Source organism: Phoca vitulina, unplaced genomic scaffold (assembly GCF_004348235.1).
Source record: "Phoca vitulina isolate PV1807 unplaced genomic scaffold, GSC_HSeal_1.0 scaffold3, whole genome shotgun sequence".
Lineage (NCBI taxonomy): Eukaryota > Metazoa > Chordata > Mammalia > Carnivora > Phocidae > Phoca > Phoca vitulina.
Genome location: NW_022589706.1, coordinates 43,719,314 through 43,791,402, shown reverse-complemented (window position 1 = coordinate 43,791,402; position 72,089 = coordinate 43,719,314). Strand labels below are relative to the sequence as shown.

The following is a 72,089-nucleotide window of genomic DNA, read 5'->3' as shown; positions in this document are numbered from 1 at the left end:
TTTTCTTCTCCCATTTCTCACATCTTCTTCTCACAGTATCAGAGCCTGCAGTCCAAAAGAACTGAATTGTACAAGGTGCGGTGTTTGGTGGGGAGAAGCTGAACATTATTTGTGAGGGATATGTGGGGAGAGATGGGGTGTTTGGTGGGGAGAAGCACAAACATTATTTGTGTTGGATATGTACATGAACATATGCATATGTACAAGATTCTAGGAGCATCTGCACATTATTAATCTTTGAATTTACTACATTATCAAGAACTGAAGTGAGAACCCAAAAGTTTCTTTCAAATAATAATATTAGATTTATCTGTTTCTGTTCTTCAATTATATTTTCTTCCAAATGATCATCTTTGACTTTAGGGAACATTTTGAGAAATTATCTCTTACCTCTCAGTTCAGAGGTATGTACTCTTGTTCAAGTAAATAACTTGTTTACTTGCTATCAAAATACAAACAGTAGGATGATTGCTTTATTTACTGCATTAAGGTTTTCTTTTTCCAGTTAGAGCAAGAACATCATGTGAATAAACTTGAAAAAACATTGAAATATTTGTATTTTCTTTTTAAAATGGAAGAACACCGATTAATGAGAAGTAGGATGAAATTAAAGTTAATATTCATCAAATATTAAATGAAATAGAAGGTTATGACATTGATGGGTCTGGAAGGACTCTGACAAATTGTCTACATTGCTAATCTAAACCTCACAATACTTAGCTCACCCACAATTTCTTCTCACACCTGATATAAATGTCTGGAACAACTTTGTGGTATTAAATATTAATGGTCTGTAAATATCAAGCAACTTGTATGTGAAAAATGCACCATATAACCAGCATTTTATCCCATAAAATTTGTATTTTAAACTAATATGTCAGTCCTTAAAACTAGCATTTCAATACAGAAGATTTTGATGAAGCCATACAAATTTTCTTGTATTGTTCAAGATAGGTCCTAGGTAATTTTTCAATCATTCTCTCTGCAGATGTCTCATGGGTAAATAGTATCCAGTATTCATATATTCTCTTCCTGCCCATCTTACCCTGGGGCTCCTTCACCATCTTGAGCCACAAGCCCTTTCTCCCATGGCAATTAATCCATTCCCAGCCAGTAACCCTGCTTGTTGGTCTGCAGAATAAATTGTCAGACAAAGGTTTTTCTAGTGTCCTTCTTCTTACATTTCAACAAGTACAACATATGGTTATTTTCCACTTTTGCTGGATGACTTCTGGGCAAACATTTTCTTAAGCAGGCAGGTGGGCAGGGTGAAGTGAGAAAAAGCTGCCAAAGTGCCTGCAAAACCATCCTTCCTATTTAGCAGTTCTTTCTAGGTATTCTTTCCTTTGCTCAGGATGACCTTATTAGGTGGGTGTTATTTAACCCCCACTTCAAAATGAAGAAAAATGATGCTCAAAGGGATGATGTTTCTGGTCCAGTGTAATGTAATAATAAGTGAAGAATATTGGAAAACTTCACTGTAATTATAATCCTGCTCCATATTATAGGCTGAACTCATGTATTAACTTGATTCATGAACTTGCCCTAGTTCCTTAACTTTCTAATTTTCCAGTTACTGATTTGTTAAGTAAAGATAACAATATCTTCCCTCCTCACTTCACACAAGACCAAACTGACTCCAAATTGATGATATGTAAACATCTGTCAAATGTTAAAATATTTGCACATGAGGTTGCGTAATCCTCTCTTTCTCATTCTCTATGCTTTCTTCACTTTTGCCTTTATCCACAGATCACACTATTTTTATTTATGTCTTAAACAGAGAGAGAGAGAAATATGATTTCTTACACATATCAAGGAAAGAAAGTCTTACATTTTGAATTTGAAATCATAGGAAATAATCTCTAGGGCCCTTAAAAGTACCAAGAAATCTCAGAATCCTTAGAAGTCTTCCTATTCTTTCTAAATTAGAAATGGTTTTATACCAAACACCAGAAACATGTACTTTCATTTGAAAATTTGGAAATAATCTGAATTATTTTACTGAATAATTGCTAGTCTTCCACTGGATCTGGAACTAGAGATATAATTATTAATAAGTCTATGATATCAACGTATTTACCATCTTAGAGAGGAAATGCACATGCATACAGACACATTGCAAATTAATAAAATAAATGCTAAAATTGAGTGCTGTGTTTACCAATGAAATAGATTCATTCAGTCCAGAGTATTTAGTATGGAATTTGGAGAAGATGAGAAAAGGAAATGGAAGGTGAAGATTTAAGTGTTGGAAGAATGGAGAATATATATATATTTTAAAGGTGACTTGTGACTTGTTCAAAGTAACATGGCAAAAAAGAAATTGAATGAATGAATAAGTAATTGAATGTTCTATGCTGATCAGGTTAAATAATAAATTTTATTATTTTAAAAAACTGTTTAATTGGGATTTTACGTCATTGAAAAGTGAGACAGTTTACCAAATCCAAGGATTCATAAGTTTCAAGCAAGCCATCAGATGATGACTTCTTGCCTTTACAGGGATATTTGAAGAAAAACGTCAACATTCATGTTTTTGAGACCTTTGTTTTGAGTTCAAATCTGGCTATTTTCCAGGCATAAAGTGTTTCTGTTGGCTCTTCTGGGTCTGACCCAGTTTCAGGGTGTGGATACACACTGGGCAGATGGTAACTTCAACCCCCAGTTTAATATACCAATTTTAAGGATTGACAAGTAGTCAGTTGACCTGGAAGTTTTTGAATGTAGTTTAGGCTGGACAGAGAAGACAAGTCCATGCTAACTCACTCATTCATCCACTCACTCATTATTCTTTCATCTGGAATGGATGAAGCCCTTTAAGAGAATAGCAGTATTGCTCAATTTTTAGTTTTTTTTTTTTTTTTTAAGATTTTATTTATTTGAAAAAGAGAGAGGGAAAGAGAGAGACAGAGCACAAGCAGGGGCAGAGGCAGAGGGAGAAGCAGACTTCCCGCTGAGCAAGGAGCCCAATGCGGGACTCAATCCCAGGACCCGGGATCGACCCGAGCCGAAGGCAGACGCTTAACCGATTGAGCCACCCAGGGGCCCTCAATTTTTAATTTTATTTCATGTTGGTACACACCTTCATCATAGTGGGAATTTTCACATTAGGAAAGAGAAGCTATTTATAGTCCATAGAGAAAACATTGGTAGGCACAATAACACTCTTTTCCCTTTTCTTGCTGTTTATATTTTTTAAGAGAATTCATTATTATTTGAGGCTTTTGCCTTTCCCTCAGATAGCACAGGTGAGAGCATGTAGTCCAGCCCTGGCCAGTCACAGTATATCATTTTCCTCTGGCTTTATTGATCAGTTCAGGAAAAGACAAATATGCTCCTGTTGGCTGGGACAATCAAAGTCCTCTTAGGACCATTTTCTTGAGCTAGTGGTAAAGAGACTTTTTTTCTTCTCTTTGGTGCCTAACATAATACATAAGTTAAAGCCATTCTAGGACATCATTTTTGTTACAAGTAGGGAGTCCGAGCATAAAGCCAATAGAAGGGGAAGCAGAGACAACAGATAGAGATAGGGGAGAGAGAGAGAGATAAAATCCCGGATCTAGCCAAGTATATTCAGCTTTCACTTCTGTAACTATTTCTACTGTTTCATTTAGCTTAAGCTGGATTTCATTCATTGCAAGATTTTGACAAATACAACACCTAAAACGTGGCTTTGATGATGAAAACAGGACAACTAACTCACCTCTTTTTCTTTTCCTGGTAATTATGAGGAGATGGCATTCTTTTGACATTTAAAATCTTAGAAAAGGAAATTTAAAAAAAAAAGGTATGTTTTTACTTTTGGTCTTTATGTTTGCATTTTGAATCAAGAGAATTTCAAAATACATTTGAAAAAATATAATGGATTTTAATCAGAGCATTGAGTTATATTTGACATCCAATTCTTCAGAGGTTTTCTCATGTTTTTGAATTTTGTTAAATTCTGATCAGCCATTATGATTAGTGTTGGGATTAGAAGTTAATAAGTGAAACAGTTAAGCATGGAAAAGAACAGCTGTGCTTTAAAAATAAGTGTAGTTATGCAAATACTGAATTAAATGACACTTTAAAAAAAATCCTTAAAAAAAAAATCCTTGAGAATAATGAAATGTAAGAAAGACCCAAGAATTAGGAAGAAGCTTTAGGTCTGCATGAGCTATGCACATCTTATTTTAGTGGTGGAATAATGGGCATAAGAAAGAGGGAAAATAGAGTTGAACAAAGTCCTGGAAAACAACTAAAGGCTTACCATCATGTTTTGAAGGTCAAAGTTGCCCCATGGTTCTCTGGGATCAGAGACATACTGAAATCAATGCATGGAATAGCATGGACCTTGGATCATGCAAAACCCAGAAGGTCAAAACAGAGATGTGGATGAAGCCAACAGCTATACAAAGGAGAAACCGATATATAGTATATATATTAAATATATATATATGTGTATATATATATATGTGTATATATATATGTGTATATATATATATGTGTATATATATACTATATATATAGTGCTAGGGAAAAAAAGAGGTAAAATCCACTACAAAAAAGATAATTTTGTTATGCTGTTTTTCTAAGATGTGGTTATACCAGGGTCTAGGACCTTAAAATCTGCTGATGTTTAAATAAAATCTTTCTATAAGTGCCCGATAAATTGAGGGAGCCAAGAAATATACCCATATATGGAGAGCAAAGCATAAGGATTGGGACAGATATGGATGAACCTTACTTGGGGAAGAATGAAGGTAGCCCACTTAACACACTGATACACAAAAAAATAAGTGGAATAGTCTTGCTGTAAGGGTGTGTTTTACCAAAGCAGAAAATTTATCCAGCATAATTCAACACATGGCTTGACAAACTTTTTCTGTAGAAAGCCATACAGTAATTATTTTAGGGTTTGTAGGCCATATGATATATGTCCCAACTACTTACATCTAACTTTGTAGTGCAAAACCAGTCAGGGAATGGGTGTGGCTGTGTTTCAGTCAAACTTTATTGGCAAAAATGTCACTTTAGTCTGTGGACTCCAATAGAACAGATAAAAGTATGCACACGTGGTGTTTTGGGGGTAAAAACAAATGCTCAGATGGGGAGTGTTTGCTGATTTCTGTGTTATAAATATCACCACCATGGTCAGTTTCAAACTACCAATAGTTTGAAAACCAACTTGCAAAATTCCCTGAAAAATCAAACATCAGCACTTGGGAGCCCATACAAGACAATTGAAGGATACTACAAAAAATGTCTTACATAGAAGTAAAGGATCTGTTGTCCCAACCCTTAGTTTTAAAGATCCTGCAATCTTATATTACTTTCCTTCCTTCCATGTTTCTCTGTCTCTGCCCCTCAGATCTGCTTCCTGGAGTCACATTCCCAAAAAAACCAAATACATGCAAGCCTTTGGCTTGGGCACTGCTCAACCTCAGAGCTACAAAACGTTTTATATTCTTTATATTCTAATTTATTTAAAGGCTTACTTATTTCTATTTCCCCCATATGAGTAATAAGATTTTGAACAAGCACCTATATTATAATTGTCAATGTGTTATTTGGGAAAAGTAGACACCTAGAGATCAGTTGGTGAATTTCTATTATAGACCTATAATAGAAATTACTACATAAAATGTATTCACAATCAAAGGAAACACATTACAAAAGACAGTATGTTTAGGAAAAGACCACAGAATGGGCTGAAAGGGAACATAATTATGAAACAAAGACAGGATGAGAAACAAGCTTGGGTCCATTTAGGGATGTATAAAAACTCTAGGTCCAACTACTTGTTATTAGACCATTTTCATAATGAACCTGCTCCAAAAAAGTCGAAGTGGGTATGAACTTGGTGCTAAATGAGTTTAGAAATAAAACAAAGCTGCAAAAGACTTCTTTTATCCTCCGTCAAATTAGAAAAACCAAGTAGGTCTTTGCTCTTGTAATAGTCTATTTGCTTAAACACATAGACAAGTGGCAGGGGAATCATTTAAATGTTTGCAGGCAGTCAACCACATTAAAGAAGCACAAGAAAACAGGCTGAACTCTGAAGTCAAACTGCCAACTTTATTCTAATTAATAACCCTAAATTGTGTAGCTATTAATGGATTGCTTACATTTGGGAGATATGAATGTTGAGGCTAGAGGCTGAAATTGGAGGTAAAATAAAACAAAATCATCACCATATGTGAAATTTTTGGTAATCCATGTAGTGGTAAATGGAGATTGTACATCTTTTGAGATTTAAAAGATTCTATGATATGAATAGTATGTGACAGCCACAATGCTTTTATTTCGTAATTATGTTTCAGTCCTACTTTTACATTGGTTTATCCCTCACTAATCTGTCATAGAATCACTCTGTTATCCATCTAGTCCAAAATTCCCCTCCTTAAGAGTTGCTTATAAATGCAAAATTGAGAAAGTGTGCATGCTCTACGAACTTAAAATTCGTAGGAACTTATAGTCTCTATCTTCGCTTTCTATGTTTCACTTTCATGGGAGGACCTTGCTTCAAACTTCACTGAGATAAAAGGCTATCATAAAGCAGATTAGAAATTTCAACTGCAAATAGTAATTCTGCTTTAGGCCATTTGGGCTGGTATAAAAAATATCGTAACTGGGTGGCTTATAAACAACAAACATTTATTTCTTACAGTTCTGGAGGCTGGGGAAGTCCAAGATCATGGTGCCCACAGACTAGTATCTGCTTCCTCATTGGTGGTGTTCTTTTCACTGTAACCTCACTTGATGGAACGGTGAGGGAGATTTCTCGGCCTCTTTCATAAGGGCACTAATCCCATTCATGAAGGGCTCTGCCATCATGACTTAATCAGCTCCCAAAGTCCCCACCTTCTAATAACATCAGTTCTGGGTTAGGATTCAATATATGAATTTTGGGGGAGTGGGGGGACACAAACATTCAGTCTACAGCAATTTCTAAGTGCAGATAACGTATCAGGTCCCCTTCCCTTCTCGTTCCACTGGATACCCTGTTTTATCAGAGTGCCTAGCCCACAGTGAAAATTAATAAATACCTTTTAATGAATTTTTAAAAAGATTTATTTATTCATTTTAGAGAGCGAGTGCAGCGGGGAGGAGCAGAGAGAGTCCCAGGCCTGGAAGAGAACTTTCCTTATAGCTCTCAGAAGAAACCAAACCTGTTAACAGCTTCACCTCCGACTTCAGCATCCAGAACTGTGAGAAATACATTTCTGTTGTTTAGGCCACCCAGTCTGCAGTGCTTTGTTATGGCAGTCCTAACAAACCAATTGATCACTCATAAACTGATTCTCTGACCTTGCACTATTACATCATTAAATATATTTCGTATTTATTTTCTTTTTCTCATCACTAAAATGTAAATTCCATGAAGGCAGGGAGTTTTTCTCTCACCCATTGATGTTTTTCTCAGTGCTTTGAAAAATGTTGGACACATCATACATGTGTACATGTATAAATATGAATTTTTATTAATGCATAATCTTTTCAGGTAGGCACTAAGAACCAGGTGAAAAGTGAAAGTCACTGTGTAACTCTGGGTAAATCAACTCAATTTATTATAATCTTAATGATCTCATATGTAAAAATTAAATGTGGGGATTCCCTTAAAGTATAGAGGATCCCATCATTCTGTGAAGGAATGAATATTCAGGTTTTACTTTTTCACTACTTGAAACACATTTAGTCTTTGTACTTTGACATCCTTTGATGAAGTTCCTTGGATCCAAGGATTTTGTTTCTTCTACCTTTCTGTGTAGAACTTAGGGGATACTTGTGTTTCTCCTTGTTTTTAGAAATTTACCAGTGAGTCTTCTACATTGTGACTTGGAAGTGAAATAAATATGTGTATATTTAAATTCTCCACTTTATTTTCAAAATTAATAGTAGGTTGGAAATTCTTGTTAGTTCTGGTAGAAATTTAATTTTTCATGGAGAAAAATTTTAAAGTTGTTTATGGAAAGGAATGACTATTAAAGAAAATTTAGCTTCATAAAATTACATAACTTCCTATTTGGACTCATTGGAGTTCCTTTCTCCCTGTATTCTGTGACTTAACTAGTTAACAGATAACTGTTAAGTTTATCTAACCTTTATTTTGGAAGCAGTTACAACTTGCATTGCAAGATTAGTTCAGATTTTATTATTCATTTTATCCTTGACCTCAGTGGTTAAAACTATTAACTAAAGTAATGCTAATTGTGGTGGCGTTTTTTTGATTTAGACACTTGTCCACTAGGAATTGGACCGAGACCAATTCATTTCATTCTGGCTACTGAGAAGACATCAAGCTGTAATGATTTTTGGTCACTGTCCAAGAATTTACATTAATATAAAGGGCACATAGGGTAAAACTCAATCATAAATACCACCCTTACATTTAGGGGGATGTTTTTGTACTAAACTGGGTGAAATCATGTAGAAACTATAAATATATTTTAATATTTTGCAACCTAATATGAAACATCCTTATATGTTTTATTCTGATATACTATCATTTTCATCAGATGAAAATGACAGTGTATATGAAATCTGTATTAAAAACTAAGAAAGGGGTGCCTGGGTGTCTCAGATGGTTAAGCGTCTAACTTTGGCTCAGGTCATGATCCTAGGGTCCTGGGATGGAGCCTGGCATTGGCCTCTCTGCTCAGTGGGGAGCCTGCTTCTCCCTCTCCTTTTACTGCTCCCCCTGCTTGTGCTCTCTCGCTCTCTCTGTCAAGTAAATAAATAAAATCTTAAAAAAAACTAAGAAAGATATTATTTGCTTCATTCAACAAATATTTGATTGCCTAATATTCCTAAGGTACTATAGAAAGAATACATAGGTCCCAAATGAGTAAGGCATGATTGTGGCCCTCAGGAGATTTATGGTTTAGTAAAAGTAATGAGATTGGTAAATTGATAATAAATGCATATTTAAGATAATTGATAACATTGATTGAGTACTCATCATGTACCAGGCACTCTTTTAAGAGCTTTATATACATATACCAATCAAACCTTTTTTTTTTTGAGAGAGAGAGAAAGAGAGAGAGAGAGTGAGAGTGGCTGAGGGAGAGGGAGAGAAAGAATCTTAAGCAGGCTCCACACACCCAGCATGGAGCTGAAGCAGGGCTTGATCTTGACCATGAGATCATGACCTGAGCTGAAATTAAGAGTTGGATGCTTAACTGACTGAGCCACTCAGGCGTCCCTAGGATAAATATTTTTAAAAGCAGTATAAAAACAAAACAAAAACCCTGCAAACTTGTTTAATGACTCGCATATGGCAGAAACCACGTCTATGTTGGAGGAACTTACAGGGTGTCTTAGGAAGGTTGGAATGGACCTCAAAGCATCTGGATATGTGGAACTCTAGAATGAGGTATCATCTTCAAATAGACAGGCTAGTTTGTTACCAAATCTTCCTCCTATGCATAGAACTACACTACCTTTCTCATCCTCCCTTGTAGATAGGTGTAGCCATGTGACTGAATTCTAGCCAGAGGAATATATACTGAATAGACATTGTAATGTATAGAATATACAATATATATAGAGTATAGAAATGCTATAAAGTCTATAGACCTCTAGGTCAGGCCTACAAAACCACCCATTTATGATTTTTCTTGCTCTTCTGTTGCAGGTGGTCTGTGGATCTCAGAAACCAAATAATGAAGATCAGAGATCACACTCACAGTATGGAAGAGTCCTAGATCCCCAAATCACAGCTTGAAGGAGAGCCAGCCACTGATTAGAAAAACCCATTTTTAGGCATTTTTCAATGAGAAATAAATGTTTACTGTTGTAAGCTACTGAAAATTTGACATTTGTGGGCTATAGCAGTAAGCTTACCTTCACTGACCTAGGGAATGTAAGATACAGAGTGTCATAAGGAGGATAGATTAAATTTGCTTCTTACCAGTGGATGAAAAGTATAGTGTTAGGTTCTAAAGCCAATAGGAAAGGTTAAAATTGCCCACTGCAAAACTATTTGTGAATTCCCTATAAAACTTGATATATACAACACAGTACAATATAAAATATAGTATACTAGTTGACCTTATACAAACTTATAGAGCATTATGTCAGTTCTTTTCACTCTTGCATTGTTAATGTCTGGCTAGTGTTAATTAATTATTCAACTTCTTCCTTTAGGATATTGATGAAACCATTACCACTTATTTGTCTGGCCACCTGAACCACACATTCCATTTCTTTATAATGGAAAAGGAACATATTCTTTCTAAAGTGTTTGGCAATATGTATTGGCTATTTCAGCCTTGGTTTCTACCATTGCTGTCAAAATACTTTTTGTATGATTTCATGGAATTGAGAGGCAGTTTAATATCTTAGAAATAACACAGGCTTTATCAGGAGAGGACTTGAGTTTGAATCCTATCTCTAGCGCTGTTCGAGTTGTGTTGTGGACTTGGGTAATAAACTTAAATTTCCTGAAGTTTTGTTTTCCAGTAGTGAATTGGAGATAAAAATACACACATTGTAAGATTGTTCAGAGATAGGGGTGCCTGAGTGGCTCAGTCGTTTAAGTGTCTGCCTTTGGCTCAGGTCATGATCTCAGGGTCCTGGGATTGAGTCCTACACTGGACTCCCTGCTCAGTGGGGAGTCTGCTTCTCCCTCTCCCCCTCCCCTTGCTTGTGTTCCTTCCCTCGCTTTGTCTCTTTCTGTCAAATAAATAAATAAAATATTTTAAAAAAAGGATTGTTCAGAGATGAAAATACGCACATTGTAAGATTGTTCTGAACATACATATATCCATAATATTTATTGAGTACTTACCATGTTGCGTCTTCTAAAACAATTGCTCTATCATAAGTTTATAATATTTTCCAGGTTTCTGTGCTTTATTAAACCTTTTTGCTTTTGGTCTGTACATGTCACACATTCTATTCAGTGTTTATAGAATTCCCAGCTCAGGGATAGACCATGTTTTCGTTTATTTTCTTCTCTCTCTCTCTCTTTTTTCTCTTTCCAAATCTCCCATTTACCATTATATTTACTTTCAGCATATTCTTTTTTTTTTTAAAGATTTATTTATTTACTTGAGGGGAGAGGGGCATAAGGAGGGGGAGATAAGCAGACTTCCTGCTGAGCAAGGAGCATGATGTGAGGCTCCATCCCAGGACCCTGAGCTCATGACCTGAGCTAACATTCAGAGTCGGATGCTCAAGTAACTGAGTCACTCAGGTGCCCCCTTCCAGCATATTCTTAACTGTTTACTACATCATCTTTAAGATTGGTTACATATATTAAAAAGATATTTTTAAATTAATACATAAATTACTAAATTTTAAGTTTTACACTTATGGCAACCTTAGTAACTAGTTCAGGAAGGTGCTATTATCCTCATTTAAGAGTAAATGACTTGCCTGATGTTCCACATTATTTAGTGACAGAGCTAGGACTAAAACACCAATTAACAATTACTGAGCACTTAGAAGCTGTGTAACATTTTTCATATATTAACTAATTTCATGCTCATAAAAACTCTATGAGCTAAGTATTATTATTATTACAATCAAATCATACATCAGAAAAAGGAGGCAGAAAGAGGTCTGCGTTGGTAAGTATGGTAACATAACTACTGTTTGATTTGGAATTTGAACTCAAATATGTGTATTTCTTAATCATGCTACTATGTTGATTTTCACTAGAGTGTATACAATATTTGGTGCTGTGACTAATACATCATATCAGTGAAAGACATTGTTATTGAACTATTCAGCAACCTGAGAAGGTCAACATAACTAAATCATCTTGCTATTGTACAATTCAGAGGAAAGTTTAGGAAGATGTAGAAGGTACATGTGTTGGCATTGGAAATCTTAAATGCCATGTTTTGCATCTACATGCTTAAACATCAAACATTATTATTGTTTAAATTTTTATTGTTTAAATTTTTAAAACTTCAAGTTAAAAAAACAATGAGCAAATGTATAAGATGAAAAAAATTTCAATTCTAGGATTGAATCTAAAAGATAAAAAGAAAAGTAAAATAAAATCCCAATTGTACATTTACTGGAAAACGTTTTTTACTATGTCGTGGGATGAATTTCAGCTTTTAGGAAAAATATGAAGGTAAAAGCAAAAATAGATTATTTAAATCATTAAAAATCTAATGTGATTTTTTTTTGCTTTATACTGAGTATTTATATTATGAAGATCTGTAAGTATATGCTATATATCAGTTTGATGAGATTATTTTAGACAGCTATGTGCATTATCTGTTGGTAGGCAGAAACATTTTTTTCAGTAACACTACAGCCACACTTTCTAGCTTTGGCTGAAGTTTGAAATGTATCAGAAAATACACTATCACTGTTTCACATTTATTCCTTCTAAGTGATATCCACATAAAATGAACTCATTTAAAAATTAAAGTTCATCATTTTCTAGCTGACACTGTGGTCTCAACCTAGGGATTGAAAATGAGGCTGTGCTTCTTCTCCCTCTCATATAGTTATGAGAAACATGAATTTTGTAGCTGGAATTCAGCTGACAAATTTGGTTGTGATCCAGTTGTCATAGTTCTGTAAAAAGACAGCAATAGGTATGGTCACAGAACTAATTATGTTGATTATAAATGTGCTATTTTTTAAAAAGCAGCCTTTGTAATTTCTTTGTATATGATTTATAACCCATTTATTTATTTTCATTTATTTAGACATGTATATAAAATAATCCTATATTTTATATAATGTATCCAAATTAAATTCACTTTTATACTTATACATATTTTCATCCTACAATCTCTTACTAACATTTGTTACTTAAAAACTTTAATTTTCAATAGTTTGCCATCTACCTGGGGGGTGATTAATTGTGGGTCAATGGAGAATACTGAAAGAGAGACTGGATAGCTTTTTGCTTCAATCAAATTTAATTGAAATATTTACTGTTTATTATGAAAGCACGAGGATTAGAAGTGATTCCAAAAAATTCCTATGGGTTGTGCTTTTAGGTGAGAAAGTGAGGTTAGAGGACTTGTAATGACACTGTTTTTGGATAATAATTGTGTTATTTACTTAAATTATAAATTGATCGGGTGGGAATGGGGAGGAGTGAAAGAGTTATAAAGGGGCTACAAACCCAGCTATTTATAGGCATCACCACAAATTAGAATATATAAAAATAATTTAGACACTTTTTTCCCTGTTCTTTAATCAGCTGATGGACAGAGATACACACAACAACCCTAAGCCTGTGAATTCAAAATAAAATTGTGAAATGAATGCCTAAATTAGCACAAGTAAACAATTGATTCTGACTAGTGAATTATGACAGATATCATCAAAGAAGTTATATTTGGGGGTGCCTGGGTGGCTCAGTTGGTTGAGTGTCCAACTCTTTTTTTTTTTTTTTTAAATTTTTTTATTGTTATGTTAATCCCCATACATTACATCATTAGTTTTAGATATAGTGTTCCATGATTCATTGTTTGTGCATAACACCCAGTGCTCCATGCCGAACGTGCCCTCCTCAATACCCATCACCAGGCTAACCCATCCTCCCAACCCCCTCCCCTCTAGAACCCTCAGTTTGTTTTTCAGAGTCCATTGTCTCTCATGGTTCTTCTCCCCCTCCGATTTCCCCCCCTTCATTCTTCCCCTCCTGCTACATTCTTCTTCTTCTTTTTTTCTTTCTTAACATATATTGCATTATTTGTTTCAGAGGTACAGATCTGAGATTCAACAGTCTTGCACAATTCACAGCGCTTACCAGAACACATACCCTCCCCAGTGTCCATCACCCAGTCACCCCATCCCTCCCACCCCACCCCCCACTCCAGCAACCCTCAGTTTGTTTCCTGAGATTAAGAATTCCTCATATCAGTGAGGTCATATGATACATGTCTTTCTCTGTTTGACTTATTTCGCTCAGCATAATACCCTCCAGTTCCATCCACGTCGTTGCAAATGGCAAGATCTCATTCCTTTTGATGGCTGCATAATATTCCATTGTATATATATACCACATCTTCTTTATCCATTCATCTGTTGATGGACATCTTGGCTCTTTCCACAGTTTGGCTATTGTGGACATTGCTGCTATAAACATTGGGGTGCACGTAGCCTTTCGGGTCCCTACTTTTGTATCTTTGGGGTAAATACCCAGGAGTGCATTGCTGGATCATATGGTAGCTCTATTTTCAACTTTTTGAGGAACCTCCATACTGTTTTCCAGAGTGGCTGCACCAGCTTGCATTCCCACCAACAGTGTAGGAGGGTTCCCCTTTCTCCGCATCCCCGCCAACATCTGTCATTTCCTGACTTGTTAATTTTAGCCATCTGACTGGTGTGAGGTGGTATCTCATTGAGGTTTTGATTTGGATTTCCTTGATGCCGAGCGATATTGAACACTTTTTCATGTGTCTGTTGGCCGTTTGGATGTCTTCTTTGGAAAAATGTCTGTTCATATCTTCTGCCCATTTCTTGATTGGATTCTTTGTTCTTTTGGTGTTGAGTTTGATGAGTTCTTTATAGATTTTGGATACTAGCCCTTTATCTGATATGTCATTTGCAAATATCTTCTCCCATTCTGTCGGTTGTCTTTTGGTTTTGTTGACTGTTTCCTTTGCTTTGCAAAAGCTTTTTATCTTGATGAAGTCCCAATAGTTCATTTTTGCCCTTGCTTCCCTTGCCTTTGGCGATGTTTCTAGGAAGAAGTTGCTGCGGCTGAGGTCGAAGAGGTTGCTGCCTGTGTTCTCCTTTAGGATTTTGATGGACTCCTGTCTCACATTGAGGTCTTTCAACCATTTGGAGTCTATTTTTGTGTGTGGTGTAAGGAAATGGTCCAGTTTCATTCTTCTGCATGTGGCTGTCCAATTTTCCCAACACCATTTGTTGAAGAGACTGTCTTTTTTCCATTGGACATTCTTTCCTGCTTTGTCAAAGATGAGTTGACCATAGAGTTGAGGGTCCATTTCTGGGCTCTCTATTCTGTTCCATTGATCTATGTGTCTGTTTTTGTGCCAGTACCATACTGTCTTGATGATGACAGCTTTGTAGTAGAGCTGGAAGTCCGGAATTGTGATGCCGCCAGCTTTGCTTTTCTTTTTCAACATTCCTCTGGCTATGCGGGGTCTTTTCTGGTTCCATACAAATTTTAGGATTATTTGTTCCATTTCTTTGAAGAAAGTGGATGGTATTTTGATGGGGATTGCATTGAATGTGTAGATTGCTCTAGGTAGGATTGACATCTTCACAATATTTGTTCTTCCAATCCATGAGCATGGAACGTTTTTCCATTTCTTTGTGTCTTCCTCAATTTCTTTCATGAGTATTTTACAGTTTTCTGAGTACAGATCCTTTGCCTCTTCGGTTAGATTTATTCCTAGGTATCTTATGGTTTTGGGTGCAATTGTAAATGGGATCGACTCCTTAATTTCTCTTTCTTCTGACTTGTTGTTGGTGTATAGGAATGCCACTGACTTCTGTGCATTGATTTTATATCCTGCCACTTTACTGAATTCCTGTATGAGTTCTAGCAGTTTTGGGGGTGGAGTCTTTTGGATTTTCCACATAAAGTATCATATCATCTGCAAAGAGTGAGAGTTTGACTTCTTCTTTGCCAATTTGGATGCCTTTGATTTCTTTTTGTTGTCTGATTGCTGTGGCTAGGACTTCCAATACTATGTTGAATAGCAGTGGTGATAGTGGACATCCCTGCCGCGTTCCTGACCTTAGGGGGAAAGCTCTCAGTTTTTCCCCATTGAGAATGATATTCGCTGTCGGTTTTTCATAGATGGCTTTTATGATATTGAGGTATGTACCCTCTATCCCTATACTCTGAAGAGTTTTGATCAAGAAAGGATGCTGTACTTTGTCAAATGCTTTTTCTGCATCTATTGAGAGGATCATATGATTCTTGTTCTTTCTTTTGTTAATGTATTGTATCACGTTGATTGATTTGCGGATGTTGAACCAACCTTGCAGCCCAGGGATAAATCCCACTTGGTCATGGTGAATAATCCTTTTAATGTACTGTTGGATCCTATTGGCTAGTATTTTGGTGAGAATTTTTGCATCCATGTTCATCAGGGATATTGGTCTGTATGTAATTCTCCTTTTTGATGGGGTCTTTGTCTGGTTTTGGGATCAAGGTAATGCTGGCCTCATAAAATGAGTTTGGAAGTTTTCCTTCCATTTCTATTTTTTGGAACAGTTTCAGAAGGATAGGTATTAATTCTTCTTGAAATGTTTGGTAGAATTCCCCTGGGAAGCCATCTGGCCCTGGGCTTTTGTGTTTTGGGAGATTTTTGATGACTGCTTCTATTTCCTTAGTGGTTATAGGTCTGTTCAGGTTTTCTATTTCTTCCTGGTTCAGTTTTGGTAGTTGATACATCTCTAGGAATGCATCCATTACTTCCAGGTTATCTAATTTGCTGGCATAGAGTTGCTCATAATATGTTCTTATAATTGTTTGTATTTCTTTGGTGTTGGTTGTGATCTCTCTGCTTTCATTCATGATTTTGTTGATTTGGGTCATTTCTCTTTTCTTTTTGATAAGTCTGGCCAGGGGCTTATCAATCTTGTTAATTCTTTCAAAGAACCAGCTCCTAGTTTCGTTGATCTGTTCTACTGTTCTTTTGGTTTCTATTTCATTGATTTCTGCTCTGATCTTTATTATTTCTCTTCTCCTGCTGGGTTTAGGCTTTATTTGCTGTTCTTTCTCCAGCTCCTTTAGGTGTAGGGTTAGGTTGTGTACTTGAGACCTTTCTTGTTTCTTGAGAAAGGCTTGTATTGCTATATACTTTCCTCTTAGGACCGCCTTTGCTGTATCCCAAAGATTTTGAATAGTTGTGTTTTCATTTTCATTGGTTTCCATGAATTTTTTTAATTCTTCTTTAATTTCCTGGTTGACCCATTCATTCTTCAGTAGGATGCTCTTTAGCCTCCATGTATTTGAGTTCTTTCTGACTTTCCTCTTGTGATTGAGTTCTAGTTTCAAAGCATTGTGGTCTGAAAATAGGCAGGGGATGATCCCAATCTTCTGGTACCGGTTGAGACCTGATTTATGACCTAGGATGTGATCTATTCTGGAGAATGTTCCATGGGCACTAGAGAAGAATGTGTATTCCGTTGCTTTGGGATGGAATGTTCTGAATATGTCTGTGAAGTCCATTTGGTCCAGTGTGTCATTTAAAGTCTTTATTTCCTTGTTGATCTTTTGCTTAGACGATCTGTCCATTTCAGTGAGGGGGGTGTTAAAGTCCCCCACTGTTATTGTATTGTTGTCGATGTGTTTCTTTGCTTTTGTTATTAATTGCCTTATATAATTGGCTGCTCCCATGTTAGGGGCATAGATATTTACAATTGTTAGATCTTCTTGTTGGATAGAACCTTTAAGTAGGATATAGTGTCCTTCCTCATCTCTTATTACAGTCTTTGGTTTAAAATCTAATTTGTCTGATATAAGGATTGCCACCCCAGCTTTCTTTTGCTGTCCATTAGCATGGTAAATGGTTTTCCATCCCCTCACTTTCAATCTGGGGGTGTCTTTGGGTCTAAAATGAGTCTCTTGCAGACAGCATATCGATGGGTCCTGTTTTTTAATCCAATCTGATAGCCTGTGTCTTTTGATTGGGGCATTTAGCCCATTTACATTCAGGGTAACTATTGAAAGATAGGAATTCAGTGCCATTGTATTGCCTGTAAAGTGACTGTTACTGTATATTGTTTGTGTTCCTTTCTGGTCTATGTTGCTTTTAGGCTCTCTCTTTGCTTAGAGGACCCCTTTCAATATTTGTTGTAGGACTGGTTTTGTGTTTGCAAATTCCTTTAGTTTTTGTTTGTCCTGGAAGCTTTTTATCTCTCCTTCAATTTTCAATGACAGCCTAGCTGGATATAGTATTCTTGGCTGCATATTTTTCTCATTTAGTACTCTGAATATGTCCTGCCAGTCCTTTCTGGCCTGCCAGGTCTCTGTGGATAAGTCTGTTGCCAATCTAATGTTTCTACCATTGTAGGTTACAGATCTCTTCTCCCGAGCTGCTTTCAGGATTTTCTCTTTGTCTCTGAGACTCGTAAGTTTTACTATTAGATGTCGGGGTGTTGACCTATTTTTATTGATTTTGAGAGGGGTTCTCTGTGCTTCCTGGATTTTGATGCCTGTTTCCTTCCCCAAATTAGGGAAGTTCTCTGCTATAATTTGCTCCATTATACCTTCTGCCCCTCTCTCTCTTTCTTCTTCTTCTGGGATCCCAATTATTCTAATGTTGTTTCGTCTTATGGTGTCGTTTATCTCTCGAATTCTGCCCTCGTGATCCAGTAGTTGTTTATCTCTCTTTTTCTCAGCTTCTTTATTTTCCATCATTTGGTCTTCTATCTCACTGATTCTTTCTTCTGCCTCATTTATCCTAGCAGTTAGCGCCCCCATATTTGATTGCACCTCATTGATAGCCTTTTTGATTTCTACTTGGTTAGATTTTAGTTCTTTTACTTCTCCAGAAAGGGTTTCTCTAATAACGTCCATGTTTTTTTCAAGCCCAGCTAGTATCTTTAAAGTGATGATTCTGAACTCTAGATCTGACATCGTACTAATGTCCGTATTGAGTAGGTCCCTGGCAGTCGGTACTACCTCTTGTTCTTTTTGTTGAGGTGATTTTTTCCATCTTGTCATTTTGTGCAGAGGATAATAGATTAATGAGAGAACAAAATGCTAGCAGGGTAACAACGTCCCCAGAAAATATACTCTAAACAAATCAGAAAAGACCTGAAGCAGTGGGAAAAGAAAGGGAAAGAGAGAAAAAAGAAAAGGAAAGAAAAAAAGAAAAAAGAAAAAGATAAAGATAAAAACAAACAAAAGCAGAACAAAACAAAACAAAACAAAAACAGAATGTGATCAAATATGATCAGGCTGGATTATAGATCAGTGCCACACACTAGATTTTGGGTGTATTTTGGTCTGTTAAAAGAAAGTCCCTCCCAAAATTTTAAAGAAAGAAAAACTTATATATGTACAAAAATAAGGGTTGATATGATGAAGGGATGGAATATGACTGTAAAGATGGAAATTATAAAAAATTTTAAAAAAGGATTTGATAAGTTGTTTGAAAAAAGAAAGAAGAGGATTAAAAAAAAAAAAAGAAAGAAAAAAGGGAGAGAATGTGATCAGGAAGGGGAGTAGAAAAAAACCATACACTAGAGATTTAGAGTATATTTTGATCTGTTAGAAGAAACTATCTCAAGATTTTAAAGAGAGAACAACTTATATATATATGCCAAAAATACGGGTAACTACTATGAAGGGATAGAATATGACTTTAAAAATGAAAAATAAAAATGTTTTTTTTTTAAAAAGGGATTGATAAGATGTTGGTTGAAAAAGGGGAAAAGAAAAATTCAAAAAAAAAGAAAAAAGGAAAAAAGAAAAAAAGACAGTTAAAAAAAAATAATTAACTTTGAAAGACTAAAGAATCATGGTAAAAAAGCCATGAATTCTATGTGCAGTATTCCCCTAGCGCTGGAGTTCTGCCGTTCTCATTGATCGGTAAACTTGGTCTTGGCTGGCTGTTCTCGCTGATCTTCTGGGGGAGGGGCCTGTTGCCGTGGTTCCCAAATGTCTTTGCCCCGCCCTTGCCGGTCCGGGCTAAGTAATCTGCTCGGGTTCGCTCTCCGGAGCTTTTGTTCCCTGCAAGCTTTCCGTACAGCTTTGGAGGCGGAGAGTGAAAATGGCGGCCTCCCAGTCTCGGCCCCGGCGGAGCTGAGAACTCGGGGTCCCGCTCCTCAGCGAGCCCCCAGAGAAAAGCAGTCAGTCACTCCCGTCTCCCCGGTGTCCGGCCACACTCCGCGCTCACCCGGCCTGTGACCGCGCCTTTCTATCTGGCACCCGACCCCGGGTGGAGTCTCCAAACCCAGCAGATCCCCGCGGTGCGCTCCCGCACCTCTCCTCCCAGGGGAAGAAGGTGAGTCTCCCCGGATCTGCCGCTTGTTGGGTCCCTGCTGGAGGAGCAGTGGCCCGACTGTGCCGCGGATCATGGTTTATGGCAACCCCGAGCTGAGAGCCCGCGCCTGGGCTCCGTCTCTGCAGCCGGCTTCCCTGCTCCGATACCTGGGAGCTCTGCCGCACTCAGGCACCCCCGGTCTTTCTGTGACCCCGAGGGTCCTGAGACCACACTGTCCCGCGAGGGTTCCACCCCCCACTTCGCCACCAGAGTGACGTCCCTCAGCGGAGCAGACTTCTAAAAGTTCCGATTTTGTGCTCCGTGGCTCTATCACTTGCCAGAAGCGGCCGACGGAGGCCCCTCCCCCCCGTCTATCCTCCCGAATATCGCCTCCGATTCACTTCTCCGCATGTCCTACCTTCCAGAAAGTGGTCGCTTTTCTGTTCAGAGAGTTGTTGCTATTCTTTTCTTCGATCTCCTGTTGAGTTTGTAGGTGTTCAGAATGGTTTGATCCCTATCCAGCTGAATTCCTGAGAGGAGACGAAATCCAGGTCTCCTACTCCTCCGCCATCTTGCTCCGCCCCCCGAGTGTCCAACTCTTGATTTTGGCTCAGGTCATGATCTGGGGGTTGTGAGATTCAGCCCGTGTTGGGCTCCATGCTGAGCATGGACCCTGCTTAAGATTCTCTTTCTCTTTCTCCCTCTCCCTCTGCCCTGCCTCCACTCTCTCTGTTTCTTATATATATATATATATATATATATATTTGAACTGAGTTTGAAGGGTAAATAAGACTTCAGAAATTAGAAAGGAGGAGGAAAGATTTTCCACACACAGGAAATAGAATGACCAGGGACATAGAAGCATGGCAGCATATGATTGTACAACAGTGAGTGACCTTTTATAACTAAAGATGGATGCACAGTTGGGTAAGGAACAAAGAGGGGTGGAGACAAAGCAAAAACTTGGGGTAGATTTCATTTTGAAAACCTTAAATGCCACTCTGTTATGGATATTTATTTTTGGTCTGCCTATCACATTGCTCTTCTTTTACCAAAAATATCTTTTTTGGGGAGGTGGGTGTGTGTGTGTTCAGAGATTATCTTGCAAGAGCCACTCATGATCAGACCTAATGACAGACCTTTTTTTTTTTGGAATGTGCAGCTTTTTAGTAACTTGGACCTGCTGAGTTAACCATTTGCTACCCACAGATAATGCCAAAATTAGTAGAGAATCAGCAGCATCTAAAATGCTAGAGTCAGGGCGCCTGGGTGGCTCAGTCGTTAAGCGTCTGCCTTCTGCTCAGGTCATGATCCCAGGGTCCTGGGTTCGAGCCCCACATCGGACTCCCTGCTAAGCGGGAAGTCTGCTTCTCCCTCTCCCGCTCCACCTACTTGTATTCCCTCTCTCCCTGTCTCTCTCTGTCAAATAAATAAATAAAATCTTAAAAAAAAAATGCTAGGGTCTATCAGCGGTGGGGCGGGGCGGGGCGGGGGGGGGTGGGGTGGGCGGTGAAGTCTGAAAAGAGTACTGAAGTTACCATAAGGACTCATGAATTTGAAACCAGGAGCATGTAGTGCAATTAGGCAGGCTAGGTGCGTTTGGAGAGGGATGTGGGTTCTGAATCATTGCTTAGCTGTCATCTGTGATTTGCTTTTATGAGCTTTTATGAGTGACTACATGCAAAGACAGATTAATAGGATCCAAACCCAAAAATAATTCAAGAATAAAACTGAAATAACCAGAGAAGAAAAACTAAACATTTAAATTTTTGCTCCCTCTTCTTTCTCCCCGAAGTAGTTGGCTCTTGCTTACTTCTTCCCATGATTCTAAATCCCCAAAAGGAGAATAAGATGCCCAGAGTTAGGTGAAACACTTTTTTTTGCTTTAAGGCAAGGGCAAAGGCTGACCTTAAGGTGGCAGGATCTGTGGGTGCTGTATACATAATGTATTGAGTCTTATCTTTGGCGGACTCTTTTCCAGCATTTGACAAATGGGGTAGAATATGAAGCTTTGTATTTTAAACCTTAAAGGAAAGGAAGTTATATATTTTTCAAGAACAAATTTTTTTTGGTGGCTGGATAGAGAAACATTAGCTGTATGAGGTAAGTAAAAAGGAGCTATTGTTTCCATTGGATGAAAGAGAATACAAAATGGAGTGACAGATAGTAAATATCCACTACTTCATGCTTTTGCATAGGATTGGTCCCTCTTTCCTCTCCACCAGATCACATCAAGTTCTCTTTTGTTATACTCTCACTCCACACCAATATTCCTTTTCTGACCCATAAACTCCTAGCCAGAGCCCTTACTCCTCACTTCTTGATGGCTCACCCAGATGACTAATCCTTAGCTGCTCCCCAGATGCAATGCTTACTCTTCTGTATCATATTTTCAGAAGCACCAAACTCATCAACTGCACGGGTACAGATTCTGTTTCTTTTATTTTTATTTTGAGAGACAGAGTACACGCACAAGGGGGACTGAGTAGAGAAAGAGGGAGAGAGAACCTTAAACAGGCTCCATGCTCAGCGGGGAGCCCCATGTGGGGCTCGATCTCACGACCCTGAGATCATGACCTGAGCTGAAATCAAGAGTCGGCTGTTCAACCTACTGAGCCACCCAGATGCCCCCACATTCTGTTTCTTGTGAATGAATGCTCCAAGTGGTTGGTTAGATATAGTCCTCAGAAGATTGGAAGCAGGGAATCTAACTGGATATGTTTCCTTTGGAGTGACTTTCTTTTCTAAACAATGTGACTAATAAGGCACCTAACACATAGTTGAGGCTCAATAAATGTTTATTGTTGTTAATCAAGGCCAATGACTTCTTTTTTTTTTTTTTTAAAGATTTATTTATTTGACAGAGAGAGACATAGCGAGAGAGGGAACACAAGCAGGGGGAGTGGGAGAGGGAGAAGCAGGCTTCCCGCTGAGCAGGGAGCCCGATGCGGGGCTCCATCCCAGGACCCTGAGATCATGACCTGAGCCGAAGGCAGATGCTTAACGACTGAGCCACCCAGGCGCCCCAAGGCCAATGACTTCTTAAGTAGCTTATGGAATAGAACATCCAATAGAGAAAAATGCAGGAATTGTCTAACTGTCCTCAGTGGAGAAATGAACCAGCTGCAGCGTAAGTATGAAATACACAAGAACAAAATAAAAATATTATTTTGAGGTTTATTTGGAAAATAGCTATTTCCTAAGGCCTTGCAGATTGTGGACCAGATTTTATCCTTGTGTAATTCTGTGTGACAGCTCTCTAATCTGCAGTGATTAAAACATAGTATTTCAAGACATGCCTTTGTTATTTTATTATTTATAAGAGTAGTTTTCGTTGTTAATACTTTGCAACCTTCCCAAACTTTGCATTACCTTCCCAAAGTAGTGAAGTTTATTATGCGAATCAGTATACTCTCACCAACTTATAAATATAATGACTGATGGATTTTGAAGATCTATATTATATTAAGGAAAAGAAATGGACATATAATAGGAAGTATAAATTGAAATAAATATTTATTCCTTTTTCCTAATCCTTGAATTATTTTAAGTTTACATCTGTAATGGATAGGGATCTTTATCTACATCAAACCCATTGGAAATTTTCTCCTTTACTTTTCTTATAGTAAGAGCTTAAAGTGGTCATTCAAACCATCCAATAACCAATAAAATACCATACATTCAAATGGGAGTGTAGAACCTTCTTTATCACTTTCTAGATGTGACAGCTCTAGCTAGTTGCAATAATTTTGTTTGATGAGGTCTGCCTCATCAATTTGCTATTTGAAAGGTCTAGCTAACAAGACAATCTCTTCACTGATAGAAAGTTATGCATTTTCCATGATAAACTGATATTTATGGAATTGTTCTTTATTCTAAATTATTATACTCATGATCTTCAACCCATTTATAAAGATGAATCAAAAACTATTTGAAAGACTTATTTATTTATTTATTTATTAAAGATTTTATTTATTTGACAGAGAGAGACACAGAGAGAGGGAACACAAGCAGGGGAGTGGGAGAGGGAGAAGCAGGCTTCCTGCTGAGCAAGGAGCCCGACATGGGGCTCGATCCCAGGACCCTGGGATCATGACCTGAGCCAAAGGCAGATGCTTAAGGACTGAGTCACTCAGGCGCCCCAGACTTTTTTTTTTTAAAGTAAGCTCTAGGCCAGCATGGGTCAAGAGTCACATGCTCCACCGACTGACCCTTGAAAGACCTTTTTAACTCTGTCCATATTTTTGTTTCCAAAAACTGGAATAGAGAAAACAAGTTCAAAAGTGAGGGAATGATTCTTAGGGGAAAGCTTGTCCCTCAGGGTCATAGCAATATCCATTTATATTTTAAGAAATAATTTAATACGCTGTGTAAAAAAAATGCCTGTTTGTTGTCTCACTATTCTAAGTGAGAAATGGATTGGCAATTAACATGTGGCAACTCTCTGATGCTTTAATAAATGGGAAGGAGCTGTTGGAGCAATTTCACAAATTAACTGACCCTAACAGGGGGATATACTGTGCCCCATGTTCCAAAGGGGAAAATGAGTATAGCCAGCTTAAAATAAATTCTAAAGTTGTAGAACATATCTAAAAGATAAATACTTCTGAGAGGTGAATTTGGGGGCAGCTTTACATTTTCTTGTCCTAGTCTGGTAACAGAAGGCATCATTTCTATCCTTCCATTCTGACCTCATATGTTATAGAACTAGTTTTGTCTTCAGTTCCAAGCCTATGAGAGGAAGTCTAAGCTATATTTCCATAAAGTTACTTTAATAAACTCTTCATGATTATATTATGATTTTTTTTCCTTTGGTGACTCTTGTTTGTACCTATGCAACATTCCATGTTTAAAGGTCACATACTGAGTATTTTATTTATGTGTCATTCTGGAAAAGACAAAGCTCTAGTGTGGAGAACAGATCAGTATTTTCCAGGGGTTGGGACATGCTGTGATTACAAACAATAGCCTAGGGAGTTTTTTTGGGTGGTGATGGAGCTATTCTGAAGCCTGATCATTATGGTGGTTGCATGAATTTATACATGTGTACAATTTCTTGAACTAAACACCCCAAAAGATCAACTATACTGGGTAAATTTATAGAATAAAAAAAAATTAAAAAGATGATTTTATTTTTTGTACTGTCTTAATTTTTTTCTTACCTTAAATGGTAGAATGATATTTAAATGGTTTGTAGGAATTGCTGACAAAGATATTTTCAAATTTATAAATAAATTCTTGAATCTCTAAATATCTGTTCATTTAAAAAATTTATTTTTATTTTTATTTTTTAAAAGATTTTATTTATTTATTTGACAGAGAGAGACACAGGGAGAGAAGGAACACAAGCGGGCAGGGGGGGAGAGGGAGAAGCAGGCTTCTTCTAAGCAGGGAGCCCAATGCGGGGGTGGATCCCAGGACCCTGGGATCATGACCTGAGCCGAAGGCAGACACTTAACGACTGAGCCACCCAGATGCCCCTAAATATCTGTTCATTTTATTGATGGTTAAAGGGATACTGTGAAAACTTTTTGTAATACAGGCCTCAAGAAATCAGAGAAAGAGATCAACTTAGAGTTGAGGTTCCTTTATTATCTTTACCTTTTTTTTTTTTAGATTTTATTTGTTTGAGAGAGAGAGAGAGCGAGCACACACGTGCATAAGCCAGAGGAGGAGCAGAGAGAGAAGGAGAGAAACCCAAGCAGACTCCATGCTCAGCACGGGGCCCAATGGGGGGCTCGATTCCACAATCCTGAGATCATGACCTGAACAGAAATCAACAAGTCAGATGCTTAACCGACTGAGCCACCCAGGTGCCCCTATTATCTTTACCTTTTAAACTTCTCTGGTAAAATGAATGATAAGCTTCTTTCTATTAAATTTTTCTTAAGATTAAAGTGTTACAGTGAAATTTCAGTGTATTTTGCCACCTATTTTCCACATTTTTGTCAGCCTGGTGGGTAGAATGGTCTTATATTTTTAAGCTATATTTTGATTAATTTCTCTATTCATATATATGTAATGGTATATATAATATATACCATAAATATTATATGATCGTAAAACTGTTTATAGTTTATATCTCCATATTTTCAAATCTGAATCATGTATTTATATAACAGTGCAGCAAGTTTATAAACAATAAAAATTATCCCAGAAAAATAAGAAGGTTAATGTCAATCCTTTCACTGGCTATGAATCTCAAAGTGTGCTAATTTCAAGTTCTAATTGAACTGGGTAATTCAGCACTTCTTTATGCCTGCCTGCAGAATGTACCTAAAAACCTGTCTCTCCCTTGAATAGTTTTGATAAACAATTAAATATTTATACTGTAATTGGTACCATGCTGAAATTAGATAATTTTTCAGTAATAAATGGCAACACCAAAGGTGTCCAGGTTTTTAATCCCTTATTGGCCTTAGAATTTTTCTAGTTACATTAAAAGGTAATGATTTCCTTCATCATTTAACATTTATCAACTTTAAACCTCAAATATTCAGTTTCTTACACACTCCTAATGAAAGAAAAAAAAACTGGTTCAGATGTATATTTGTTTTTTGAATATATGAGGTTGCCCTAAGAATTTAAAACAAAGGAAAATAAATGTAACTTTTGAAATTTACTGGGCAATCAGTTTAAAATACAAATTTCCGGACTTACATTGGGTTAGGATAAGATTAGTTTTGTCAACCAGTATCCTCCTTTTCTCTCTCTTTCTTTCTCTCACTGATTTGTTTGTTTGTTCACTAAAACTATACCTCACAATGTTCAGGGACCCAGAATATCCCAGGTTGATGGTTTTTACTAATTCCATATCTTTTGAAGTTGCTAGTAGAGATTCTCTGTTGATGTTGGCAGAGGATCCTCCCTAGAGGAAGGGGAGTAAGTGAAAAGAAAGGATTGAATTGGAAAAATTTATGGGCGTGGAATGATTAAAGACCCCATCTTACTTCCCCTTTAGACCTCTCTGGTTCACTCACTGTTTATAGTGAAATTATTTTAAGTTTAAATATGTGTTTATGTGAAGTGAGTTTTAATTACAGAAGTTTTCTCAACATGGTATATATTGTGGAATTTTTTTTTCCTCAAGGATCTTCCAGGTGTATCATTTGTCAAATTGCACTTATAATTAATTGTGCAGAGTTTAATTTTAATTTCTACAATTTTAGGTTGTCGAGTGAGTCAGCAGAGGCAGTCATTAAAAAAAAAATATATATGACCATGTATAGTAGACAGAATTCTAAGATGGCCGTGAGGATTCCATCCCTTCCCCTTGGATGTGGGTAAGACCTGTAAATATGATGGAATATCATTCCTGTGATTATGTGACCTTATAGAGCAAAAGGAATTCTGCAGATACAAATAAACTCCTTAATAATTTGACTTTGAATTAATGAAAAGGAAGACTTTCCTAAGTGGTTCTGATATAATCACCTGGGCCCTTAAAAGAAAACAGAGAATCAAATAGTAGATCCTGCTGTCCTTGAGGACACAAACTATCATGTTGTGAACTGCCTTATGGGGCTGGGGGAGATTGACAAGTTCTTAAAGATGGCCTCTAGGAGTTGAGAGTGTTCCTGACCTCCAGCAAGCAAGATAATGGAGACTTCAGTCCCTACAGCTTCCAGGGACTGAATTTTGCCAACAGCCAATAGGTTTGAAAGAGGACCCTGAGGTTAGGATGAGATTGCAATTCCTGGCTGCCATCTTGATTTCACCCTGGTGACATTGAGCACAGGACTAAATCTGTACTTAGATTCCTGACCCAAGGAAAATGTGAGCCAATAAATTTGTATGGCTCTAAATAGCTAAATTTGGAAGAATTTGTTATATAGCAATAGAATGCTGACATCACAAATGGGTGACTTTAAAAAAGGTATACCCAATGAAAATAAACTTTCATGAAATAATACTTATAAAAATTAGTATTTATTAGTATTAATAAGATACTTTTTTAGAAACATTACAATACCTGGATACTTTGATCATGCAGGAGGCGTTCAACTTTCTAGACAAATTGGTGAAATTTCTAGGAGGCCAGATCATTAGGTAGAGTTTTCAGTGGCGAAGGGGTAATTGTTTATGGAATTAGAAATTCCCTCATCATTAAAAAGTAAAAAATGAAGTTACTACCTTAGTCAGTACACAGATTTTGGTTATCTATCTCTAACAAAGTTAAACTATCAATTCTCAAATAAAATACGATTTGACTTTAAATGCCAAATCATTACCCTCACTGTGTTCATTAATTAACCACATTATTTTATAGGAAATGGTTGGCTAAGTTTTAAGGTTTATTTACATGAGACAGTACTGTGTATATTTTTGATGTGTATGAGAACAAATAACTGGAGATAAGCCCTAATATTCTGGTAATGAAATCTTTAAAATGAAATTGCTTGATATAAATGAAACAAAATAGTATATAAGTATGAGCCACAATGCAAGCTTCAAAATCAGTTAGCTAAGATGATTTTTAATTTTGTTTTCTTTTTTATTAGAAGATACATATTTTATGAAGTTGCAGTATGTCTTCAAATTATTGCTTGAAGTAGTCATCCTTGAATACTTCCTCTAAATGCTTCATGAATGATAGATCTACCACCTGTCTCCTCACCTGTAAGTAACAAGAAAGGTGATTTTAAGAATGATATGACCTTGCTTTATGATCTTATACTTTTTATTAGAGTCACAAACATATATTTAAACATGGGTAAGTTAGAATTGTTCTCTGTGGTAGATTGTTTTATTATTCTTAATCATGCTCTCCCTTCTCTAATCAAGAACTGTATCTCTCCTCTCACATCTACTTGCCATGTGGTTTGCCATGCTTCTGATTAGGTAAAATACACTTTCTGACCACTTGGTCTTGGCCATCTGGCTTGTGGGAACCAATGGAATTGGAGCAAAAGAGATCTTGTTTCACTTTAAGCCAGCGGATTTAGGACATTGCCAGTTGCTGGGAACTCTTCTTGATGTGCCACGAGAACACATCCCAGTAGGAGCTGCTCCTTCAGTGTAATCTGAAAATGAAAAAACTCGTGGGGAGCAGAAGTGTAGCCTGGCAGCCAGCACCGAGCCGCAACTGATCAGCAGCCATTCACATACGACTTTTTGTCATTTTGTAAGGTTTGATAATTGTTTCCTCCACAAACCTGAACACTGTAGTCTGAAAGTTAATTTTCTTTGAGATGAAAATAGGACTATTTCATTTCTCTGATTAACACTTCCGTAGTTCTTTATTGCCTTCAGACTAAGACCAAAGTCTTCACTGGTCTGGAAGGTCTTGAATGTTTGGGCCCCTACCAGACTTTTTTTAACAGTTTCTAGAATTCACCATATGTTCTTTCTATGTCAGGAATTCTTTCCCTACCCTCCTTTCTCCCATTGCTTCGGACAGCAGGAACAACATATGCAAAGATCTCATGGTTATATGTAACTACATATATGATTAAATGATTAGTGTCTTTTTTCCTACTTTACTTTCTAACCAAGATAATAGGGACTGTATTGTTTGTTCAATATATTATCCACAGTACCTATCACAGTGATATATATATGTTGAATGAAGCAGAAAATGAAATCAGTTCTTTTGATCTACCATCTTTACCCAAGAGACATCGCACATTTTCAGAATTAGAGCTATGTTTTCTTAATGTTTAAAAAGTTTATTTCCAAAGACTCAGAACATAATGTTTCTGTAAGAAATATAGGAAATATGCTTTTAAATATTACTGGAATATTTATTAACTCAAAAGTGTAACTAGCATATTGCACATCCCTCTTTAATAATGATTTCTCATGGAGCAAAGATTCATTTTCACTTTCCTTAGTGCCTAAGACTAGTTGAATGGTTTTCTGTTGCCATAGTAACACTACTCAGTTTTTACTGTGGTTTTCCTCATATTTTAAACATTATATTATTTCATTAAAGAAACTTAAGAATTTTGAGGCTAATAATATTGTCTGTTCTTCATGGCTAAAATACACACAATTTCCTATGCTTTCTGCATACATTTAAATTTGACTTTTAAATTATACTTATTTTAATGTAACTCCATTCTCTTTTGTGTTTTGCACTTTATATGTTCCAATTTACAGAGTCAATCTTTATTCTTTCTTAAGTTTATTTTTCTCAGTATGTGTTTTTAATAAAAAAGCATTGCTTTCATCCATCCAATTTAAGGTTTAGCTATTCAGACCTGAAAAGAAACATGGCATAATATAAGGCAGATTGAGAATAGGCCAGAAGGCAATTCTGTAGGGCATACTCAGAATTCCATTTTATTAATCAAAGATTGAAGAGCATATAGCTAAGGTGTTAACTGGAATATTGTTTGATACAATAAACATGAAGGTGTAATACTTCAGTAAATATGGACCAAGATGGAAGGATGAATATTTTCCTTTCTGACTCCTAAGCAGATATAACTAGTATTCATATTTTTAGGAGATATAGATATAACATGAACAAAGAGAAAAAGTTGGGAAGGAAGCATAAATAAGTTGGATCTTTCCACAAGATAGTATTCCACAAGGGTATTTTTACTAATTATTAAAATTCAATGCTCTACCTTGACAAAAAGTTTAGAATAAACTCATAATGTGTACTTTACATGTTATGTAGCAGATTTCCTGTGAAATTGGTGCTTCAATTTTGCTTCTGACAGTTACACTTTTTCTCTGAGTGTTGAATCAATATATTGGGACTTTGTAGAAATGCAGCTATGAGAATTTGGCAGAGGCCACCCATGAGTTGGTGCGATATTTAAGGGCCAAATTTTCACACTTAGTGGTGTCTGTTAGATGATTGAGTACTTTGGTTTAAGCCAAATGTAAAATGACACCTTTCTCCTTTCCACAAATAATACTATAATTATCTGGTCTTTATATTTTTATATTCTAGAATGAATGACTTTTTGAGACTTTCTTGGAAGAAAAGGGACTCAAAAATAGAGTTTGGGTAAAGGGATAGAAGAAGAAAACAATGAAATAAGGGGAGAAAGTGAGCAAGTTGTTTTATTTTATTGAATATTGAATGAAGTTTAAATTTTTGGAAATGAAAAAAAGCAAAAGGAAGGAAGGAAGAAGGAAAGAAAGAAAGAAGGAAGGAAAGAAATAAGGAAAAAAGGAAACGTTTTCTGTTAGTTTAAACTTCCAAGGACACAAATTCATCTTTGAATATACAAATTTAGATTTTGCAGAGAAAAAAAAAGTGTAGGGCTGTGCCGATGAAACTCGTACACTGTGATAGATGATATCACAATCATTCTCTATTTTGAGGTCATTTGTATTAGGGAATCTCTTTTTTGTTCCCTGCAATTAGTGCTTTGTGTACCCAAATTAACTTAATGCCCATCAATTACTGAGTATTGTTCACAACCTGAAAAATACATTTCAGTAAATTGTGCTTATGAATGGTAGATTATGAAGTAATTCTTTCTAACCTCATTGTATTGGCTTGAGTACTGTTGATGGTGATGATAATAAAATAATAATAACTTATTTTGTGCATAATATATATCAGGTACAGTGCCTTTGCATCTTAACAAATTGATAGGGTAAATATTCAGCTCCAGTTCTGCAGCTGTGGAGATTGGAGCACAAGCAAGTTATTTAATCTTTCATAAAGATCGTAGATACTATAACAAGTATTTTGGGGATCTGAACAAGTTATATTTGGGGATTTCCCATGCTCTTGCTATTATGTCCCCCTTGCTTCTTTAAATGCAAAATTAATAGATGTATATAAAGAAAATGGTAGAGAGACCAATAATTGCCTATCTAAAATATGGTGATTTTGGAACACTAAAAATGGTTTCTTTTAATTGTAAGATAGTAATAGGTAATGGTTTTTATGGTGTTTCTTCTTTGGAATTTAATGTGGAATCAAGAGGTCAAGGTCATCCATTCAATTATTTATTTAGAATTATTATGTGTAAAGCATTATTTTAGGTCATGATGCTAGCAAGCCCTCTTGCTCTGCTATAGACTCCAACAGTTAAAACCAGAAACAGACAAGACCACTTACCTCGTGCTCTAACTGAAACCCATTATTCTTACTTCCTATCACACTTTCTTGAGGCATTGACGAAAATTTTGCAATGAGAGAACACTCCAACCTCCAGGCCAGAAAAGCCCTGATAGCAACAGAATGACTTGAAGACTACACCCAACATGTCCCCTTCCTTGCCCATGATCCTGGGCTGAACACATACCACCAACCCCCACTCTTGATCACGGGCTGCCTGCCTGCTCTCTTGCACATTAGCACCCTGAAACTCTCTCTATAAAACCTAGGTGTCCATGTTGCGGGCCAAGAGTTTACTTGTTAAGGCCTGAGCCTGCCACCTTCACAGGCTGCCAGCACCCAAAATAAATTTCTCCCTTTCTCTTTTCCAAACCCTCCTCTCGAGTTATTGGCTTCTCTTGCGATGAGTTTATCAGAGTTTGTTCTGCCACATTGTTGGCAAACCCAGCCAGAAGCTATGCTTTCAATTTGTCCAGCCCCCTTGGGATTCCCCAGGTCTGAGCAGCTAGCCCTGAGCCCTGAGCAGAGTACCAGGGCTTACCTGTTTTCTCAAGTTAGCGGCTGGGATAGATCATTCGCTAACAATGGAACAGAAAAAAATTGCAAAATAGCTCACTTCAACAAAAACAATTATTTTGCATAAATTTTATCCTTCAACACCTGTGTGAGGGTGGAGGGCAGGTTATCTTCCTTTTATATGAGGAAACTGGGGAACAAATAGTGTTCTTCCCCATTCTTCTGAATCAGAATGGGAAAACAAGCCCCTGAAAAAAATATTACATTTTGGATCAATAGCAATATACATGAAATGTAAAATATGAAATAATTTGGCCACTATAGACTTCTAAAGATTAGAAGATGTTGTTTTCTAGTGTACAGATTGTGTGGTTTAGGGATTCATATAATTAGAATGTAATTCTAATTTGATGGCTTGGATAACCTATTAAGGGAATGGGGAGTGTTGGCTAAAAGAAATTCCATTTTATTAATGAGGCAGCCTTGTCTAGCTGTGGAAAATTCAAGAGTTTTGGAGATGCACATATGTGTGTGTGTGTGTGTGTGTGTGTGTGTATGCATATGTATATATACTATTTACAATATATGTGTCTTCAGGAATTTTACTAAATCTTTTCTGAGATTTAGTCTCTGCATTCAAAGAGATACTAAATGTGTGATAGTAATACTTAATATTTAAAGTGCCAGGCACATAGGGAATTTTCAGTCATGTTAATTCTATTCTTCCCAGCTCCCTGTACTACTTGTTTGATCTATGATGTTTCTAGATTCTATGTCAGAAGCTCTGTTTTTTTCCTCCTTTCTCAAATTTTAGATCTCAAAAGGAATGGCTTGAATCTTTTACAAAACATTTTAGTAGTATATTTATATATATGATTATCATGGAAAATACAAAGATGTTTGTGTCAGCATTAAGCCAGTTTGGTTTCTATCTTGTACACTATTCTTGAAAACTTCAATAAAATTAATTTGTTTTACCCTATTAGATGGGAAAGTGAAGGAGAAATGCTTAAGTCTTATGTGGAGTTGACAGAGAGGAAAACAAATGGTGAGAGAGAGAGAAAGAGAGAGAGAGAGATCTATATGTTGACCAGAAGAAATCTCCATTAGAAATGTGACTGGAAGTTTTTGAGACTGAATTTCAGTAGGAAAAAATTACAGAGGAAAGAGCAGAGATAACTATAAAATTTCAATACATGAAACACATAAGAACTTATTTAGATAAAGTGGGCAATTAGTTACTTAAACAGAAACCAAGACCATGAGCTGTGAAGTAACTTATTTCAAAACAATGTGCTATTTTCTGTCCTATGATTGAACACAGACCAGCTGAACACAGAGAGGTGTTTCTGAACAAAAGCCCTGGTGTTCAATACTGACATTACACCTTGGTAGTAATCATAGAAGGTATTTAGCTGCCCTGGTTTTCAACATTTATTTTGCTGTTTATTGGAATATTATATTAATACCTAATTTGACTGTTTTCAATAAGTTAGATGAATTATATCTATAATTTGCTTAATAAAAAATTTCACTTGCTTGAATGTTGTGACTATCTGATTTTTAAAAATTTTTCAGTAAAAAATTTGCAGGCAGCTTACTGAAGCTAACAAAAAACATCAATAGGTAACGTTTAATCCAGAATCTTTGAATTCAGAGAAGAAAGATTTCTGGATTATTGATAGCTAGTATCATGACAATTTTCTATATGGAATATCCAAATGAAATTGGGAAAACAACCAAACTTGTCTGAGGGAAGAAAAAAATGCAAAGGTACTGCTGTGTTCTGAGTTTCCTAAAACTTTAAAATTCTTTACTTAAATGCTTATCTCTATCCCCAAATTTCAGGAGTACTTTTGTTTGGCTGCGTAAAGACACAACTATGCTGGGAATAGATTAGATGCCATTACCCATTTTGGAAATCCGTTATACCAGGTATATTTTCTTGATGCTCATGCGTAACTTCCATTAGTGTTAATGAGAGTTGCATTCGTGCATGGAGTAGAAAATAGATCCATTATCTCTAAAGGGCAGTTTCCTTTTTAATACATTGCTCAAGTTTCATTACATGTTTCCCTTTTGTTTATATTATAGAGACTCATCTCTTCATTTACAGAAAAGGATATATAACTGTGGGATGAATCACCTTCGTTGAGGTTTCTTCAGACAGGTTTTAGGCCACGAGAGTAGAAGTATTATCTTTTAAAGTCTCTGTTCTTATAAAACTGTTACTATCCTTGATCCACATAAAATGATAAAATAGTTTAGATTTGAGTCAAACAATCATTCCAATAGTTACTGAATCAATTGTTGATATTTGCAATCATTTTTAAACCTACAAGAAGTAATTTCCTCAGCAACGTTGTTTGAATACAAGGGAAAAGGAAGTTGTCAGTGAAAACTTAGGTATTTCTATAATGTTGCATCAAATAATATAGTCCCAAGTAAAATATTTTGGATCTTTTTTCACATAGGCTAAGTCTTTAAAGAAAAGAAGAAAGGTAAAGAATCGTATTTTTTTTTTTGACAATTGTTATATAGGTGGTTGTAAATAATGGTAGGAAATAATCATAAGGAAGATTGTCCAGCTATTTCCTGCATTCTACTTCTGTATGGATTTCCTCTTAGAAATTCCCTTATCATTGGTATGGATGATGAAATGATCTAGGCTTCAATGAGAGAATTCTTTATTGATACAAACAATAAAATGTTTTTCCTTTTCTGTCTCATGTACTGAACAAAAACATATTGAATCAATAAAGTACCACCTATGCATATAACATCCCTTCTACATTATTTGTTAAAATATATTAATAAAAGCACAGCCTTTGTTGATGGTTGTCAAAGCCTTGTAATAATTAATATATAAATGGTATTACCATTTATACAGAGTGATGACAAGAAAAAAAAAAGATTTTTTCCCCTCCTACTTTGGTGGCTGAAAAAACCTCAAATCCAATGCCACCTAAAAAAAGTAAATGTAATGATTTTTTTCTTATGCTAAATTACTTGGCCAAAATATCTTTAATAATTGCCAATATTACCAAATTGGTAATTACCAATAATTAGTGATAAAGATGTGACACTGTCCCATCTGTACTGTGGATGGTATATAGTAGCTGTTCTATAATGGAAATCAGATTTGCAGCAATGACCAAATTTTTTAGTACAAATTACTGTCACCCTTGGTCTACAAGCACTCTATGAGGAGCCTTTGCTGCTGTTCTCTTCGGATAATTCTTCTGGATCCTGTCTCCTGTCTTCTCCTTTAAACTCTTTCCCCCCCTTTTTTCTTATTTCTATTCTGTCCTTTAACACTTGAATTTTCTCTTTCAAAGTGTTTGTGATCGTTCAACTGGCTTTTTGAATAGGCTAGATTGCTGCCATTGGATCACTAGAAATGCTGGCATTTCCCACACTGTTCTTTATGCCATTATGTCCTATATCACTGTGTGCATCTATCACAGAATTTCCAAGATTTTCCCATTGCCATATTTCATCCCCATGTGGCTCTGTATATATCCTAGTCTCCATTTCCCTTTCTTCCTCATCCCGCAAAATTCTTAGAATGTGCCCTCTGGAGCCCTGATTTCAGTTGGATACATCAATTGTCCGGTATCAGATAATGCATTGTCTAGCCTTTCTTGCAATAGCAATTGTCATGCAACTAACTCTAACCGATGTGATATAAATGGATCTGTTACATAGGACTTCCAGTGTGGCGGCTTGAAGAGAACTAACACAATTGAAACGGTTCCCTTCATAAGAGCCTAACTTTCCTTCTTCCAGCTCGAATGAGCATGTATTTGTAGGATTTGGTCTCATCTGAATAATAGGTGAAATTGAGAATGTAAAACATGTGCCAGGAGAGCAGAGTGTAAGTATGCAAACTTGAATCTCCAGTGATATTTTGATTAACTCTCTCCAGACTTGTTTTACATGAGCTATACACAAGCTTCCATAATTTTTTAAAGATTTTTAAAAATTTATTTATTGTTTGACAGATAGAGTGAGAGAGCACAAGCAGGGGGAATAGTAGAGGGAGAGGGAGAGTCAGGCTCCCCACCAAGCAGGGACCCCGATGTGGGGCTCCATCCCAGGACCCTGGGATCATGCCCTGAGCTGAAGACAGATGCTTAACCATCTGAGCCACCTCCAGGAGCCCCAAGCTTTCATAATTTTAAAGTAGTTTATATATGGTTTCCTCTGTCATGTGCAGAGGGAAATATATACTGACTGATATACTTCCTAAACCTGCTCCTTCTTCCGTCTTCCTTGTATCAGTACATGACAAATGTATTCTCCTAGTGGCTTAGACGCAAACCCTTGAAGACATTCCTGATTCTTTTTCTCATAGCCTTCTGCTAATATATCAAAAGTCCTCTAGGCTCTACTATCAAAATATATCCAGAATCTGACTACTTTTTGCCACCCCTACTCTATTATCATCTTGATTCAAGCAACAAGTAGGTTGGCTAATGTATCTTTTCAAAGAACATTTGGTTTTGTTGGTTTTCTCTATTGTTTCTCTTCTTTTTTAAATTTTATTGATTTCCGTGTCTTTATTATCTCATTCCTTCCCCCTTGCTTTATGTTTAACTCTTATTTATCCAGTTTCTGAAGGTGAAAACAGTAGGGGAAGAAAAATAATTTTCCCTCTGCGCTTCTGAGTTCTTAGCTGAGATCTCTGTAATAAAAGACAGATAAACACAACAAAAGCAAATACAAGTTTTTAACATGTATACTTTATATATACGAGGAAGATAACCAGGAAGAAATGAGTCACCCACAGAGCTGGCTTAGAATTCAGGCATAAAGAAAAGGGAGGAGGAGGATGAAGGTCTCTAGGGGAGAGTAAATGATTTTTAGGAAAGATGAATGGGCTCTTAGAAGAATAGATGGGAAGTATGATAGTTTGTGTGAAAGTTTGTCTGGGTGTGCTGTCAACTTCTAGTCTCCTCTCCTGTGATAAGTCAATCTTCCTTGGTTGATGAAACTCCTAGGGAGGGGATTTAGGACAACTGAGTTCCTTTTGGAGCATTGGTCTTTAGGCAGATAAAAGGAATTCAGAGAAAGCCTTTCCATGTATTTGCTGATTTTCAGGTGCTTACAGCTCAAAATAATCAGTATGCCAAAGTGGTATGTTTTGGGGTGGTATATTCTGCTATCTTTCACAACTTAGTTTACAGATTTGGTATCTTCTTTTCTAATATGAATATTTATGGCATAATTTTTACTCTAAGTACTGCTTTAGATGCTTTCCTCAAACTTTGATGTGTTGTATTTTCATTTACATTTAATTCAAAATATACTTTAATGTCCCTTGAAGCATCCTGTTTATTTAGAATATGTAGTTTAACCTCCAAATGTTTGGAGATTTTCCTAATATCTTTCTGTTATTTATTTCTAGTTTATGTCTATTATGGTGGTTCTTATTCCAGGTAAATGGAGCAAGCATAGTTCACCCTGTCTCCCCTACTTAGTACACTATATATAAAACTTGGACATAATGAATAAAGCAGCAATTTGTGGACTCTGAAAAGAAAATACTGGCAAAAATATTTTTTAGTGATTCAAGACTGGTAGTGAGTTTAACATTGTTTCCATTATTTCTTAATTTGGACTCAAATCAATTGGATATCCAGAAGCAGACATCAGCAAAGATACAGACATCAGCAAAGATACAAAAATAGGAGAAGCACCTTATTTAGTGGTTAACCAGCAGGAAATAGAAATTTGGTAGGCACAGTGGCGATAGCACTGTGCACTGGTGTCTAAAACTGAGAAGGAGGGGAAACTTCCTCTTTGATCAGAAGGACTGTGCTCCTAGGAGATTGGGGTAAGCCCTTATTGCTTTGAGTCTCTCTCCAGGCCACCACGACTCTACTCATATGCAGGAAGTGTGTGGCAGAGTGAGGTAAATATAGCCCCAGCTTTCTGGGTAGAGGACTGAAAAGGAGATTCCCTGGGAATTGGGACATACCGGGGAACTCAAGGAGAGGAAGGAGCTTGAAAAAGCAACCTGCATAAATTTATTATGAACTGTTGGGATCACTCATGAGATTTCTATGTGTGGATGTAATCTTAAATAGCATACTAACAATTTGAAAACTGAACTAAGAGTTAGAAACCCCATCCAAGTCCCAGGCTAACCACTGAGTGGCAGACAAAGAGAACAGATCCAAATAACACTGTAAAGACTCTTAAATTGAAGTGACAATGAAACCAAAACCAACTGAATCTTGGTCAGTTCTTGAAGTGAGGTTGATTGTCTGATAAAATAAAAACTTCAACATTATCCATAATATTTAAATAAGACCCAAAATCTCATAACATAATATTCAAAATGTCCAGAGTAAAATTCAAAATTACTCAACACATGAAGAACCAGGAAAATCACAACTCACATAGAAAGGATGGTCAACGGACCCCAATGCCAAGATGTTGGAATTTTCTAAAAAGACATTAAATTAGCTCTTATAAAACCAATGGAAAGATATGTGACTTTTTATTGTTGGTGTTATCCTTGATCACTTGTTGTGGGTTGAATAGTGTCTCCCAAAATTCACATCCACCTAGAACCTGAAAATGTGACCTTATTTGTATATAAGGTCTTTGCAGATGCAATCAAGTTAAGATGAAGTCATACTAGATTAGTTTGAATGCTAAAACCAATGACTATTGTCCTTTTAAGAGGAAAATTTGGCAACAGGCACAGACAGGCAGTGAATAAAGCCATGGGAAGACAGAGGCAGAGATTGGAATGAAGCCAAGGAATGCCAACCAGTGGCAGTAACCATCATAGAAGAGGAAAGGAAGAGTTCTTTTCTAGAGATGTCCGAGGAAGCATGGCCCTGCCAACAACTTGATTTCAGATAATTAGTCGGCAGAACTGTAAAAGAATGCATTTCTGTTGTTTTAAGCCCCTAAGTTTGTGGTACTTTGTTACCATAGCCTTAGAAAACTAATGTACCACGTAAAGTGGTCTCTGCTAAATTTCTCCACTGTAAAGTTACTGTACTTCCCTTGTTGCATGCAAGTCACTAAATCCAACCTAGACTCAAGGGGAAGGGAATTAAACATCACTGTCTGGAAGGAGAAATAGCAATGTGTTTGTGGACACATGGTAAAAACCTTAACAAGTTTTATTACATACTTTTGGGGAAATATTTTGAAGCTTGGCAAGCATTCTGTTTCTCTTAAAGGTTTTACTTACTAGTTTTAGCATTCATCACTGGACTTTGCTGCATATGGTCCATTCGTTCTACATTTAGTCATTGGAATTTTCTGTAAAGAGATTTGTTCCTTATTTATTTACTTATTTATTTATTTATTTATATTAGCATGGGTATATGAATATTTATTATATTCTTTGGGTTTATAATTTAGTATGATCTTTATTTATTGTATTGCAGAAATTTTTCCAGGTGTGACTGTTGGGAACTCTTTCTGTTTGACTTCTGTGCCCCTTGGACAGGGGTTCCTACTCAATGTCCTTATCTTGAGCCCTTTCTTACTTTCTTATACTCTAAGATGCTCTAGGCTCATCTTGTATTTTCTCAGTTTCAGCCTTAGAGCAAGTCATTTCTTCAAGGAGCTCTAATTCTTTTTAGAATTAGGTATTTAGAAACCAAGATCTGGGCATGACGTGGGCTTATTGTTACTGGATGCTTTTAGGTCCTTAGCTGACAAAACTAGAAAATACCTGTATGTTTGTATAGATATACATATCTACATTACTGAATCTGTTTGTATCTGTTTGTATCTATTTGTGTGTATATATATATACATAAACAGAAATTCATACTGATATTTCTGAAACTAAGCTAGCACTATAAGATTCATTTTAGCCTTTCTTCCTTGCTTATTTGTAACTTCTTTCTCTGGCAGTGAGAAATGAGGTCCTATTATGTACAATTTATTTAACTATATGTTCAAGCCTATATACATGTAAAATAGTTTTAGAATTGCCTATCTACATCCTTGTGATGGACCAATATGCCAACAAGACAACAGTGGTTATACACAGTTCTTTTTGTCCTTGGCCTTAATATCTAATCAAAACATTGTTTTAAAGTTATTTATGCTGACTTTTTTTTTCTTACCATACCCTTCAGTGAAATTATGCTATGCATTTATAATCTAATAAGATTTTTTTGTCACATATTCTATTTTTTTGTCATATATTCTATTCTGCAATTCCCTGACATTTGTTTTATTTTTTAAAATTTGCAAACTGGGAAGTTCAATCTTTGTTGTGAATAATTCTGTGTGTCTTGGCAAAGGCATAAAGTCATGTATCTAACACCACGGTACTGTGTAAAAAAAAACTCCATCACTGTAAAATTCTCTTCTGCAAACTCTTAAAGACAACTGCTCCCTCTATTACCAACCTCTGGTACCACTAATCTGTTTTCTATCCCTAAAGTTTTACCTTTTCCAGCATGGTCATATGGTAACTCTATATTCAATCTTCTGTGCAATTGGCTGTTTTTCAAAGTGATCATGCCATTTTATATACTTACCAGCAGTGTTTGAGGATTCCAATTTCTCCACATCCTCACCAATGTTTTTATTGTCTATTATTTTGATTATAGTCATCCTGGTGGGTGTGAAGTGCTCCTCTTTTTAGTTTTGATTTGCATTTTCCTAATGACAAATGAGATTAAATCTCTTTTCATGTGTATATTGGACATTTGTATATCTTCTTCTAATAAATATTTTTTCAATTCCTTTGCTCAATTCTTAAATTGGGTAGACTTTTTATTGTTGAATTGTAATAGTCTTTTATATGTTCTGGATAATAGACCATTGTCAGATATATAATCTGCAAAGGTTTTCTCCTATTCCGTGGGTCTTTTCACTTTCTTGATAGTATCTTTTGCAGCGTGAAAATTTAAAATTGTGATGAAATCCAATTTATTTTTTCTATGGTTTTGGTGTCATACCTTAGGATATCATTACCTAATCCAAGGTCACAAAGATTTACACCTATGTTTTCTCCTAAGAGTTTTGTAAGTTTTAGCTCTTACCTTTAGGTATTTGACCCATTTTGAGTTAATTTTTGTATATGCTGTGAAACACATGTTCAATTTCATTCTTTCGAATGTGACCATGCAGTTGTCCCAGCACAATTTGTTGAAGAAACTGTCCTTTCTTCATTGAATTGCCTTGTGGAAAATCAATTTACCATAAATGTATGGGTTTATTTCTGAATTATTAATTTTATTTCATTTATCTATATATATACTTATGTTAATACTACAAGCTATTGTTTATTGTGGCTTTCTAGTAAGTTTGGAAGTCAGGAAGTGGAAAAACTCCAACATTGCTCTTTTTATATATATATTTTTGGTTATTCTGGGTCTTTTGCATTTCCTTATGAATTTTAGGATCAGCTTATCAATTTCTACAAAAGGGCCAGTTGGAGTTTCATAAAGATTTGTTGCGTCCATAGATCAATTTGGGGATCTATTTCTTTTTAAGCCATTTTTCCCAACCTTGTTTATCCACAGACTGATGTTATTTAAATTCATTACAATGTCGTTACATAGGAATGAAAGGAGACAAATTCGGGGGTAATAAAGATGAAATAAAATGGTAGTTTATGAGGCATGGTGAGAGGGGTGGTTAGGAATATACTTTCAGCTGACTGTTCTAGAATGGTTATTCCCAGATGCTTAGGGAGCACTGTTCTCACTCTGCAAAACGGTTATCTTTTCATGAAACTAAATGATAAGTGTAAAGGACCTTTAAAGAAATTATGTTTGTCTTACATTTTTAGTGTTATGCTGTTCTTTAAAAATAATAGTATTTTGAAATGTCATACTTTAATATCACGATGTTTGCCAATTCTATGTTAATTCATAAGTCTAATTTCTCCATTTTAGTTGCCTAAAAACTTCAAATTTTGGAATATTCTTTAACAAACCTCTGATATCAGTCAAGATCCTCAGTTATAAGAAACAGAGGTAACTGGATAATTGAAAAAGAGAATGGATTCATTAAAAGGATACTAAATAGATCATTACCTCTCTAGGAGGGCTAAAACATTATGGCAGAAGCTTCTATTGTGACCACACTGATCACATATACTGATTGTAGCCTCTACCACAGGGGAATTTCATAAAGACCCTAGTAATCACATTCTGAGAATATGAACCTGCCACCATATTTTAGTGTTAACAGCTGGCCCTTATAATGGAAATTTTTTTAAAGCTCCAATTTAGTTTAAAGCTCTCTGTGATCATTCAATTAAGTTAGACAAATGTGCATTGACCACCCACTATGAGCACTTGGCTAGGCTCCGCTCATGAGCCCTGCTATGTTTGACTTGGCTTGCAAACAACTTAGCCATGTTAAATGTGTTTCCTTGCCTACCAGTGAATGAGGAAGGGGAACTCTCCAACTCTGTTGGGTTTTGATGCTAAACAGCACATCCCGAGAGCCCTGCTGCACCTGATGTTATACACAGAGAGCAGGAACGAGAATAATTACAATCAGGCTTCTGCGGGCTGTGCTTAAGATCAACGAGTCAGCAGAGTGCCAATCAGTGCATTTCTGCAGAAGCCTGTGATAGAGCTTCCCTTTTCTCACAGCAAGATGGCCTGTTTGTGGGAAACAAACAACGCCTTGCATGCTTTTCCACGATTGTAGTGCCCCCACTTAAAAAAAAAAAAATCGCAACAAATTGAGAGTGCAAAAGTGGCTGCCTGTGGTGTTAAATATAAGGAATGTCTTCAAGATGTTGCCCTTTAGAGTTCTTTCGGGCAAGGAGGCAGATCAGCTGAAGCAGCAAAACAATCAAGCCTTATGAACTTGTTTACGTGGTACGGGAAAGGCCTTAGCCAAGAAGCGTCATGGGTTGATGGTAAACTTACACGTTTAGTATCAGATGCAGAGTTTTTTGTGGTCCGTAAGCCTACCTTTGTGTCTGTCAAAATAAGAAAGTATCTGTTGGTAGCATCAACTGTCTTAGTCACGGGAACCCCAATGTCTGAGAGAGTGAAAATGGTTTATTTTTAAATGATATACTTATGTAATAGAGTTCAGGCTAGCCCCAGAATGGTTTCTGACTCTGAACTGAGTTTTCACATCTCTGAAAGGAATATTATTTCTTAGTTTCTACCATACCAACAATTTTTACATATGGCTTATATAAGGAGGTTCATGCTAACCAAACCTGAAGACGTTGTGTCTTTATTAAGACATGCCATTTCTTCATACGTGTTGCACTTTATTTCATGTATCTAATTTATCTTTAACATACAGACGTGCAATCTTCTTATTTACATTGAACAAAAAATGCTAAAAAAACATTGACACAGGCATTACTTTAAATTTTGCAAGTACACTGAGAGAAGGGATCTTCCATCACTGAGAAATTCCTCCATCTAATTCAGTTCTGTCACAAGCATCTACCATGCAGAATGCCTTTAAAGAGTGGTAACTTACTCCCTAGATCTTTCTGTTGTCGAAAGGAACTAGACAATGGGTCTAATGATGTATTTCTGGAAAAAATTGTAGGACAATCTGACTTCTTTTCCGTCCTTGTTCTTCTCCTACAGGAAGAGTAAATTGGGCATAAAATATTTGTATTTCTTTGGGAAAGAGTCTCACAATATAACAACTCTTGAGAAGGGATACAACAATGACATAACAACCTTGAAAGTGTTCTTTTAAAGTCTATTACATGCTGAAGTATTATTTCTAAATGGAAAGCTTTTTTCTTGCTTGATAGCTTTGATTTTCCAATATTGTATATGATTGCCTACGTTAGTGTGCAAATTCAAATTTCAGAAGGCATTTTATTTTTCTCCAAGAACACTCAGGTTGTGTTTTGCTTTGTGTTTTACCCTTGCTTTCATTTCTGGTCAGGATATTAGCATTTTTGGACATGACTTTAAGGTGTTTAGACTATTCAGATTTTTATCTACCTTGATATAACTTTATTGATGATAAGATATGAATATTTATTTTTAATTGAATAAATTGGAAGTTTAAAGTGATTTCAGATGTGTTTTAAGTTACTCAATTTTATGACTTTTTACTATTACTATTATCTTAAAGTTAGTTATATGTTGTTGAAGTTTATTTATTATAGATATAAAATGTTTATCAACACAAAGAACTAAAATTCTAAGACATTGTTATTTTGATTTGAGTACCGATCACTTTAAGCCTTCTTTATCCTTAGAAGGAAATGGAATATTTCTAATATGTTAGATAAATCTGCCTTGATCAAATGCTTTGAACCTAATTAATTCCAGAAGGAGCACTGAACCTGGATCATTGAACTATGGTAAGTTGAGGATTTTCTGCACTCCCAAATATAACAATTAAGATGGTAATAAAAAGGATAGTTTAGAATGATCCCTGTCTGAATCTGGTTTGTTTGCATGACATGTTCTTCTAACTGGAAGTTACCTCCAGAATAGCTGTGGATAATGAGCAGAAGAGAATACAGGGCCAGGTATGACTAGTGTCATAGTTGGGAGACAGACCTCCAAAAGTCTTGTGGGCTCTACTAAGACATTCTGTCTTCAATCGCATAGCACCGGAAAGCCTTTAAGTATTTTAAATTTGGGGATAAAATGATCAGATTGATATTTTTTAAAAAAAATTGCTCTGAAGTTGCATGGAGATACAACTAGAGGATGGGAGTGTGGGTGAGGAAATGAGTAGCTGGAAGTCTATTGCAGTATTTCAGGTAGGAGATGGCAACAACCGGGACAAAGGGGGTGGCAGTGGATATGGAGAGAAGGAAATAGATTCCTGCATGTATAGGCTCGACTTAGGGAGTTTGCAAATCTACCTTTTTAACTGTATTGATTAGATCAGTCCAGGCACACATTGATGTAGATTTTTTTTTTTTTTCTTTTCATGAAATAACTCTCTGCTTATCTGGACTGAAGTTTAATCCTCTTCTCAAAAGCAAGCAAATCTCATCCATTCTTTTTTTATTGCATATTTTTACTCCCATAATGAAATTCAGAAAGTTGTTAGATATAACTAGATAATTGTTGCTTGTCAAGTAGTCATTAAAAATGTTTTCAGAGCAAATAAATAAAATGCATTTTAGATAGTACTCTTCTTAATGATTTTGACGTCTGTGGGTGGGTCCTGTATTTAAAAGTAGCTCCTTTTTCTCTGCTGGCCAAACACATTTACATTCCCAACTCCCAATAAAAAATGGGCCTCCTCACAGTGATCAGGAAGATTCCTTCCCCATCTCTTGTTTGAACACTTTTGTTCTTTTACCACCCACAAATTAATGGGAGTGGGGGCAGGCAATGTAGGTGAGGTTATAAGAGGAGGAATCCTAACTTCCTTCTCCCCCCTTTTTTTTAACAGAAATTCCTTCCTTTCTGGCAATGTCTGCGATTAAACATTTCTAGCAAGCTACTGAAAATGAACAAACTATTATTTTTACCCCAATGTGAAGAATCTTAAGGTCCATTCACAATTGTTGAATAAAAAGAGACTGGCAAATTAGGACTATGCTGTCTGAATTTACTCAATGAGCTCAGCATAGCATTTTCCAGGTTCTCCTTTATTTTTCTCCTTAGAAAGCCTGCTTTATCCTGTAATTTGAACCATGCAATCATTTGTCTATGCTTCATTTCTATCTACTGAAAGGCTGAGCTAAGTTATTTTCTACTTTATGGTCGGTGTTCAAGTAAGTTCTTTCCCGGTTTGAGTCCTAACTCTATCACTCATTTTCACTTAGAAGCTATTTGAATAAAAGAGCTTTTTGAAATCTGATTTGGTGGTTTCCCCCTGCACCATCCACCAGGTTTTCTAGTTTATAATCTTTTCTGAAACTCAAGCCTTTAACGCCAGCTTCAAGCCGCATATCCTCTTTTGTTTCCGTCTATCTTTATGCTGTCAATATTTGTAATAACATGGGAAAAATAATTAACAATCAGCATCCAAATCCGTCTTAGGAAAGAATCTATATTTATTTGGAAAAAGCCAAGTAAACATTTGTGAATGGAACAGGACTCTGAATCTGCAGGGTATGAGTGGGACTGTTCTGCTAATTAGAGGGTAAAGGATTTGTTTGCTGCTCCAGAAAAGACATTGGGAGGGACAGGATGAGCAAAAGAAGAAAAGAGGAATCAGTGAGCGGCTGCAAAGTCATGGTCGTGAACCCTGGCATATAACCACTGCTTAGGACACTGTCTTAGTTTCAGTACCCCCACCCCAACAGAAACAACAGAAAACCACAAATGAATAGCAAACAAATAGAGGAACAAAAAACAGTAAACACAAGAACCTGAGACATAACCTTGGGTGAAGGTAGTTATTGGCAAGTGGTTTTATTGTCAACTGTGAAGAAGTGGGGAAATGAGACAAGGAAGGTAATGAGGCAATAGAAGATGAATTGATGAGTCTGTTATTGCTATGGAATCCACCCCGTGCGGGCCTTTTTAGAAACTCTTAAGAGTGTCCCACTAGAGGGCGGTTTTGATGGGCAGGCCCCGGCATCCCCAAGCCCACTCTCGGTTCACTGAGGGTTGTTTCTGCCTCCTTCCCACGCCACACTGGCTAGAACTGTGTTTGTGGACAGTAGAGCAGGCTCCTGATTCAGAGATTACGGATCCTGTCTCACACCTGCCCTCTCCTACGAGCCTTGCAAAAAAGCCTACTGAAATCATGAAGAGACTGAACTGTGTCCAGGACGTCTCAAGGCTTGTATAGAACCTTCAAGGTTGCAGCATGGTGGAGGCAGAGAAGACCATGACAAAATAAGTTGCAGGAACTAGTAGAAATTCTGGGAAGGTTTTTTTTTTTTTTTTTTTTTTAAGATTTTATTTATTTATTTGACAGAGAGACACACAGCGAGAGAGGGAACACAAGCAGGGGGAGTGGGAGAGGGAGAAGCAGGCTTCCCGCGGAGCAGGGAGCCTGATGCGGGGACTCCATGTGGGGACTGGATCCCAGGACCCTGGGATCATGACCCGAGCCGAAGGCAGATGCTTAACGACTGAGCCACCCAGGCGCCCCTCTTGGGGAGGTTTTAAACTGTGATAGACGAAGAGGCTGAAGTTCAGATCCCGATTTGTCCACGTCTTTGCCAGGCAGGAGATCTTGACTTTAATCAGTGAATCCGACAATTCCCAAAACTAGGGGTCCCTTGAACCATAAAATGAATACAAATGATTTAAACAGCTTAAAAATAAAAGGGATCTTAGTATTTCATTTTATTTCATTGTTCAAGGCGTGAGTTAATTTTTTAAGCTTTTCTCCAAAATCTCTGCCTCTCTGTCTCTCTCTCTTTCTGTCTCCAATTAGAAGACACAGGGATTGTACGGCCCTGGTGCCCGCCTATCTGTTTAAAATGAGCAGCTGCTACCTAGCTCAAATACACCCTACTGAAATAATCTCCATGAAATCAGGAATTTTTTTTCTTTCTTTTCCATCCTTTCTCCCCCTTCTTCTCCCTCCCCCTCCTTTTCTTCTTCTCCTTCTTCTCCTCCTCCTTCTCCTCCTCCTGTTGTTGCTGTTGTTCTTTGACATATTCTCAGTAACTAGAACAATGCCTGGTCCATAGTCAGAGCTCAGGGGATATTTGAAGAATGAAAGAATAAATTGGTTACATGAGAAAAAGCAGATATAATATTATCAGATCTTCAGATTTTTAAAAAATATACAAGCTGGGAATCTGAATATTTAGCTGAGACATTCTGATTTTTAGATGTTGGAAATCAATTAAAAATGTTAAATAATTCTGTTGGTCTTCCTTTGACACACAATTGAAATATACCAAGGGAGGGCTGCTACATTACCACTTATACCCTAGGGTTTTTATTTGATTTTCTAAACACATCCACAAAATGCTTATGCATCCTGAAACTTTTAATCCTTGAGGGTTCCCAGAACATATTTAATGGAGTCTCCAGTCATTTATCATTACTTCTTAGTCACAGAAGTCTTCAATTCAGACTGATTTTGAGAGAAGTTATACATACATATATATATATATAATTATATGTTATTTTGTTTGTTTTTTTATTTACTTATTTATGGTAGGGGAGGAGGCTATAGTCCCACAGCTTTCTCCTTTGATTGCTACATGATTTAGCAATCTTTTTCATGTCTTGTGATGCCAGAGACTGAAGCCTTTGTGAAGGATCCATATCTAACATCTTTCCTTCAAGAATTTTTCTCCAACTCTAGTCTGCATCATTGTCTTTTTTGAAAATCTACTAAGTTTGCAATCTTTATCACTTATGTTTATGGTCTTGTTATGATGAAACTATGTGTATCTGTCTTATTTACTCAATAAAAATTAAAGCTTCATATAGACTACATATAAACTGTCTTATTTAAAGCTTCTTATAGAATTTAAAACTTCATTTCTATTTTTCTCATATTTTATCCAGTACCTAGTACAGCACTGGGCTTAAACGAGTGTTCAACAGACATCTCTCAGAAAAAATTCCATTAATATCTGAAACAGGGAGACAAAACTTTTCAGAAAACGGAAACTTTTTCCGCACTTGACTTTTTCATCACTGTCGAAGCACATGCATTTCCCATCGCTCTCAGACATGAAACTTAGTTAGCCTTTCCTTCTTTATTTTTTCCCCTGCACTGATTTCAGTTAAATTCAATTTCTTCGTTCTTCTTAGCAGCTGCGTCTAAATAGTATCATGTAGGAAATTGCATATTGATTTCTCATGGATTATCTTCCAAAGCTTTCCTTTTTTTTGTGGTGTAAAATGATAAAATATACTCTCTTTACTTGACCAAATCTTCCTTTTCCTTAAAATTCTGTAGTTTCTCCTTATCAACATCTGTATCAAATTTGAAGCTGGAATGATTTAATTTCTAGTCTTCTTATTGCTCTTTTTCTCTTGTCATTTTTCTTTTACTATTAGTCTAGTAACTTTGAGGCAAACAAAATGGCCAGTAAGGTCTTCTGGTGTGTGTGTTCAAACCTCTTTCCTAGATCCCAGAATATCTACTTATTGATTTTCAATGAAAAATTTAATTATTGCAGATGAGAACACCAAAGTCTGCATGACCACTGCAGGTTCTTTTCGGTAATTTGCATGGGACGTCACGTTATAATCTAAGTCACTTATTAATTTGACATAAGAAAGTCTTGTCACAGAAGCCATAAATACTCTAAAATCCTTTTGATCAGCACATTCTTTCCCCACTGTAGAACCACATGGGAAGCCAGTTCATAATCAGAAGGTTGCTTAGCAAGTGTGGAATTAGAACAAGTAGCTTGAGATGACTCAAATATTACATGGGATGAAGCTAAGATTGCTATGGCACAACTCCTTACACTTGCAAGGTTTTCTAACTGTGTTCTGAAATCTTGATAGGTAGAAGCTGCAAAAACTGTCATAAAAAGCTACAGGCAGCTTCTTTAACGGGTAAGGACTTGAAGACTCCTTTGGAGCTGATTGTTCCTTCACTCTGGGAAAACCTCCTCAATGGGCCTTTAGTTGCACAAATGTAAAGCAAGAATCACTTATGAATTATGTATTGTTCTTGAAGAAAAATGTGATGTAATTGTTTGCCTGAATGAAAACATTTTGGACTGTGAAGCTAAGCATGCTGTTTGCTAATGTAGGATTCTGCCTCTTCTTGTGCAAGTTAGTGAACCTCTCCCAGCCTCAGTCTTCTCCTCAGTAAAATGGGGATAATAATATTTGAGAAGATTCAATAAAGTAATACAAGTAAACTTATTTGAAGGGGGTGTCACATCTAGTAAGTGGTGTAATATTAGGGATAATGTTTCTGAGAATATAATTATTATTATTTTTTAAAGATTTTATTTATTTCTGAGAGAGAGAGAGAGTGCACAAGCAGAGGGAGTGGTAGGCAGAGGGAGAAGCAGGCTCCTCGCCGAGCAGGGAGCCTGATGCGGGACTCGATCCCAGGACTCTGGGATCATGAACTGAGCCGAAGGCAGACGCTTAACCAACTTAGCCACCCAGGCGTCCCTCGAATATAATTATTTTTTAAGATTTTATTTATTTGAGAGAGAGAGAGAGCACAGGGGGAGGGGCAGAGGGAGAGAGAATCTGAAGCAGACTCCAAGCTGAGCTTGGAGCCCAACATAGGCTCGATCTCATGACTGTGAGATCATGACCTAAGCTGAAACCAAGAGTTAGATACTTAACTGAGCCACCCGGGCGCCCCTATCATTATTTCATTATATTGAGACTGTGCTTTACCAGTAAATGGATTTTTGTTCTCCGTGGAGATAAGGGTTCTTTGTTTTGAAAGAAGATGGCAGAATGAACTGTAAGTCTGTTCCTTGCTTGTTGCAGCAGGACCATGTATAAAGTACAGGGCGGCAAGTGCAACATGGAAATGACTGTTGATTCTTACACATAACAAACCCAAACGGTTATAGTAATATGCACTATTGTGCTCGGCCATGTTTGCCTGTTCCTGGAAGGAGGTTTTTTTTTTTTTTTTTTTAATTAACTTTCTTGTTCACAACTATCAAGTACAGGAAGATTCTGGGACAGAAAATTAGAAAGTAAACTTTTAAGTGAGGTGGAAGGGAAATTGTTTTTTCGCTCTGACCAAAGGACTCTTTGGGTGTATAATCATGGAAGTGGGTTCCATCCTCCTCTGTGGTAGGGAGGGGGTATAAATCAATCACTATCCCCTGAAATTTGGTTGGAGTGGGGCTAAGGTCAATTGTGATTTTTGCAATAATGCTGCCTATTAAAATTTATTCTCCCTTTTTCCATCGGAATGGAAATGTTGGACAAATGCTTGGTCAAGTACACTACATTCTCCACTTTTCTTTGCAATTAGATATTGCCAAATGACAGAGTTGTTGCTGATGGAATATGAATAGAAGTGTGTTCCATTTGCAGGCCTGGTCTATAAGCCTCTTGAGCATTTTGCCATGCTCTTTTCTCCTTCTGCCTAACTAGTGTGACAACAACCAGAGAGATCTTGGCACACCTATGTGTTGAAAATGGCAGAGTTACCATCAGATTAATCTCTGAATGACTGCATGGAGAAAAGCCAGAGTTGGCCTGGAACCCCTACTCTGACTTTGATGTGAAAAATACATATTTATTAAACCACTGAATTTTTGGTGTTTGTTTCAACCAATTTGCCTATTGTAGCCATTCCAGAAATAAATTTTTGGGCAATGGTGCCACAGGCTAAAAAGTTGGAGAAATATATGATATCATGGCAAAATGTTGACATTTATTAAAACCGCCTCCAACTATAACTTGGAATACAGACCACATGCTCATATAGCTTTAGGTGTAGTAGTTGGAAAGAGCCAGAATGTTTATACATGTTGGCTGCTATTCATTGCTTCAAGTAAGGTATTATAAGAATTGGCTGGTTTGTGCACAGAGATTGAAGGGGAGAGAGAGAATTCACAGGTGAAGGGCCTCACAGGGTGGGAGAAGCTAGCTGCTTCTGAAACCTAAACAGGAAATATGATTTGAAAATGCAGAGACCCGATAAAAAGTCTAAGTTACATTAAGGTACTTAGCCTTGCAGCAAACATCAGATGAAGAATGATATCTTCTCACCCAACTATTTTCGACGTCCTTAAGGTAGCTGTCATTAAGTACACACACACACACACACACACACACACACACACACACACACACTGCAGGCAAGTTAAAAAAAAAACAACAGACTGAAGAATTATGTCTAAGAAATTATTTTGAGTATGGCCACTGACACTTGGAAAGGACAGGAAATGAATAGACCAAGAACCGACTTAGTTTTTCAGGGAATTGTACTGCCAAGGAAATCTGAAGCCTCACCTGACCTTTTGATTTTCTGATCTGTAAGGAGGATGTACCCTCGATGCTCTCAGTGTTCATCACACATGTGCCATGGAGGGTGGCAGAGAAGGAACCTCTCAGAAGGCAAATCCAGGAGCCTCCGAGGATCATGATCAAGGAATGCATGTATATTCTCCCAGAGAGCAGAATCATGTCTCATCTGCGAAATCCCCTCTATTACCAGGACAAGGATTTACACAATGCCAGCTCAGCAGGAGTACATTGTTTTAACGGACTATGATTGCTGAATTCCCTAGTCTTTTCTTTAAAAACAAACAAAAAAAAAGACTTCTTTTTTGAGCAGTTTCAGGTTTATAGAAAAATTGAGCAAAAAGTAAACAGACTTCCTATGTACTCCTTTATTCCAACCCCCTCCCCATCCCAGCTTGCTCTATTATTAACATCTTCCATTACTATGGTATATTTGTTACAATTGATGAGACAGTATTGATATGTTATTAACTAAATTTCATAGTGTACATTAAGGCTTATGTTGTATATTCAGTGGGTTTTGATGAATTTATAATGACTTACAACCACCTGTTTAATATCACACAGAATAGTTTCACTGCTCTACAAATTCCTCTGCTCCACCGATTCATCTCTCCCTTCTTCTTCAAACGTCCCCCACCATTGTCCAGCCCTAGCCCCTGGTAACTAATCTTTTTACTGTCACCAGTTTTGCCTTTTCCAGAATGTCATATAGTTGTAGTCATATGTCTTGTAGCATTTTCAGAATGGCTTTTTTCACTTAGCAATCTACATTTAAGATCTTTCCATGTCTTTTCATGGCTTGATAACTCCTTTTAAAAAAATTACTGAGTAATATCGCACTTATAGATGTTCCAGTTTGTTTAGCTATTCACCTACTGAAGGTCATTTTGGTTGCTTCCAGGTTTTGGCAATTATGAATTATTCATGTGCAGGTTTTTATGTGGACATAAGTTTTCAGCTCATTTGGGCAAATACCAAGGATCATGATTGCTGGATCATGTGGTGAGAGTATGTTTACTTTTGTAAGAAACTGCCAAACTGTCTTCCAAAGTGGATTTACTACTTTGCATTCTTACCAGTAATGAAGAGAGTTTTTGTTTCTCCACCTATTCTTTTCTTTTTTAACAAGAATTTTTGTTGTGGTTATCCTGCTTCATCAATGTGTATTGACTGGGCTTGGGGTCGATAACCTTTATTATACTTCTCTGTACTATAAAAACAAACCAACAAACCAACAAACCAAAACCCATTTAGTCCTGGTGGGGAAACTTCACATTCCAGAGATGCTGGACTTTGGAGTGGATGCAGCAAGTTGTCTCCTTGGAGAAGGGAAAGAGTCTATTTTATCTGTGTACAGATATTTGCTGATCAGAGAAGAAGACTGTACTGGAGATGATTATTTGTCCCTCATAACCTACTCCTCCCTTTTCCATTGTAATCGAAGTGCTGGACATACGGTTAGTGAGCTACACGTTTCCCAACTACCCTTGCATTTAGGTATAGTCATGAAAGTATGCTCTTCTGATTGGTTCCAGTGTTCTGTATGAGTAGGAATAATGGGTGTCACTACTGATGCAGGCTATAAAAACTCCCAGACATGCCCCTTTATGCTCTTTCTCACTTTTCATTGGGCTGGAATGCTGATAATCAAAGGTGTCCAGAAGAACATTGGAAACCATGTATTATAAATGACCAAGCCCTGTGAGTCTTGGTGCCTGAATAACAGCATTGCGAACTACCCTGCTGACCTAAACTTTCCCCCCTGGACTGACTGTTATGTGAATGAGTAATGAACTTCTATTATATTTGAGCTAGGCTTGGTTCTATTTGTAACAATAGTTGTACCTTTTCTAATTAATACATGCACATCATGTAAAGTGCGTTATTTTCATCCTGTCCTAGCCTCTCAGAGTGCTGCCTGCCTTTTAAAAAATAATGGTCATGGACAGGGAGGTCACGATCTCACTCTAAATTGTTTTTCTCAGTGTCATTGATGGGGTGAGAGGCAATGTAATACAGAAGTAAAGAAATTGGCATCTAGTTGTTTCTTTACTACCTGTGCCTGCCTATATTTAAATGTCAGACTTTGTTAACTTGGAAAAAATGTTTTTAACTTTCAAACTCTAGTTTACTTAGCTAGATACCTATTTTATAGGCTTGTTGTAGAAATTAATTAAAATAAATTGTGTAAAATATTTAGCATAGAAATCTGACACTTAGGTACTCAGGCAACATTAGCTATTAGCTAGATCTTAATTCTGTGAAGTTTGCGTTTATACCCACATTTAGTGGAGAGTCTGGTGTTTAAAATAAAATAAACAAAAAATGTTTCTGCTATCCTCATAGCCCCCGGCTGAAATACCTTTTGACTTTAGTCAGAGTGAGAAAATGAGGAAGTATAAAAGACAAAGGTTTTGTTTGATTTCCTGAGGGACTAGCTAATTTCTCCAAATAAAGTAAAATAATAGCACCTCCCACTGGGCAGAGAGTTTGTAAAGAGAATTGCTGAACTTCTCTATACCCGAAAATCCAGCAGTCAGGGCAGATGCCAGAAACAGCAGTAAGGGGGTAACACAATGAATTGCAAACGTGCACAAAGAATTTAGCAACTGGCAACCACTTGAAAACTGCAGTGAGCATGTGTTGCACGGAAGTTATTGGCAGATTAAGTTCAGAAATCCAGCAGCAGCTGAAGCAGTGAAGACAATAAATAGCTTAAATTGGCAACCGACACTTTTAGCGAACACTTATATATACATAATGAGAACAATACAAAAGAGTGTGAAGGAGGGTGAGCAGGGGGTTGGCTGAGCTTCTTAAGGAGGTCACAAAGCCCACATGTGTGGATTAACTAGACTATGCATCACTGTCAAGGGTCCCCACAAATCCCTACAATGATACCAAGGAAGAAAATAGAAGAGCAGAGAAGTGAAGTACAATAAATCAAGTCTTACTTTCAAAAAGAGGACGGTGAAAAAAATTGGCGAGAAGAGATTTTCCAACTTCCTAGGTAAAGAGGAATTGATGGTCAAATCCAAACTCAAAACAAACACATTCTTTCCAATATTCTCAATTAAATTCCTCTTTGCTATAATTCCCAAATCATAATTCTCACAGGGAATTATTCTACTTTTAAAACAATACAGCATTTGGGCACTAACAAATGTGTGGCTGTTATAATAAAGTGTGGTCAGTGATTAATTATACTGAGTTGAATCCATCACTTTCCAACCTATAAAGAAGAAGGAGGAGATAGGCTTAAACAGTCAAAGTTGAATTTAAATTCTTCTCTGGTATCCTGCCAATCAAATGATGGTGGCAAATGAATGAAATTTAAGTGCAGAAAAAAATCTGTAGGTGAATAACTCAAAGAGGCAAGGATGCAATTCTTCTTAGAATATTATCTAATAAATGCAGTTTCCAGTCTGGGCAGCCTGGCTGCTCACTCTACCTCACCTTGGCCACAGTCCTTGCTTCTGAACTCACCTTTTGTGCTCATGCCATTTTTTTTTTTTTGTAATGGTTTTCATTTTTTTACTTCTTCTACAAATCCTTACTCATTCCTCAGAGCCCAGATTAAATCTTCTGATCTTCTTCCTATTGTTGAACTTGTGTAGCATATAGTTCTTTGAACCACAGAATTTAACACTTTATTTTATGGCCCTTTAATCATTTCAAGTATGTAAATCATATTTTGCCAATAAGATGATATATTCTTTGAATAAAGGGCACAGGTCTTTCAGGCACATGGTAGACACTTAATAAATATTTATTGATTGTTTAATATGCTTCCTAATGCACATAAATTACTCTTAGGAAGTAATTATACGGTGGACGACTCTGGCTAAAAAAAAAAAATTGATGCAGAAGGAAGTTGAGGGGCGAACTGGATAAAAACAAAGCTTACATTAATGGTAGCAAACGACATGATTAACACCTTTTCTGGCAGCCTTGCAGCTTGAATTTGATAAAGGAAAGTAATTTCTCCAAAGAACCAAAAGCTAAATTGAGTGATTGAATTTAACTCCATGGTGTAAGGCTGTGTTAGTAGATTTTTAGAAAGATGACATTTGAGTGTATTTTAAGTGCAATACATCAATCTGCCATTGAGCTAATGAACTTCAAGTTAAAAATCACTGAGGAGTTTGGTATAGATGACTCCTTCAAGTATCCTTGGGGAAGCAAGATGTGTAGGTAATTGAATGAAAATCTATTCTGACTGACCCCAACGACAACAATGTCCAACTCACATTACAAATCACCTGTAGTCTTTAATGGACTATTTTTTAATTGCTTTAAAAGTGTTAATGGTGACTACAAGGGAGCAGAGTGTTTCTTATTTGCTTATTCCTCAACAATAAAATACATTTTGAGTGGGTTTTTTTTTTTTCTTTATCACTGGCAATTTACAATTAGCTTTAGTTGCTCTAGTTTACATTTCATCGGAGGAGAAAAAAGCACATTTGGTTGTCTTTTATTTTGCTAATCTCTCTGTCTTTATGAATGCCTTGAGATTATGGGATCAGATTTGTTCAACCATAAAATGTGGGAATAAATGAGTAATTGGTGACTGTAAACTAATAAAAAGGAAAATAAAATAGAGAAACACCTTTTCCTATGAGTTCTTATAGGCCTGCATCCAAGTTCACAGCTCAATTAAAATATGATTTTCTGTTTTTCTAAAGGGAAACAAATGTTTAAAGACTTACACAAATAATATATTATGAAGGAGTCCTAAAATGAATACATTTTTAAGAAATGGTAAAAAATGCATGTAATCAATCATTAAAATATGTAGTAATATTAATAAAAACAGAACCCATAGCTAGAATATTTAAATTAATGCTTGGCCAAATGTGCTCTTCGAGTACATCATCAGAATTACTTGAATGCTTAGAGTGCAGGTTCCTAGATCACACCCCAGATCTACTGAATCAGAATTTCTGCAGGTGAATCACAAAAATCTGCATCGTAAGACAGTATCTCTGATGATTCTTGTAGATGCAAGAATTGGAAAACTATAACATCCACTTAATTCTTGACTTTCAAAAATATGTCTAGAAAGATAATAGTGTCAACTCCTGACTGCAATGTTGAAGGAGGGCAAACTCTTTTAATTATACATCTCTGCATTGTCTTTCCCTCAAATTTGGCATCCTTTAGTCATTAAAGAGAATCCATGCAATTGGTGGTTTCTGATATTATTATGAGTTGCATTTTGTCTGTGGCTTCTCACCTCCAACTCATATCTTCTGCTTCAAAGGGTCTTATTGGGGAAATTGTGGTGTGGCTCAGGCTGCCATAACAGAATACCACAGACTGAGTGGCTTTAAACAACAGGAATTTATTTTCTCAACAGTTCTGGAGGTTAGAAGTTCCAAATTAAGGCCTGGCATAATCAGTTTCTGGTGAGAGCTCTCTTCCTGGCTTGCAGACAGCTACTGTGTCATCACATTCTTTCCCCTGAGCCTGGAGAGTGAGAGAGAGAGAGAGAGAGAGAGAGAGAGAGAGACGGAGAGAGAGGGAGAGAGAGAAAGCCTGTGAGCTCTCTCCTATCTCTTCTTAAAAGGACACTAATCCTATCAGATCAGGGCCCCATTTTTATGACTTCATTTAAGCTTAATTACTTCTATACTCCAGGAGTATAGTACGGCCATGCTGGCCGTTAGGGCTTCACCCTCTGAATTATGGGGGTGGGTGGGGGGGACACAAACATTTCGTCCATAACAAGGATGAGTTTATGTATCTGAATGAGCCATGGTGAGGGAAGAATAAAGTGATCTTTGTCAAAATCTTTGAAGATAAGTGAAAGATCAAAATGTAGAGACCCAATGCCAAAGTTTAAGGGGTGGAAATGAGGTAATAGAAATAAAATAGAACAGGGATAAAGAACTGGGAGGAATAGGATTAAAATGGAAAGAATCCAGGAAGATGACCATAATCAACAATGGACATTCCCTTTCAGAGGCTAACAATTTGATAGCTGACTTAAATTTCCATGTTAAGTGCCCAAGAGTCAGAGACGATCCTGTTTGTTAACTTTTTTAATGATTTTACTTTCTAAATTACTAGATGAAAATAATATTTAATTCATTTTTATTAACAAAAAAACCCAGGGCTTCTTAGTTTAGTATGAATGCTATGAATTTGACATCGAAAACCCAAGTTGTTGATTCTAAACATTTCTGAATAAAAACCAGTCTGTTAACAAGAGAACTAGAGTATAACGTAGAAACATCACTAGTACAAATCTGGGATAATTTTGATATATTCAGGGACATAAACTAAATGGCTAAACTTAGTTCATCTAAGAAGAAAAGCCTCTAGTGGGAAAAATGTAGAGAAAACAGACATCTTGAATTTTCTATTTTTTACCCTATCACTTTCTCTCTTCCTCTGGATGTAGGTTTATGTGATAGGAAAGATCTTGTTGACTCAGAACAAGGACAGGTTTTGTTATACATGTGGGCTAGTGGTAATGTCCGCCTCTCCTATTCCCACTTAGCTGTGGACTTCCCTGCCTTTTAAGTGAAGAGGCATCCTTGCTTAGTTCCTGAACTCATGCTGGCGAATACCAGGAACACATTTGTTATTTCAATCCCACCAATGTGACAGAATCTAGAAATAGTTTTGATGTTATTCAATCAGGATTTGTTTTGCCTAAAATGAATTTCTTGTATCCACATGTCTACTCAATTTATATTTTCCATATAGATCTCAACAGTTTGCTCAATTGTGCCTTCATGTACTGGTAACTCCTAATTTTCTCCAGGGGTTAAATTTTTTCCTGAACTGCGTACCTAAAAAAGAACTCTAACACTTTGATTACCTTTTGGTATTGCCATAGCATAAGTTATGTCTTGTTCCTGGTGTCGTCATTACCTGTTTGGTATCTTCTTCATGACTCCATAGCCTGATACCAGGATTGTATTATACACCTGATTTCAAGTCATGCCAGCTTCTTGGACCTTTGCTCTGTGTTCTCACTTGCCTGGTTGGAGTTCCTCCATCTTTGGTGGCTTATTAAAACAAACCATGGGGTCTTTGGGCACTATTCTTTGTTCAGAGGGCCCTCCTTCAGAGTTGTGCCCTACAGAAATGTCAATTGTTTTCAGTTACCTCTCTTTTATGGTCCTAGTTTCCTCCTCTTGCCCACTGGCCAAGCTTCTTGTTCATTATGCTTGCTTTGAGGCCAAGCTCAGTCAACATGTAGTTGAATATGGTGACGAACATAACATAATAAAATAAAATTAAAACAAAAACAAAAAAAACACATGTAGTTGAAAGAAATTTTGAGTTATAGTTCTCAGTGCTTGATAAAAGCATAGGAAGGATATATGTTTTTGAATCATAGACATACTAGTAGAATTATTGCCTCTAAGAATTTCCCACGGTATGGCAACCTCCCATCATTTGTGGTATGAGATTGTCTGATATGAATTCAGGAGGGAAAAAAAAAAGATTTCTTAGGGAACCTAGCTATCAGAAAGTATCTTTGCCTTTGGACTTGTGTTGGGGGAATGATGGACCTGGTGCACACAGTTATTCCTATTTTTGAGAGGCCGACACAAACCTGTATTCACCCCCTCGCTGAGTGGTTTTTGCTGTTTTATGCTACATAGGATCTTTTAAGAATGGAATGTTTTGTGCTCCAGCTCATTCTCCACTCTGCATTTTTCAGTGCATACCTGGAGTAAAAGAAAGCAAGTCATGAATACAATTTGTATTATTCTTTTATAATATTCCATTAGCATTGTTGTAATGCCATTTTTCTTGGCTACAGATGTAACAACAGCATTTCTACTTTATGTCTACCTACTCTTTGACTGACAGTCTCAAGTTTTTACTAAATGATTCCCAGTAGGTTTACATAGTCTTACATATTCAGCCTGAAACAAAGCCACAGTAGCACCCCTTATTTGTGAAACCAAATATATCCTCATGTGCTTCTATGCACCTTTGCATGCAGCTTCCTGTTACTACAATGTTAACAATTAGTGTGAAATCCATTCCTCTTTTTCCTTTCTTCTTTTTTTTTTTAACCTGTTTTATTTATTGACCTTGCATACTTTGACCTACTGTGTGGACTATGTTCACTTTCCATTTATCACGAGGAGCCATTTTCAAATAAATTTCTCTGGACCTAGACTTTCTTTCCTTACTTTTCTTATTGTAACTGGTTGTTCAACCGCTGGTCATCCTTAAGCTTGTTTCATAGAGCTTTCCAGCAGAAAACCTGTAAGATTATTTAGGTGCTTTATGTGGCACTGCCTTCTAAATTATAAAACCCATTAATTTTATTTACAAGTGAAAAAAATGAGCCTCAGAGAGTTTAAGTGACTTCTCCAAGGCCAAATCACTAGCAAATGATAAAAACAGATGTAAACAAGCATCTTCTGATTTTAAATCCAATCTTTTTTGGTGAAACTGTACATTAATAGATAAGTATTATTTCATTGGCAGGAAAGAGTAAAAACATGAATTTGTAAGCACTCATTGACTTTTTAGGTGGTCATCTTATATAGCTGCTCTACTCATTGAAGGGTGGTAGCAAAACCTCAGACTGTCATCCATAACTGTCTTCAATTCCATCATGATTCTTTTCTGAGGTCTTGATCTAATTAAATTGTCCTCACCCTGTTAAAGTATGCTTAGAGGGCATTTGATGAGGTTTAGTTGAAGAAGAGGAGAAAATAAGGGACTAATTATCTGACATAACAGTATAACAGATTTTTTTTTTGTTGACACATAATTTGAAAGTTAAACCATTTCTAGAAAAGAGCAAGAGACATTTTAATGTGAAGTAAAGGGAATCCTGCTGGGAAAAGAATCTCTTTACACATAAATCTAGAACTTAAAAATCCAAACAAAAGTTTGAATTTTATATTTCTCTTGTTTTTACTATAGTCTTTACAAAGCGAAGTACTACTGGGAAAATAAAAAAAATTATGATCTATTTATTTATATATTTGATTATAGTACAAGTACAGATATAAGGGTTCAGCCAACACTAGAATTTTAGAGGAATTAATTTCGTTGAATATATATTTATTTTTTGATTAAATAAAAACTTTCTGTGAAAATCTGAACAAAACTGAACAAAATCTATAGTTTTGTTCAGATTTTCAAAACTTTTATGAGACTAAGTTATGAGCTGGGCTTAGTTCTGGACAGATTTTTAAGGTTTTTAACTGCTTAGGTGTAGTATCCTGCTAGTGGCTCAAGTGAAAATTAAAATGAACACAATATTATGGTCAGTGTGATTATTATTACTGAAATTGCTTTATCTTCAGATTGGAAACTTTGGAGAAGTAATCTAATTTTCCTATTCTTTAGATTTGGTATCAATTTTTTTTTAAGTTTTATTTATTTATTTGGGGGGGCAGAAGGAGAGGGAGAGAGAATCTCAAGTGGACTCTGTGCTGAGCATGGAGGCTCAATCTCATGACCCTGAGATCACGACTTGAGCCGAAATCAAGAGTCAGACGCCCAACCGACTAAGCCACGAGGTGCCCCATACACCACCTTAACATATATATTTTTATGTGTATATATATATATATATTTCTTTCTGAAATTGCTATTACACTCATTGTTTTCTCATAGCCACCTTTAACTCATATTCATTCTCTGATCACTTTAACTTGATCACTGATGTCCCTGCTTCCAGCCTCTCTTCTTCAAACCTATCTTTCATACTGTTGTCAGCTTAAGCATGCTAACATGTCACTTTCTTCATGTCACTCGATTAAAATAATCAATAATTTATAATGAGTTTAGGTATCTATAAAAAACCAGGTGGTAATATTGAAAAGTGGGCTGTGAAGTTCAGGAGAGAGAACTGCCAAAGAGATAATTAAGGGTTATACAGAGTTAGAAGAGAATCAATATCAAAGAGGTGAGTGTGAAAATAGGAATTAGAAAATTAAACTGAGAAAGGATGGCTCTAGAATCATGGCTTGCAAAATTTCATTATGGCTTGTAATGAGAAATACATTTTATATTTTGGCCAGGTATACAAATGCACAATAACCCATCTACACACACACACACATACAACCTGAAACAAATGTCACCAAATAATATTATAATCAGTGTGATGCATCAGATGTTTTCAAGTCAATTCTCTTTTATTTTATTTAAAAAAACGCAAATTTGTGGTGGTAATCCACTAATTGAGTTCACGAGTGAGTCTTGACCTGTACTTTGAAAAATATTCCTACAGAAGAGAGTAGCTGCAAGTGTGCTGTTAAGACCGGAGAGGAAAGAGTTTTAAGGAGTTTTAAGCATTTTAAGGAGATTAATCTAGGGAGTCAAAGGCAGCAGAGAGATTAAGATAATGGTTAAAAGACCTCAGTTGGCTTTAACAATCATAAAATAATAATGAAGGGGTGACTGTTGCAATGCTGATCTCAGTGATCAAATGTGGAATAAAACCAGATTGGGAAGGGCTAAGAAATTATCAGGTGAGGATGGCTGTGTCCCTAAAAGAAAATTGAAAAAGGCTTGAGGATATTGTTTACCTTCACTTTACCTAAAGAAGTAGGTTCACAGAGGATAAGAAATTTACCCACCCTTGCACAGGTGGTGGTAACAGAACCAGCATTCAGATCAGCTAGCTCTGAAGCCTAAGCTTTCCCCATCATATCACAAGAGGGCGTGACTGATGAAGACCATGGTGGGATTGATGCTTTGCCAAATATCATGTCCTCCATTAATGTTTCTCTGTTCATGTAGCCACATCCTCCTTTTGAGCATCTATTGTGGCGTATTTGTTGTACTCAGTAGACAGTTTTCAAATACTGTCTTTTATCATAATTAATTACATGTCTCATATGCCCCACCAGGTTTTAAGTTGCATGTCAGCAGAAATAATGTCCGATTCTTTAACTTTTTTGGTGACTGTGGTCAGGGACTGGGTATGGTGTGTTAGTCCATCACTCCCAGCACTTAGAATAAGACCTTGCACTTAGAATATATTAGATAAACATTTGTGGATTTGTTGAATAAGCAAAAACATTAGTTGCTGCCTACCCTTTGAAAAGACTGTTGCTTTAGAAATCAACATATATTGGTTATTTTATAAGTAGGGTGATTGGCCACAAGCTATATGACTAATATATAATATTAAACTCTTCACTAACCTTTCTAATTTTTTCACGGATTTTGTAGACATCTTTCAAAGCAACATAATCTTTATCTTTTCCGTTTTGTTTCTGAAAGTACCTCTAATTCACCTTAGTTAAGGAGAAGCAGTAATTTTTCTTTTTAATGAGCCAAGTGATACACTATTGTCCTGCTTTTCTACCTTCACCGTTCTTTCCTTTCAAATGGAGAAAATCTGTTCTAAGAACCTAACAACTCAGAAAATGCCTCTTATAAATATCCTGACAATTACAGCAATTTTTCATTTTGTGTGTGTGTGAAAAATCTAGTGATAATTAGATATACTAAACCTGCAACTTTGTTTCTTTAAGTATTGTGTTTTACTTTAGTGTTTTTATAGGAGCTGCAAAATTTTATAGACTACATATATCTTAACACTTGAAGTTCTGAATTAATTGGTCTGCAATTAAAACATTTCTTGTTCTATGAATTTTGTAAGCTAGCTCCATTAAGCCAAGTCAAGTTTAGTATGGTTTCTTAAACAAAGGTCCAGTGTATCTTTTACATTCTTAACTCTCTTCCTAAGAAATTGCCTCTTTTTGAAGGTATGGGAAGAAAACTATTAGAGACCATACTTTTGTTGAGAAGCGGCATCTGTGAAGTGAGGGCACTATTTGGCTTTAAAACAATTATTTCTTAGGAATTTTGTATCCTGTTGATATTGGAGGTATTTCTCATCTTTGAATAAAAAGTGGAGATTTTTATTCATATGGCATTGTTCTGGGTACCCATTGTAAACGAGAAGGGAAACTTTCACCACGGCTGGAGCCCTTGATGTTCTGCAAATGAAGGAGGATGACGTCCTCAAATTTCTTTCAGCAGGAACTCAGGTGTCACAACCTTGACTTCCAAATGGAACAGGATTTTTTTTTTAAAAGATTTTATTTATTTGAGAGGGAGAGACAGAGATAGCGAGAGAGAGCACAAGTGGGGAGGAGAGGGAGAAGCAGACTCCCCGCTGAGCAGGGAGCCCAGATTGGGCTCGATCTGGGACCCGGAGATCATGACCTGAGCCAAAGGCAGACGCTTAACTAACTGAGCCACACAGGTGCCCCTGGAACAGGATATTTACAAAAGGGAAAATGATGGCGTCTGCATCATAAATCTGAGGAGAACATGGGAGGAGCTTCTGATAGCTCCTACCGTTGTTACCATTCAAAACCTGGCTGATGTCAGTGTCATATCCTCTGGGAATACGGGCCAGCGAGCTGTGCTAAAGTTTGCCGTCGCTGCTGGAACCATTCCTGTTGCTGGCCGCTTCATTCCTAGAATCTTCACTCACGAGATGCAGGCAGTTTTCTGGGATTGTAACTTCTGGTAGTAGCTGATCCCAGGGCTGATTACCAGGATCACAGACGTCTTATGTTAACCTCCCTACCGTTGCTCTGTGTAACACAGACTCTTTCTGCAGGATGTGGACATCCTGATCTCTTCTAAGAAAAAGAGAGCTCAGTAGGTCCGATGTGGTGGCTGCTGGTCCGGGAGTTCCTGCGCATGCGCAGCACCATCTCCCATGAACGCCTGGGGGAGGTCGTGCTTGATCTTTCCTTCTACAGAGATTCCGAGAAGATTGATAAGGAAGAGCAGACCACTGCTGAAAAGACTCTGACCAAGGAGGAATTTTGGGGTGACTCGTGAATTTACTGCTACTCAACCTGAGGTCGCAGATGCAACTGAAGGCGTGCAGTGCCCTCTGTGTCTACTCACCGTTTCTTTGAGGAAGACTGGAGCGCTCAGCTCAGCACTGAGATGGCTCTGCAGACCCCACCACTCAGGCCTCTGACCGGGTAGGAACAACCACTGAATTGTCTTAAGCTATTCTTTCACATACTTGTAAACACAAAATGGTAACAAGGTTGACAGGAAACAAACTTAATTAAAAAAAAAAAAAAGGAAAAGTCCACTTATTAAGTGCCTGCTCTGTGCTATTTACTAGGCTAGGACCTTTACATTAAATATATCTCTAAAAATTAATGCATTTTTTCAGTATAATAGAGAAATAGAAAAATATGTATTTTTCTATATAGAAAAAATGTATTTATTTACTTTTAAAAGATTTTATTTATTTATTTGAGAGAGAGAGCATGAACAGTGGGAAGAGGCAGAGGGAGAGAGAGAGAAGCAGGCTCCCCGCTGAGCAGGGAGCCCCACGGGGCTCAATCCTAGGACACTGGGATCATGACCCTAGCCGAAGGTAGACACTTAATCAACTGAGCTATCCAGGTGCCCCTATATAGAAAAAAATTTAAACTATAAAGTGTGTTAAGTGAAAAATATCTTCTTTAGCCCCAGTCTCCCAGCCACACTTTTGTTTTCTTAGAGTTAAACTTCATTTTCTTGAGCATTCTTCCAGAAATAGTCTATATGTGTTAGATATAAAATTGGGTCTTTTTCACTACAAAGTTTTTACTCTTTCTATAAATTGTGCCTCTCCAAAATATTATTTATTGAATTCTTTTTGTTATTTTATTATGTTATGTTAATCACCATACATTACATCAATCTCCAAAATATTATTTAATATATTTGGTTTGCATATCTTAGCATCAAAACTAAGGAAGAAGAATATGGGCTAATGTGATTATCTTTCAGTCAAATTTTTGTCTGTTTGGGGTTACAAATTGTTTAGCCTATGCAGAATCTGCGAGCAGGGGAAAGTGCATATACGTTGGTATGCTGTATGGACTAGGCGAAGCTAGCCTTTGGCCCATTAGTTGGGACTCTAGAAAAGTTGTTTGAATTCTTGGAACTTCAGTTTCCTTTACTGTAATTTGACTGTTCAGTATTATAGCCCCAGGGTAGGAGGCTTATCTCTGGGTCACATGTCCCAGGTCATGAATCTTGGCTCTATCACTTTTGCCACTGAGAAAATTACTTAACCTTTCTGTGTCTTAAATTATTTATCCCTGTTATAGGGATACCAGTAACTACCTTATGGATTTATTGAAAAATAAATGACAAAATACATGTGCTCTGCTGACTTGTAGTATCAAATGCTCTTTGATAATTTTTACTCATTGTGTTGATTAAATTAGATAATACCTGCAAAATACTTGGCACATAGTTAATAGTCAACAAAATTCCCTCTTTTCCCTGTAAATCAGTAATGAGTTGCTTTATAAATCAAACACTGTGTAATTTTACATTGGGGATTGATAACGTTCCATTTGTTTTTTTGTATGTGAAGTTAAGACAACAGGAAATTGATTTAATAAAAAGTTTAGATTAGATATTCCTTTCTTATTCATTGTTTCATGAGAAAGGTGGTCATGATGCCATAAGAATTTAATGGTTATCCAGCTTGATCTTTGGCCATGAAATTTTTGTTTTATTGCATATACATGGGGAAGAGTGGGGAAGGGAGAATATTTTCTTGCACAGATTATGGAAGGAGATGTACTAAATAGTCAAATAGTCAACATATGTAGAAGGGTGACAAATGGATTATCTTAGTTGTACCCCTTAGGGGAAGAAATGTTTTGTTCAGACAAAACCTTCAATAAGCCTCTGGGTGGGGAGCAGAGAGCCAAAATTGAGGCTTGTAAGGTTCAGGAAAAAAGGCTGCAAAGTACTCAGCAATAGGAGTTGAGAGAGGAGGAAACATAACTAGATTTTAAAAATTTCAGTTGCAGGAAGGTTAAGGGAAGTTTTTTGAAAAACAATTGATTTTATGTGGTTTGTGTTTCTGTAGCATAACTTTCTGTCTTCAGGAAAATCTAATGCACAAAAGTAATTTGGTGGAAATCCAGGAAAACAAGTAAATTCCATATGGGTTTATGCTGCATGAATAGGACACATATGAGAGAAATGATAAAATGGTTTCCACACTGAATTATTTTAATATGCAGAGAGATGGAGATGACCGTGACAACCACCCCATCCTTGCTGTGCATTCAAATCTAGGGGAAGGATTGGCTCTAACAATCAGTGGAATGGGAATTTGCATCTGTAATTTGGATATTAAGAGGAAGGGAGATCCCAGTTGATATCTGGGTTATAGTTAATGAGAAAAATATTTCTAAATGCCTATAGTATTGGTTTTATTACTCCCACAACAAATTTAGTGGTCTAAAACAATACAAATTTATTAACTTACATATTTGTAAGTCAGAAGTTTGACATGGGTCTTGCTGGGTTAAAACTAAGGGATGGACAGGGCTGTGGCCCTTTCTGGAAACTCTAGGGGAGAATGTTTCCTTGCCTTTTCCAGCTTCTAAAGACCACCCACATTCCTAGGCTAGTGGCCCCCTTCCAACATCTTCAGAGCCAGCAATAATGGGTGGAATCCTTTTTGTATCTCAGCTCTCTGACCCTCTTTCCATAGTCCCCTTCTCTGACTAGAGCTAGAAGTAGTTCTTAGATTTAAGCACTCATGTAATTACGTTGGGCCCACTTAGATAATCCTGGATGATCTCCCATCTCCAGATACTTAATCCAGCCACCTCTGCAAAGTTTCTTTTGCCATATAAGCTAACATATTCATAGATTTCTGAGGTGAGGACAGGGACATTTGGGGGGGAGCACCAATATTTTGCCTACCACATATAGAAAAGCTGAAATAGTAGAGAATGAGTGTATCATGTACTTAATATTACTGTTTAATTTAAGGAGAACCTTAGTGTTTATTTTAATAATACCTTAATACCGTTAAGTATGAAAACAATAACTATTACTCTGTCAATGATGATAGCTCTGCAACAAACCTGTTAAAGTCTGTTTTCCCAACTAGGAGGAAATGCTGCCCTTTCTACTCAAGCAATTGTATTATTGTACATGGTACACCTTCACTATGGAGAAAGAACAGAAACCTTTTGGGGAGTTTTCTCTTTTATGGAGCTCGCCCTGAGGTGTATTCAGTTCAGTGAATTAAAACATGGTGCACTGTTTCCCACAGCGATACTTTTACAAATGGTGATTAGGTGCTGAAATACCATTAATATTATACTTCAACTAAATTCTAGGTAAAATATGCATACATGGGCTTGCTTGCCTAGAAGCATAATATTATTTTTTCCAGGAAAAACCATGCAGTTTCTTCACAATTGCATTGTAAACAAACACAAGTTTCTTGTCAGTTAACACCCTGCATTTATAGTCCCTGTTTGTGAGCGAAAAGGGAGACATGAACAGGAGCTGGGGCAGTGCAGGATAATGGAACTAGCCCTTGGGTGGGAGGATGCTACCCCGACTTCAGGTTCTACTACTGAATAGCTGTGGGAGGAAATTGGACCAGATAATACCCAGGCTCTTCTAGGTGGGGCATTCTAGGCTTCTATTTCATTTCTTTACTAGCAGAAATCGAAGTAGCTTTTAACTCTATGATGTAGTAAAAACCTTAGGCTTCTCATTGAGGTTTTGATTTGGATTTCCCTCATGCTGAGCGCTGTTGAGCACTTTTTCATGTGTCTGTTGGCCATCTGGATGTCTTCTTTGGAAAAATGTCTGTTCGTGTCTTCTGCCCATTTCTTGATTAGATCATTTGTTCTTTGGGTGTTGAGTTTAAGAAGTTCTTTATAGATTTTGGATACTAGCCCTTTATCTGATATGTCATTTGCAAATATCTTCTCCCACTCTGTCGGTTGTCTTTTGGTTTTGTTGACTGTTTCTTTGGCTGTGCAAAAGCTTTTTTATCTTGATGAAGTCCCAATAGTTCATTTTTGCCCTTGCTTCCCTTGCCTTTGGCGATGTGTCTAGGAAGAAGTTGCTGCGGCTGAGGTCAAAGAGGTTGCATAAGTCAATCAGAGAAAGACATGTATCATATGATCTCTCTGATATGAGGAATTCTTAATCTCAGGAAACAAACTGAGGGTTGCTGGAGTGGGGGGGCATGGGAGGGATGGGGTGGCTGGGTGATAGACATTGGGGAGGGTATGTGCTATGTGAGCACTGTGAATTGTGTAAGACTGTTGAATCACAGACCTGTACCTCTGAAACAAATAATACATTATATGTTAAAAAAAAAAAAAAAAGAAGATAGTAGGAAGGGAAAAATGAAGCGGGGGAAATTGGAGGGGGAGACGAACCATGAGACTATGGACTCTAAGAAACAAACTGAGGGTTCTAGAGGGGACGAGTGGGGGGATGGGTTAGCCTGGTGATGGGTATTAAAGGGGGCACATATTGAATGGAGCACTGGGTGTTATACACAATGAATCATGGAACACTACATCAAAAACTAATGATGTAATGTATGGTGATGAACATAACATAATAAAATTAAAAAAATGAAAAAAAAAAGATCTGATAGTAAATCCCTACCAAAAAAAACAACAACAAAAACAAAACAAAACAAAAACAAAGCAAAACAAAAAACCTTAGGCTTCATGAACAGCTGTTGTTGCAAACTCGTCTGTCTTCAAGATAAGTGTTAGGGACAGCTCCTCCACAGATCACCTGCCTTCTGTCTTAAACTTAAAAAGCACCACCATCTTCATGCCATGATCTCTGGGTACCAGGACTTTCAAGCACATCTAAGGGCATATGGATGATTCTGGAATGTATTTTATTTTTTCTTAAAGTGGAATTAGGCCCTTGATTGTATTGGGAAGCATAGCTATTAAGAATTGAATAATTAAGCCTAAATGAAGAAGTTGAGCTATCATTATCATTTGACAAGCAGTTTTGAATATTTCCCATGTGTCAACTACACTATTTTGGCTAGCCAGTAAATGGACACAACCTCTGCCCTAGTGGGTTGTACATATTAATGGAGTAGGAAATAAAAAAAAATTAACAAAAAGAATTAAAACATATAGTATGTAAGGAGGTGGTAAGAAGGAGATGACAGCAGAAAACAGCAGGATAAGGCAGATAAGATTTCAGTGAGTTTCACAATTTAAAATGGGAGGGGCAGATCAGCCTTCATAGGAAAGGTGAATTCTGAGTAAAGACTTGAAAAATGCAAAGGAAGTAGCACATGGATATCTGGAAAACTGTCCCAGGCAGAGAAAATAGTTGCTGAATGGCCTAACTAAGATGGGAGCATGTCTGGTGTTTTCTAGAAAGAACTTGGAAGCTGGTGTGTCTGAAGTTACAAAACTGGAGGTTAATAGGAAATGTGGTCGTAACCATATCATGTAGAGATTTGTTGGCTGTTGTTAAGAGTTTGATTTATACTCCAAACAAAATGCTAATAATTCAATTTCCTGAGCAGAAGAAAGACAAGACCTGATTTCCTTGTCATCATGCTTATCCTGGCGGCTGTGTTGAGAATGGACTGTTGAAGGCAAAGGATGAAGCGAAGAAAACAGGAAGCTGTTGCAGTAACACCCATAAGAGAAGATAGGGGCTTGGATCAGCATGGCAAAGTGGAGGTGGTGAAAAGTGGTCAGATTCTTGATATATTTTGAAGATAGAGGCAATAGGATTTCCTGACTTATGTACCGTTGTGTGATAGAGAAAGAGAGAAGTCAAGAATGACTGAAATTTTTGGCCCAAGCAACTCAAAGGATAGAGATCCAAAAGACTGGAATTCAGTTTGGAAAAATTAAGTTCAGAATGTCAAGTAGGCAGTAAGAAATATGATTGGGAATTCAGACTTATCTCTGGTATCAAGATATAAATTCTGGAATCATTGGCAAGCAGAAGATACGGAAATCCACAGGACTAGATATAAATCACCAAAAGAATAAGGGGGAGAGAGAGAGAAGACCAAGGACTGAGTCTTGGAGCACTCCAATGTTAAGAGGTTGGAAAATGTAGAAAGATAAATAAAAGCACCAAAAAGGAGCAGTTGTGATAGAGGAAAACCAAGAGAATCTGATGGAAACCAGAAGGATGAACGTATTATCAGGAGGAGGGAGTTTTCAAATTTATTTAGTAGATCAACTAACATCAGGACTTAGACCAGTGGGCAAGCAGTATAGAAATGATTGGTTACTTTAATAAAAGAGTTTCAATGGAGGGTTTAAGTGGTTTAAGAGAGAATGGGAAGAAAGGAATTGGAGACCATGAATATGGATAACACTTTCAGGGAATTTTGATGCCCAGAGGAGTAGCAAAACAGGTTGAAATGGGGTAAAGAGAATGTTTTTGGAAGGGGAAAATAAAAGCGTATCTATGTGTGCATGAGAAAAATCCAGTTGAGAGGAGAAATTGATAATTTTGGCTAGAGAGGGGAGAATTGCTGAAGTGGTGTCTTTAGGTAGGCAAAAGGGATGTGAACTAGTGTACAAGTGAGAGATTGACTTAAATTAGGGGTGCAGGGACTAGATCTGGAGCAGTGCTGGGCAAACAGAGAATATGAGCTGTACATGTAATTTACTTCTTTTCCAGTAGCCACCTTTTAAAAATAAACAGATGAATTAATAATATATTTATTTGTCTAATATACTCAAAATATTATTGATTCAACATGTAATAACATAAAAATTATGAATGAGTAATTTTATATTCTTTATTTTGTATAAGATCTTCAAAATCCTGTGTGTATTTTATATAATGGGCATTTTAGTTTGGTCACTAAATTTTTATCAGAAATACTTAATTGCTTTTTAGATTTCAAAAAATGTAGTGTATAAAAGTACTTTTATATATATATATGCAAGTGTTCAGACATAACTAAAATCGCCAATAAATGAATTGAGTAATTTTAAATTTAAATTTATATCAAGTAAATTTAAGTAAGATTATTTAGTTTTTCAGTTATACTAGCCACATTCAAGTGCTCAATGGCCACATGTGACTAGTGGCTAAATTAGG

General features: G+C 36.7%; 1 pseudogene; it reads left to right on the top strand.

Annotated features, from left to right (window-relative positions):
- Positions 1–53,506: 53,506 nt before the first annotated feature.
- Positions 53,507–65,203, top strand: LOC116629079 (annotated as a pseudogene).
- The last annotated feature ends 6,886 nt before the right edge of the window (positions 65,204–72,089 follow it).